This window comes from Arachis ipaensis, chromosome B10 (assembly GCF_059453495.1).
Source record: "Arachis ipaensis isolate K30076 ecotype BB chromosome B10, ASM5945349v1, whole genome shotgun sequence".
NCBI lineage: Eukaryota > Viridiplantae > Streptophyta > Magnoliopsida > Fabales > Fabaceae > Arachis > Arachis ipaensis.
This window is the reverse complement of record NC_142435.1, coordinates 42,013,734-42,085,822: the sequence shown is the minus strand read 5'-3', so window position 1 is coordinate 42,085,822 and position 72,089 is coordinate 42,013,734. Positions and strand designations below refer to the sequence as shown.

Genomic DNA, 72,089 nt, shown 5'->3' with positions numbered 1-72,089 from the left:
AATCAATTTTTTACCTATATGAGATATAGAAAGAGCATAAGCCAAAACTCAAGAACATTAGAATTTGGAGATGTCTTATATGTGTTAAGAAATTGCACAACAATAGAATTAATATTAGGTCCAATAAATCAGATTTATTGGTTACCCTAGAGAAATAATGAGATTATTTTAATCATTCTTCTTATGACAAAGTGTCTGTGATAAGAGGTTAAACTCCTTTTTAGAAAAGGGATTCCATCTTAAAGAAAGAGTGGGAGTACAATTACTTTTATTAGAATTGTATACCACTCAATAGAGGATATACTTTCTCCTGAAAGTATAAAAAGTTAGATCATCAAACTAACTTTTCGAAAAAGTAGCCTATTTGTATAATGATACAATTCTATAAAGATAGATCTAATGGTTACTTAGATTTTTTATAATCATGTTCAATAAGGATTGTTCTTAAAATAAAATTATGCACTATTGTAGTGGGAGATTTCATGTTTTGAGAAAACGTGATATTTATTATGCACTAGGTATATTTTACAAAAGGTCAAGCAAATATGCTCAAGAGCAAAGGTGTTTAAGGTCAAAAGAGTTTTGATAAATACAAATGTCCATTGAAAAATTATATACATAATTGATTGGCTCTAGTGCAAGTAGGAGATTATTGTGATAATAATATGCCCAAGATCCAATCTATCATGATTGGCTCTCGTGCAAGTGGAAGATTGTTGGGAATAAGGAATATAACCACAATCCAATCAATCATGTGTCAAATAATTTGTTATTGTTATTATATTAAAATTTTAATATAATAAGGTCCGTGATTAAATTTAAAGATTTATCATTGTGATAGTGATCATAATATTGAGAGATAAATCTTATATAATTTAATCTAAATTGTTCTTGGTCATAGGATTATTAAAAAAGACATTAATAATCCGAAAAGATCAATATATATATAGAGATATGACCGTTGAACTGACTCACTTTGGGAATTTCTAATGGTTATAATTATCGTATATTTGTCAGTAGGATATTCTCAAGATGAACATAGTAATAGAGTTTCCTTTGACCTGCGACTATCATAGTAATTAACAATGTATTTATTATACTTTGATTCCGGACACCTAATACCCTAGGGTGCTAGTTGAATGGATATTGAGTATGATTTAAATACTTGTAGAATTAATGATTAGACAATAAGCAATCCGTCAACTCTCGGTAAAGAGTTTGAGCTCTGATTATAATGACTGAGATGAATAAAACCTTGGCCAAGGAGATTGAATGAATGAAGAAATGAGTTTCTTAGGTCATTCACAGTTTATTATAATAATGGTAACAAGTTAGAGTTTGACAATTAAACCATACTCTAAAGGTTAACCAAGAGCTAGAAAGATGGAAGGAATTATACTTTGTTCTTCTGAGGTTCTTAGTAAAAATATATTACTTCATACTATCGAGTCGTTGAGGAGTGTTGTTAGACGCCAACCTTGATTAGTAAATTTAGTATGACTAATTTACTACCCGCTTAGTATTGAACCTATGGAGTCACACACTAACGAGTGTTCTAATCTTTACTGTAGAATTATTTAATTATTATTTTGATTTGATCAAATAAATAATTATATCAATTCAAATGGAATATTATTATATTCTTTGCTAGCACCAAGAATATAATAATAATATGATAATAGAGAAAATTAAATGAGATTTGAGAATAATTAGTTATTCTATTCCTAAATTTGAATAAGATCCTAACTGATTCTTTTTTCAAATTGAGTTATGATATGATTCATAAATTTGAAGGATTCAGATTTAGAATTTCAAGATATGATTTAAATTTGAACTAAGATTCAAATTTAAAATCAGTAACAAATCTCATACTATATATATGTATGCCAAGAGTAAAGGAATTACAGATGAGAATAAAACATAAGAGTTTTATTCCTTTACCTCTACACACATAAACGTATGTGAGCCTGATTCTTGGAGAAGAATTTTATGGCGTGTAAAGAGTTGTAAGAGGTTTCTCAATTTAGATCAGATGTCCATTGGTTAAGGAGTTGACAGCAAAGATTGGTCGCGGTGTGGATACGCATAGAGCCTTCGTACAATCGAAGAAGAAAGTGATTTTTACTAAAGTGTCTAAAGGTATTTAGATCTGATCTACTATATATTTATTATTGGAATAAAGTTTAATGCACAAAATAGATCTTTAGGATTACTTTCTTTTCTTCCGCTGCGTGTTATGAACACATGATAATCCTTCAGTGGTATCAGAGCTTTAGTTTTTTTCTGTTTAAATTTTTATTCCGATATTTCAAAAAGTTTGTGAATTAATAGGATTAATTCAATATTTTTTAGCATGTGATGCATTTATATATTTCATTGAGATGATTTTTTAATAAATTAATAGTTAATTTATTTTAATTTTAATTATTTAATTGTGATTAAATTATTATTCTTTTAATATAAAAGTTATATTTATAATCAAATATTTTGTTTGATTTTATTTATATTAAATTTTATTCTGATTTTGATCACAATAAAAGGAATAAGATGCAAAATATTTTTTGTTTGTTTCTTTTATATATATATATATATATATATATAAGTATAAATAAAGGTTAAATTTGATTTTATAATTTTTTAAGGCTAAATGTTAGTACATAAAAAATCAAATTTTGATTTGATTGATGTGTTTTGAACACTATAATTTTAGAAATTAGTTTTTCTAATGTTCTTGATTATAAAGAGCAGCCTGACAACCCGGAGTTTTATTTCAAGATAATAATCAGTGTATACATTTGATGTATTAAGGATTAAATTTTATATTTTTTCCTAGATAACCTGGGAGTATAAAAATTTAATCCAAGAATACTGGTAGAAATTCTCTAACAATAGAGATAAGTCCTAAAAGTTAGGATATTGTCAAAAATAAATTTATCTCTTATTTACAAGGAACAACCTGACAACCAGGAGACTTATACTCAAAGATGGAATTTATTTATGCATATGATGATGTATAAGAAGAATTAATTTTATACTTGAACTTAGACAACCTAGAGGTATAAAATATAATTCAGTTAAGTAATTGTCTGACAACCAGATAATTATTTTGGATTATAATTATTTGGGATATAATTTAATTCTGTTTATTTAGAATAGGTATGAGTAACAACTTAACAACCAAGGTACTCATTCACGATTCTAAATAATTTTGCCAGAAATATAAATTTCTTGATTTACTTTCATTTTTTAAATGTTTAAATATGTCCATCTTTCGTATGACATACTTTGAAAATAATAAATTGGCTATACATTGAGAATTGTTCTTATGTATGAAAAGGTTATCATGGACATGATAATCCTATTGAAATAATATTGTCCAATAAAATTGATGATGGAATAGTCAGTACTTGTGAAGTATTTAAAATATTATTTTACTACAATTCGGATTGTTTTGACAACCATAAGTTCTAATTTCAAAAGCATATACCCACTATTTATTACTGAACATCTTGAGAAGATGTATGGTGTCCAAAGTAAGATAGTATGACTATCAAAAATTTTATTTAAACTAGTGGGAGTATTGGGCAATATATTTTGAATTAAACAACTTTAGAAGTTGAAATACCATTAGACAATTGGCTTTAGCGAGAATTGTTCTTGCAAGCATTTTTGGAGATTTATTTTGTTACAAACAAATTTTCCTTAATATGATTATGGTTTGTGATCTTTTTAAAAAAATTTAACATGAGTATTGAGGATGCAAATCAAAATTGCTCTTAAGGGTTGGTTTGACCAATAATAAAAATATTGAGTATTTTTATTATAAGAGTTTTAAAATAAAATCTCTAATATCTAATTGATATTCTATTAAATAGAGAATGAGATTTTCTCCGTGCATAAATACTAGTACTCTATGTACTCCATCATGTTTAAGAAACATGAAATTTGATTTAGTTGAATATCACTATTTGTTAAATATTTAGACAACATTTTAGAAATGTGGCTAAATTAACAAATTTCTCACTAAATCAATTTTTTACCTATATGAGATATGAAAAGAGCATAAGCCAAAACTCAAGAACATTAGAATTTGGAGATGTCTTATATGTGTTAAGAAATTGCACAACAATAGAATTGATATTAGGTCCAATAAATCAGATTTATTGGTTACCCTAGAGAAATAATGAGATTATTTTAATCACTCTTCTTATGACAAAGTGTCTGTGATAAGAGGTTAAAATCCTTTTTAGAAAAGGGATTCCATCTTAAAGAAAGAGTGGGAGTACAATTACTTTTATTAGAATTGTATACCACTCAATAGAGGATATACTTTCTCCTGAAAGTATAAAAAGTTTGATCGTCAAACTAACTTTTCGAAAAAGTAGCCTATTTGTATAATGATACAATTCTATAAAGATAGATCTAATGGTTACTTAGATTTTTTATAATCATGTTCAATAAGGATTGTTTTTAAAATAAAATTATGCACTATTGTAGTGGGAGATTTCATGTTTTGAGAAAACGTGATATTTATTATGCACTAGGTGTATTTTACAAAAGGTCAAGCAAATATGCTCAAGAGCAAAGGTGTTTAAGGTCAAAAGAGTTTTAATAAATACAAATGTCCATTGAAAAATTATACACATGATTGATTGGCTCTAGTGCAAGTGGGAGATTATTGTGATAATAATATGCCCAAGATCCAATCTATTATGATTGGCTCTCGTGCAAGTGGGAGATTGTTGGGAATAAGGAATATGACCACAATCCAATTAATCATGTGTCAAATAATTTGTTATTGTTATTATATTAAAATGTTAATATAATAAGGTCCGTGATTAAATTTAAAGATTTATCATTGTGATAGTGATCATAATATTGAGAGATAAATCTTTTATAATTTAATCTAAATTATTCTTGGTCATAGGATTATTAAAAAGGACATTAATAATCCGGAAAGATCAATATATATATATATATATATATATATATATATATATATATAGTGTATATAGAGATATGACTGTTGAACTGACTCACTTTGGGAATTCCTAATAGTTATAATTACCGTATATTTGTCAATAGGATATTCTCAAGATGAACATAGTAATAGAGTTTTCTTTGACCTGCGACTATCATAGTAATTAACAATGTATTTATTATACTTTGATTCTGGACACCTAATACCCTAGGGTGCTAGTTGAATGGATATTGAGTATGATTTAAATACTTGTAGAATTAATGATTAGTCAATAAGGAATCCGTCAACTCTTGGTAAAGAGTTTGAGCTCTGATTATAATGACTGAGATGAATAAAACCTCGGCCAAGGGGATTGAATGAATGAAGAAATGAGTTTTTTAGGTCATTCACAGTTTATTATAATAATGGTAACAAGTTAAAGTTTGACAATTAAATCATACTCTAAAGGTTAACCAAGAGCTGGAAAGATGGAAGGAATTATACTTTGTTCTTCTGAGGTTCTTAGTAAAAATATATTACTTCATACTATCGGGTCGTTGAGGAGTGTTGTTAGATGCCAACCTTGATTAGTAAATTTAGTATGACTAATTTACTACCCGCTTAGTATTGAACCTATGGGGTCACACACTAACGAGTGTTCTAATCTTTGCTGTAGAATTATTTAATTATTATTTTGATTTGATCAAATAAATAATTATATCAATTCAAATGGAATATTATTATATTCTTTGCTAGCACCAAGAATATAATAATAATATGATAATTGAGAAAATTAAATGAGATTTGAGAATAATTAGTTATTCTATTTCTAAATTTGGATGAGATCCTAACTGATTCTGTTTTCAAATTGAGTTATGATATGATTCATAAATTTGAAGGATTCAGATTTAGAATTTCAAGATATGATTTAAATTTGAATTAAGATTCAAATTTAAAATCAGTAACAAATCTCATACTATATATATGTATGCCAAGAGTAAAGGAATTACAGATGAGAATAAAACATAAGAGTTTTATTCCTTTACCTCTACACACATAAACGTATGTGAGCCTGATTCTTGGAGAAGAATTTTATGGCGTGTAAAGAGTTGCAAGAGGTTTCTCAATTTAGATCAGATGTCCATTAGTCAAGGAGTTGACAGCAAAGATTGGTCTCGGTGTGGATACGCATAGAGCCTTCGTATAATCGAAGGAGAAAATGATTTTTACTAAAGCGTCTAAAGGTATTTAGATCTGATCTACTATATATTTATTATTGGAATAAAGTTTAATGCATAAAATAGATCTTTAGGATTACTTTCTTTTCTTCCGCTGGGTGTTATGAACACATGGTAATCCTTCACATAGCTCTCAACATCACATGTCAGGAGGTTATTTATCATTCGACTATCTTCCAACAATATCTCAAGACCAAAATATGTATAGGATAGCTATTGGTACGAACTCTCAATGATATTTGATATCAATAAAAAATAGTACTAAACGTAAAAGAAAAATTTTATTAACTACAATAATATAAAATTTTAATTATTGATATTTTAAATTGATTAAATTTTAGCTCTATTACGCATTGTGTTAATTAATTAATCATGTGAGATAATGAGATTAGACAGTTGTGCTTATTTGATTTAAATAAAATTTTACAATCTTTTGACGAAACTCTAAAAACTATCTTCTTATATTTTTAACAGCTGAATTAGATAGTTTTTTGTTAGCTAAAATAATAATTATAGGAGAATTAAATTTTTAGAGGAATAAGTTAAAAAATGAATAACCTTAATCACATTGACCTTTTTAACACATACATTTTAAAAAAATATACATTTAATAAAGTTATTATGGTTGTGTATAATGGGAAAAAAGATTTTGACTTTGTTTATAACTACGGATATGACAACATTTGTTTGAAGCTTAATTTCAGTTAAAATTCACTCAAAAGGTAAAATGCACTAAATTTTAATTCAAGTGACATTGTATATTAGCTCCTTTGTAATAAAATAATAGAGTACACTTAATGTTTAAAATACTACCAAATGTTATTTAGGATTTCATATTTAAGATGTAATTTGATTATCCTCAATGTTATTAGTGAGAACCAAATTCATAATTTGAAAAAAAAATTTCTTGATTAGTAGATACTGTGACGAAATACTTTATTAATGTCAGAGTAATATCTTAATTTTTTTTACAAATAACAAGATTTGTCTTTTGAAGAAGAAGTGGTTGAACTAAGACAAATCAACTTCGATTTTTAAATAATTAATATCACTTTTGTTTCTATAATAATAAAAGATTTCCGTTTTGACTGGTAACAATAATTATTATTTTATATAAGAAAAATTTAAGACTTTAGACACAAATTCTTTCTATCATTTCGCAAGAGTTAAGACAAAATATTATGTATTCATCTTATCTTCAGCGGTTTTAATAGGTGTTTAAACTAATAAAAAAATATAAAATTATTTTTAGGTATAAATTCAATTATTTTAACTCAAAAATAGACAAAAATATATTGATAAATTTTAACAGATAATATTTGTCATATTATTTTGATTCTAAAAATGAATATAATACTAAAATATAAAATAATTCTAGATAAATTTTAACAATAACAATTCTTCGTAATAGTTTCTTTTGCTATGATAATAAAAAAAGTAATTTAAGAGTAAATTTTATTTCATATTATATTATACTTGTTTAAATTAATTTTTAACATAAGCGTAAAAAGGATTGAATTTTTATTCATGAATCATCAGAAATTGTTTACAAATTCAATCAATAATAATATTATTTAAAGAGAAATCTTTAAAAGATGAAATTTTAATTAATGTAAATATTTTAATTTAATCATATATTATATATTACTATAATAATTATATTAGATGTATACTAAAATTATTAAAGTTAATTATTATTATAAAATATATATTAGAATATAAATACACATTAAAAATAAAATAAATAATACATATTTATACACAAATATATTGATGATTAATTTTGATAGTTAATTTTAATATAAAATAGTATTTTTGTACTATTAATGAGTAATTATTATATTTTAAAAATAAATAAAATTATTATTCATTAAATTTTATTATTTTCAATTTGAAAATAATTAAATTTTAAATTTAATTAACTTTAAAAATTTTCTATAATAAAAGTTATTATACCTATTTTTATTTAAAAAATTCAAAAAATAATATTTTATATGTTTTTGTACGTTATCTCATACAGAGCTCGTGTACATACATATACTAATTAAGCAATAAACTTTGGGAAAAATATAATATTACTACCAACCAAAGTTTTAGGAGGGGCCCTATGTAACGTGGTCCGCTACATGTCGTGTTTGCACGCCTCTATTATATTCACACTTCACACTACCTTAATACGAGAAAACCCAAAAGCTTTTTATTGTATGGTTCCTTTGAAATTTAATATTCTAATGTTAATTGATGGTGATCTGCATTGTTTCTGTATAATTTCCAGAATTTTGTTTGTTTTCTCTCTAATTAATATTATTATTCATCATGAAGGGAAAATGTGAAGTTAGGCTCGATGTCGATTCTGAAGTGGAGAAGTTAGTGTTAGTTGCTACTAATGTATATTGTGTCACATTATTTTAGATGCACTATCACTGTCTATGTTCTAATGTTGGGGGTATGTGTGTTTATAGTTGAAAATTGGAGAAAATATAGACGTGAAGTGTTAGTTTCTGATCTAGCTAGTGCATGTTTGTTGCTATGGTGGATGATCTTTCACGTCAATGTGGTGTTGTTATTACTTCAACACTTCACCATGATTTTTTTTTATTTTTATTTTTTCGATTTTTTACAGTATTTCGCAACTCAACTCGTTTGCCTAAGACTAATGTTCGGAACTTAATTTAAAAATTTGTCATTGATCAATTGATTGCTGTATATATAAGATGGAATTTGAACTCTCACCACTTAATTAAACAAACTAATAAACTAACTATTAGACCAATTCAAGTTGATGTACTCTGCCATGATTTCTAATTTCATGTTTTGGTTACAATTTGTGTCTCCAAAAGATTAGAGCGCCAGTCAAATCCATAACGGGTTTCGTTAGTAACGGAGATAATAGATAAGATCAAGAAAAGAATAATAGGAAAATTAGGATGGGATATCCCTCCATCTTGAAGCTTGTTATAACTTAAGAGTAAAGAGCACTTCACAGCTCATATGGTAAATGTTGTGAATTTTCATAAGTCAACCAGTTATATGTTGATTAAATATGATCATTGTATGTTTGAGAGTAGTATTCAATAAAATTATCTTTTTCAATCAGTTTTTTATTTGTTTTTTTTTTTTAGTTGTTATTTATTTTCTTTTCAGTAAATAAAAAGTTATGTGCTTGTCTTTATGGCTTATTAAAGTTAGAATTATTTTTAAAAACTATTTTATTTTAATTTACAAACAATAACGGTTATAACTTTAAAAACAAAAACTTATCTTCCAAAAATAGTCCGTTTTAATAATCTATTTTTAAGCAAACGTTTCATTAAACTAAGTCTAAGAAGAATGGCTAAAATTAAATATATAGTTAGTTACTCGAATCACCGACCATGTACAATTATTAATAAAAGATAAGTGTATTTAATAACTAGGATTAATCACCATTTTGGTTCTAAAATATAGGTTGACATTTTTTTTGTTTTTAATTTTTTTTTGTATATAAAATTATTTTTAAAGTTTAAAATTAAATTTTAAAATTATTTTTTATATTTAAATATTAAAATTTTAAATTAAATTACTTATAACAAAAAAATTATAAAAAAAAATAAGAAAAAGAAAATATTTTTACTCATGCGAAAAAAAAGAAAAGAAGAAAAAAGAGAAAGGGAAGAAGAAGAAAAAGTTGTCTATGATCTACCATTTTAAAATCAAGTTAAACTTTAAGGACAATTTTGCATGTAAAAAAGGATTAGAGACGAAAAAAATTCCGGCCTATACTTTAGAAGTCAAAATCGTACTTAACCCTAATAATTAATTAAAGAGTAATTACGCAAATCAGTCTCCAAAAATTAAAAAAAAATGGACATTTTAGTTTCCAAAAAAATTAATACACAAAAACATCATCAAGGTTTTACTCCGACAGACAAATTAGTCCCCAGTCTATTTTCCGACGGAATAATTACCTAAATCAGTTCCCAAAGATTTTAAAAGCGCAAATTTTAGTCTAAAAAAAATTAATATACAAATCAATCTCCAACATTTTTTTTATCAGACATAACAGTCCCTCGTTCATTTTTCGACGTAACTCACTAACGGAGAATGCAAATATGGCACACTTTTTTTGTTAATGTAATTTTTGCACACCTTATAAAAAGAAAAATAATATGTATGTGCTACATTGATGTGTATGTTAAGTTTGTCTAATTATGAAGTAAAAGTTCAATTAACTTTTTGATTCAATTAATAATTCAGTAATCAAGTTGACATTCAAGTAAAAATAGAAAAATAACTTTAATTATATTTAATTCCTAGCTATCAAATCATGCTAAGTTATATTAAATACAAAAATATCAAATAGAATTAGAGAATACTCAACATAACAAAATAAAATATACAAATAATAAGACATAAAACTAAACAAACCACAATAATATATTTTTAATTTAAGAAAATATAAGATTTATTAATTTTTTTTGGTTGGATTTGGAATTGTGTATGTAGTGAGGATGATTCAATAATTTTTTTTTTAAAAATATCATATTAAAAATTAAATATGTTTTAACTTAACCTTAAAGTTAATTTGATTATAATATCTACTAATATTCTTTTTCTAATAAATATTTGAAGAATTTAGTGAGTCATCCTGAAAAATAGACTGGAGACTGTTATGTCTGACAGAAAAAAAATTTTAAAAATATTTTTGTATATTAATTTTTCTTGGAGACTAAAATGTTTACTTTTAAAATCTTTTGGGACTGATTTGAGTAATTACTCAGTTGAAAAATAAATTGGAGACAGATTTATCTGTCAGAATAAAACATTGTGGATGTTTTTATATATTAATTTTTCTTAAAGACTAAAATATCCACTTTTAAAATTCTTGGAGACTGATTTAGGTAATTACTCTTAATTAAATTAAGAGAAGATTCAACTCCCCTGAGAAATACTAAAATAACTCTCTCCTCTTCTCTATTTATTGTAAACTGTACACTCGTCTCTCTTGTAACTTTTAAAAAATCTCATCTTTAGTCCATTTTAAATTTTTTGTGTTATAATATTAATATTACCCATTTTTCAAAAAAAAAAAATTATTTTTTACAAAAATACTCTTTAATAAAAATGTTATTATTTTGTGATTAAATTTTGGTTACCCAAAATATCTTTTAACAAATTATTTTTTTATTGATTAAATTATATTTTTTTCAAAATATTTTTTAAAAAACTTTTTAATGATTAAATCATTTTTTTTAAGATATTCTTTAATAATTTTTTAATTATTAAGAAACTTGCTTTGTAAAGACGTGAAAGAATGAGATGTTAATTTTTTAAATTTAAAATTTATCTATTTCAACTTATTTTTAAATTTTGATAAAGTTGTTAATAATTTTCAATAGTTTTATGAAATAAATTATTTATTAATATTAACTATTATACATATTAATAGTGGTAAGATTTTTTAATTTAATGTTAAAATAATAAACATTAATATCAAAAAATTAATAGTAAAATACAAAAATAATTGTTAACCAAAATTTTGGTAAAATTATAATTTAATAATTAAAAAATTATTGAAGGGTAATTTAGAAAAAAAATAATTTAATCATTAAAAAATTTTTTAAAGAATTTTTGGTAAAAATAAAATTTAATCAGTAGAAAATAATTTTTTAAAGGATACTTTGGTAAAAAAAATTAATCACAAAAAAAATTGTTGTTCAAGGGTATTTTTATAAAAAATAATTTATTTTTTTTGAAAAATTAGTAAAGTTAATATTAGTTAACACAAAAAATTTAAAATGAATTAAAGAGGAAGTTTTTTAGAAGTTACAAGAGAGAAAAATATACCTTTAATAAAAAGGAGTAAAGAGTTATTTTAACATTTCTTAAAAAAAGGAGTGAATTTTTTTTTTTTAAATTAACCTATGATTGTGTGGTGATAAAGTTGAAAAAAAATTATATATACACAAAAGATTAAATCAGTCATTATTTATTTATATATAAATATATATAATTTAAATTATTTTTATATTAATAATTAATCTTAATATAAATTAATATGACTAGTTAAAAATATAGAGAATAGCTTGGTGTACCCGTTACATAATACATTCTATTTAGACAAATTTGCATGTACAAACAACCTTTGAGTTGATTAACAAATAAACAACTAACCCTAATCCAAAGTGAAAAAAATAATAATAAATAAAATGAATTTCTTATACGTGAAAGAGATAAAGCGAGTTCAAGCTAAGCGAGAGTGGAATGTAGATAAACCCTAACCACACGTCCAATTTTAGTACCTATACAAATTAGAAGTTATTATTATTATACACAAACTAAATAAGATTGTGAGTTATAACTCAAATGACATAGTCTTTTCATCTTTATCTAAAAATCTGGGGTTCGAGTTTTTTGAAAAAAAAAAAAATTAGATAAGATTGGGAGGCCACTCAGATAAATACGCCTAAAACGTCTTTTTTTAAAGATGTCTTTATGTTGTGTTTTAATTGGTTTTGGTATAATTTATTCGGTGTTCCTCATCACATATTATTAAATTCCTCAAAAGATTTTCTTTCCAAAAATAATAAAAAATATTTAATTTGGACTAAAACAAAAAAGATAATAGATTAACTATTAGATTTTTTTTTAAAAGATTATTTACATAAAAAAATATATCACATTCATCTATATATATATATATATATATAAAAGCTCTTAAAAAATTTTATAAATAAAAAAATAATTAATTTTTATTCGTATAATATATAAAATAATTACTATATTATTATTATATTATAGATTAAAATTTACTAATTTAAATTTTGTTTTTATTTTTAATATAAGCATTAAAAATAAATAATTTTTTTATAACAAGATATATTGTAATAAAATATATATAATATTAATTAGTTTTTAAAAAATTCTGAAAAGCTGGTTTTTTCTAATAAAGTGTTATTAAAAAATTAACATTATAAAAACTAATTTCAACCAATATGATATAATATGATATAATAGGTTATTAAATATATTTAATACAAAATACATTGAATATAAATTTTTATTGAGTTTAAATTTTAAATAATTTTTAATTAAATTTCGAATATTTTTATTTTAAAGAGTTAGAATATTTTAACATCATTTTTTCGTATCTTTTTAATTGAGTCTTTGATTTTTTAAATTATAAACCTTATTTATAATTAAGAGTAATGTTTTAACACCACCAATTAGTCACACATATAAAAATACAAGAACAATTCTATTGTCATAATTATAATCTAACTTTATAAGCAATACAATACAATGAAACTATATATAAGTAATATAACTAAATTTTATCTACATCTATAGTCACATTTCATAAATAATATAATTAAATTATATTTATGTTTATAATTAAAATATGAATAAAAATATAAAAAATTATCAGGATGGTTAATTTTTTTCATTCATAATTTTTTATTATTTTTGTTGTGAAAAATTTAATTATTTTAATAATTAATTATTTTTTAAAAAAAGATAATTGAATAACACAAAAAAGTCTTATTAAGAGTAATTTATTTATATATGATTAAAAAATAATTGAATAATTATATACGGTAAAAAATTAATATTATTAAAAAATAAAAATAAAATTTATTTTAAAATTAAAAATAAAGTTTATTTAAAAATAAAATTAAAAATCATGGTTTTTTTTCTTTTTTCCAAAATTTATCTACGAGTAATTCTATAAATATTTTATGATGAATAAAAATATTAAACTCATACTAAAATTTATTCTAATAAAATTTATTTTTATTCTACTAAACGTTAAATAAATTATTGAAAAGAATTTTGTTTCCTCCATTAGAGAAGAATGATAAACTTCCATACTTCTATTATGTTATGGCAATAATTTGGCCTGTTATTTTTTAATGTACATAATAATAATAATAATAATAATAATAATAATAATAATAATAATAATAAAACAAGTATATCACAGTAAAAAAGAAAGCACGTCACCAAATAATTTATCATCCGAATTATATATGAATCAAATTGATAATATGAGAGCTAACACTACAAAAATCGACAACAAAGTTAGAGACTTACAAAACCTTTCTTAAGATCATAGAAAAAAAATGTTTATATTTGTGTGATATACAAAGCAATTATCATATTATTATTATTATTATTATTATTATTATTATTATTATTATTATTATATTATTATTATTATTATATATATATATATATATATATATATATATATATATATATATATATATATATATATGAGCAAAAAAAGTCCAATTGTATGTTTTAAAGTAAAATTTTTTTTAATATTTGATTAAATGTTCTTGTATTTAGTACTTTTTTTTGCACTTTCTCTTAGTTAAAAATATAATCATTATAATTTTTTAGTTATTATTGCTAGGGGTGTTTACAGATGGGATATGGCTGAAATTTCGATCCAATCCGCACTAAACTCATTAGATCAAATTCGATATTCGCACTTTTTATGTTTGGATCAGATATCAAATATATCCATAAAATAAAAAATATAAAAAAATTTTATTTTTATAAAAAAAAGTCAATAATTTTTTTTGTTTACTTTTTTAAACATATTTACTTCTATCTGATTAGAGTGTGGATCCGATTCGATCCAATCCGATCATCTTACAGATCAGATCATATTCTCAAATTACAGATTAGATACGGATAAATACTGTGGATTTATATGGATATGATCTAATCTATGAACACCCCTAACTATTACTATAGGTTCATTGTTGGATTTATATGGATATGATCTAATCTATGAACACCCCTAACTATTACTATAGGTTCATTGTTGCAAAAGAATGTTTCTTTTATTATAAACTATTATTAGATTTTAATTACCATTAAAACAACTGAATGGTCAACTTAATTACCATTATTATATCCATAGTTGTAAAAACCGAACTGGATCGGTTGGTTCGACCAAAAAACTAGTGAACCGGACTAGAACTGGATTATAGTCCAGTTCAATTTACTCTTTGGACCGTTTAAGGAATAAAATCGGTGCAAACTGGTAAGAACCGGTGCAAACTGGTCTGAAAAAATTTTTAAAATGTCTCCACAAGGTCTCGAACCAAGAACCTTGGAGCAAAAGTAACCTCTACTTGCCACTTAGCCATTGCACTTCTAAGTACTATATTTGACAAATACTAATTATATAGTATACATAAATATCTAATTTAATTTAATTTTTGTTTTTTCTATTTTTAAAATTAATTATATTTTAATTATATACCATTATTAATATAAATATAAATTTCACTAAAAATTTATTAATTTACTTGATCTATTTTATTGCTAGTATTGTGATTAAGGTTATTTGTTTTGATATTAGTGTTAAAATCTACTGATATTATAGTTAGATGATAGGCTTTGTGAATTAATTATTTTTTTATTGTGTCAAAATAAAATACTATTGTAGTATTAAAATTTTATGGTTTTTTTTATATTAGTTATTTTTAGAAGTTGAGACTTGATTCTTCATAAAATGTTAGTGAAGATATGCATTTCAAATTTTAATTTTAAGTTTTTAACTATTTTATATTTTATATTTACGTGAGACTAGTTTTATCGGTTCAGCCACTGATTTATCAGTTGAACCAATAAACCAGTAAACCAGTAGCTTGATCGGTTCGATCACTGGTTCAGTTCTAACAATTATATTTCAATCTAATTTCAAAAATTTCGATTTACTCAATTTAATAGTTATGACTCACAATTGGTTCCTAATCAAGTAACAACAAATTATGTCTCCCAATTGGTTCCTAATCAGTTCTAACAATTATGTCTCCCAACTTAATAGTTATGACTCACATTGGTTCCTATTCTTATTTTTGTCACTGTCTCACAAAATCGTTAACGACATGCTGAAATGGACTAACGACTGCTACATTATACATTCTAGCGACTATTTGATGTGACAATTGAAATTTTTTTACCTTATTTTTTATTTTCAACTAAACACTTAAAACCCTAATATGAGTCACGGATACCTAAGTTAAAAAATCAAACTAAGTAAATTGAAACTTTAAAAATCAGATTAAAGCTCGAATATAACTTCAAAACAGAACTTTAACTTATGTAGTGATTAATTTAAATGAAAATCAAATAAATCAAAATTCAATATAATTTTTATCAATGTTTTTAAATTCGAAATTTCTATACCAAAATTAACTAGGATTTTTCTTTAAATTAAAAATTTAATGAAATAGTGACTTTAATTATCTTAACCAATGTCCTAATTAATTGCTTTTATGTCTTAAAAAAACCGTATATGTGAAAAAATAATTAATTTGTCTACTTTAATAAATAGTTATTTTACTAAAATGAGAAACTATTTTTTAAAAATTTTTAAGAACTAATTAATATTATATATATTTTGTTACACTACATTTAATTATAAAAATTTTATTTATTTCTAATACTTATATTAAAAATAAAAAAAATTAAATTAGTGAATCTTAATCTATAATATAATAATAATATAGTAATTATTTTATATATTGTACGAATATAAATTAATTATTTTTTTTATTTATAAAAATTTTTAAACGCTTGAGCTTGTTTTATATATATATATATATATATATTTTGATGAATGTGATATATTTTTTTATGTAAATAATCTTTTAAAAAAAAATCTAACAGTTAATCTATTACCTTTTTTGTTTTAGTCCAAATTAAATGTTTTTTATTGTTTTTGAAAAGAAAATCTTTTGAAGAATTTAATAATATGTGATGAAGAACACCGAATAAATTATACCAAAACCAATTAAAACACAACATAAAGACATCTTTAAAAAAAGACGTTTTAAGCGTGTTTATCTAACTGGCCTGCTTATCCAATGCCAAGACACAAACACTAAAAGTGCGTTTGATTTAATTTTTATTTTTAGTGACCAAACTCACCCTAAAATTTAAGCAACGGAAATGTCGGAGATATATAGATGTACAATTACGAAGGTTCATGCTCCATATTCCATATATAATATCAAATACGATAAGCAAATAATTAAATTGGACCAACATTCTATAATTGTAAATCATATTGCATTTGTAATTGATGAGAAAGGTTATAGCCGCCCACAGCCATGGATCCGATGAGTTAATAATTATGCCTCCTTTTGCTTCAAAAAATTATATATTAAAAATTTTATATAATTAATTTTTGTTAATATAAATTAAGACATTTTTAATAATTTTTAATAAAAAATATTATATATACATAAAAAAATTAATTACAAAATAAAAAATATATAATTTAATTTATTTTTTATATATATTTTATATTTTAATATCTGTTTTATACTAGAATGATTGTATAAAATAAATGAATGCGTTTATGTCTCAAACAGAAAAAGAGGCACATAGCCATGTGAGGTGTGTGCTTCGATCCCAAATATTCCTATTTGCATTCCCATCATTAAATCATTGATGATAAACAAAACAAATAGCAGTGGCCCATAGAGGAAGCGACACGTAGACGAGGATGTATTAACAGACAAATTAGGATCTTGTCGTTAACAATAATCATGTCATGCACGTTCTCATCACCCAACAATCTTGCTACATTCTTTATAGTTTATCCCTTTGGAGGGTGGCGACGACGTAACTCTCTTATCACCATTAACACCTCCTTTATTTATTTATTTATTTATTCTTTTAATTTGGACGTACACAACAAGCATGGAATTATTTATTTGTTAAGGAGTTTTTTTTTTCTTTGATCACATTATTAGTTTCTTATGATTATCTTGTCCCCCTTATTGGATAGATTATAGCAAAATACCTCAAACACACGAAGCAAGTATATCTATATATCATACTATTTAATATAAATTGTTTAGATATATTAGTTTTTTTTTTTTTAAAATACTCTATGCACACAAAAATTAGTCAGTAAATTTATCGTTATATATTTGTAAATAAATATATATATTGTTTAATTTGATTTTAATATATATTTTATATTTTAATAATATATATTTTATACAGATAATTTATTCGGTGACTAATTTTTTGTATATATATATATATGTAGTATAGTTTATAATTTTTAATGAACCTAAAACGTAAAAAAGATATTTTAAAATAGATAGAGTATGATATTTTATTAATCTATTTTTCTGATTAAAATATGAATTAAATATTAGAAATTTTGTGTTAATTAAGCTTTCCTTCATTGATAGATGGCTCTTATCTTTTATTAATCTGGCATTTGAGTTTGATATTTTTGTATGTCTATCAGGTGATTATATATATATATATATATATATATATATTGGATTTTCGATGTTACAGTAACAATGTATTATTATATTAGACTTTAAAAGTTGATAGTTAATTAATCTGTATTATTGTACAATTGTGACATAAGTATTTAATGGTCAAAATCTACTTAAAGATATATGAGGATAAAAAGACCACACACTTATTTATTAAGACCTAGCTAGCTAGTATAAATTGATGGAGTTTAAAAGAAATTATTATAATTGCAACTCATATCATTCAAACACCAATAAATTAAATATCAAATTACTGGACTAATCAAATGTTAATTCTATATATAAACTCTTTTTTTCCTGAGTTTTTTGTTTTTATAAAAAAAATAAAATTATGTATCATCTTAGCGAAGTATTTATAGAATAACGCGAGATGTATAGCTGCGTGTGACTCTAAGTTAATAAAAAAAAATTGAGGATAGAAAACAAATTACATTCTATACAATAATTTCATGTTTTACAATGAAGCATATATGGTGAATAAAAAATGCTACCAACACATCAAGAATCAACCACTAAATCACTGATGACAATATATATATATATATATATATATATATATATATATATATATATATATATATATATATATATTAATATATATTTCATATTTTAAGATATATTTTATATAAAATAATATCACATAACTAATAAAATTCATTATTTTGGACCAATACTTAGTCGACAAATATATTATTATATGTGATATCTAACAAATATGATATTAGTTAAATACTAAATTATAATTCTAAATGTAAATCATATACCCTAAATTATAGTAGTATAAAAATAAAATATTAACTTAAAATATAGACTAACATTAATAAAAAGTATTTATTTATGAAGTATGAATATTTCGTTGAGTTATTCTGTCTGCATGTCATCGGACACATTTTGAATACGATATTCATTTGAGATATGTGTTTGGTGTTCAATCGTGTCTTGATAAAAAAAATAAAAGAAATTCTTTTTTGGACACATTTGGACACACTTAAATACCATCATGTGTCAGCTGTCTAGACTTATTTTTAATATGTATTCTTAAAATGAGTTTAGAAATAGTATATATTATTATATATTAAAATAAAAAATATTTAAATATTTTATATAATTAAAAAATAATAAAAATAATTAAAAAAATTAATTTATATTTTAATTTCAATAAAATATTAAAATATCATTAATTTTTTTAAAAAAATATTTTATATTTTATATATATACCGTGTTCTTGTGTCTTATAAAAATTTAAAATTTGTGTATTTACGTGTTTCATATTATGTCGTGTCTTATATTCATATCAATATCAGTACATTATATGTATTTATCCTCTAACATTTTTTTTTAATATAAATGACTGATTTAATAATAAATTTTTTATCCACAGAAAACATCGATAATGATGAATTTAAGAATGTTGGTGGTGAAAAATTATATGAAGATTGAAGTCATGGACTTAATTAATTAAGTACTTAACGTAAGACTCACGAGCGATAATTCCGCTAAGTAATGGCAGCAACTCGTGCACTCTGCACTCACTCAATCATCTCTTTATTATTTCTTTTTCGTTTTGTAATTATGCCACTCCTTTTCGGTGCTAAGATTCTAATTGCTTCCTTAACTAGTAGAAGAGTACCTTCTTTTAGGGTCTTAATATACACTCCTAATTTCATTTTACTCATCATTATTTTATTTTCTCTTGATGAAAATTTAGTTGAACACCCTTAGTATTTAGTATTTAGTTGAACAAAGCTGTTGATAAATAAAGATGAAGGATTTGTGAATCTTATTGTAGGAAAGAAAAGAAAAATAATATTGATTCTCTATTTTTCTTATTATTTTTCAAATTATTTAAGATCATAAAATATATCTAACTAGTTTTTATATATTGCTAGAACAACTTAATGTCATAAGAGCGGTTTTTAAAACGAGTAGTGATTATCAACAAAACTTTCTTACTTTTTAACTCTATATTTGATATATGATTCATCATTCTATTTTTTTTTTAATGCCAATAAAAAAATAAAAGCTAAATTGATATACATGTGTTATGAGTTTATGACAAGAAACATGATCCCTAACCCTTTAAAATATATATGAGAAAAACACTTCTTACACATATGTTTATTTGGCCTGAAGAAAACCTGAGATAATGGTGTATTAAATTGGACAATTTAGGCCTTTACGTAGTATTGGATATGATATAGTGACCGACCTCTCACATGGGATTGAGTCAATGACTTTATCCAAATGATGTCTCTATACATTTCCTTGTCTTTTCTTCCTCTTTGCTTCATTGCCATCTCTTAATAATAAAATACTACCTTCAATACATTGTCAGAAAATAAACATTTATTATTCGTTTTCACTTTTGTCATCACGTAATTTTAAACTCTTAGCTATTTTTTGTTTTACAGAATCTCCTAACCCAATAAATTAAAAATTAATTCGTTATAAATTTATATTTTATTTAAAAATTTGTTATTAATCAATGACTTACTGTATCTACAAAGTAAAATTAAAATTTCTGAAACTTATTTAATTAGATTAGTGAGTTAATAACATAAGTTTTTTTTTTTTTTTGTGGTAGAATCGTAAGTTATTCTTTATTGATCTTGTGTTAAACTCTTACATGGAAGTGTTTTTTTTTTTTCAACAAATGTTAGCTAAAAAGTTTTTCTTTTTTTTTTTTGGGTCTTGGCTAAAAAGTATAAATAAACTAGAAAGCAAAAATATATGGGCTTTTATCTCAAAAAGCACACGTGTTATAATAAGAAAGGCCCATATGTTTTTAATCATATGAGCTTAGTTGTAAAAGTTTATTCACATGTTGGTACTGGAAAAGGCGTATCCTATTTAATCTCTCTAGAGGTATTGTCCAAAAAATCTCTCTTTAGAAGTGGCACGTAATAGATCTTGTCAAGAGAATTAGACGGAGAATGAATATTTTCTATAATATACATTTATAGTAATTAGGTCTTAATTAAAAGTTAAAACCCAATGTCTAATAATATATGAAGACATCCAAAATTCAAAGTACGTCATCGGTTAATCACTCCATTTACTTACAGAAATATAAAGACTTAAATATTCAAGTTATTTTGATAAAAAAATATCGACAATTAATAGAAAATGTCAAGCATCAGAATTGTTATTCATTAATGCATACAAATATATAATTCCAATCATGTATGTCTTAATAATAATAATTATTATTATTAATAATTATTATTATTAATAAGCCATGCTTGACTGTGAGTTATATTTTTGTATGCATTAATGAGAAATGATTCTTTAAACTGTGTTGCCAATTCGAATTCAGTTGTACAAGTAACGTTCCGCACCTTGGATCCAAATGTTAATCGCACAACGGCACAAGTAAAATTTAAACATTAATAATATATAGTAAAAAAAATAAAGAACTAAAAAAAAGGTATGGCAAGCAGTAAAGTTAACTAGAAGACAACACGTGAACCATTCCAATGTATTCTTACATTCACATTTATCACTATTCACATTATACATATTTAGTTTAATCAATAAAAATGATAGATTAATGGACATGTTAATAGCTACTAATGCACTAGTCCAAATAATGTCTATTGTGTATGTGGAAATAACATTTATTTTTTTATAAGAAATGGGGCTAAAGCCCAAGAAAACTACACAAACAACTCTAGAAAGAGAAGTATCAATGGCGTCTGCCATGAAATATGAAGAAATAACAGAAGGTGAACTAAAGAAAAAGTGGCATCCTAACTGCAGATTATGACCTTGTGCCGCCAGTCGATCAGCACAAGCATTTGCTTCCCTGAATTCATGATGAATTTCCCAAGCGGTAAACCTGTGACATCTGGAATTAATCGCAAGTACCCAAATTAGTACTGAAACATGCCAAAAACTTACCATCATGATCCCTTATGATACCACCGCAAGCCATCAGTTCCTTCTTTTGTGACTGAGCCATCAGTATTTAATTTGAAGAATGGCGAGGCAAAGGGCATCCATCTAATTTGTTTCTCAAAAAAGGAACCAACTCTACTCCTGGATCGAGAAAGCTCGGATTGTGCAAAATGGTAGTGTTTAGCTAGATGTAAAGCTGTCCAACAAATGGAATCTCCTTGCATAGAGTGGTCAGCCTCAAAGATGAACTTGTTCTGCCGAAACTAGAGGGTATTCATTGTGCAAACAAAGATCAGGGGCCAAGGAACACCTTGGTGGTGGGATTGAGCCGATAGATTTTCCAGGAGCCAAGAGTAGAGAGGCTTACTGAAAAAAGTATCCATATTCAATGAATTATCTATGCTCTACCATGTCTCGTGCACAACTTTACAATCTTGGAGGACATGGAGCACAGATTCAGGATAAAGACCACAAATACAGCAAAGATCATCCGGTGCCATTCTTCTTCGAAAACGAATGTAATTACAATCTTACATAGTTAAGCTAATGATAATAGTCTAGCTGCATCTCCCATATTCAATTCCGAACCCAGAGTGTCACACCTTTTGCATAGTATATACTATATAGCTCTTTATGACAAGGAAAACGTGGTATTACCAGATCTTGCTTTGTGAGAAGCGAATAAAAGTTTCAACAATTCATCATGATAGCGGGAGACAAAGGGGAGCCTTCGAGCAACAGTTGAGTTGTCTCTGTGTGACCTCAAGGTGACAGTTTCAAGCCGTTAAAACAATCACTGATATAATTATCAGGTTATAATGAGTACATTACACACTTTCGGTGGGGATGCTTGTGTACTGAATTGCCCATCATGACAACGGGAGTACTTGTAGCAGGTCAAAGGGACACACCTTTAACATGAAGATCACCCATATAATATGGATAGAATTCCCCCCCTGATTCATACTGTTGGCACTTCACAATTCTAGAAAGGACATGACCTCAGCCCTTTTATAGGGTCTTCAGAAGCTATAGCAGTAATACTCATGTTTTGATAGAATTTTCAAGTATGTTAGTCACAAATTTCTGACCTCAACTAAACTGTGTGCTGGTAGTTTTCTTAATCCCACCTCATTAACCATATCTCTTACCTGCTCTGCATCTCTCCACCTTCCCACTGCAGCATAAAGTTTGGCCAACAATACATAATTTCCAGTGTTTTCAGGCTCGAGCTCGAAAGCCCACCTTGCAGCTACCTCTCCCAGTTCAACATTCTCATGAACCACACAAGCACCAAGTAGTGCACCCCAAGCAGCGTGGTTAGGTGTTATAGGCATTGTTCTAATAAGGCTATATGCATCATTGAGTCGACCAGCACGACCAAGAAGATCAATTATGCAAGTATAATGATCAACATTGGGAATAGCATGATGTTGTTTAAGCATAAACTTGAACAAAGACAAACCCTCATCAACCAAACCTGCATGGCTGCAAGCATGCAGAACAGAGGTGAAAGTAACTTGATTCGGTTTCACTCCAGACTGTACCATTTGATTGAAAAGTGAAACAGCCATTTCACCATGCCCGTGTTTTCCATATGCAGAAATTATTCCACTCCAAATGATAATATCCTTTTCTGTCATAGGAATTATATTAAAAACCTGGTGAGCATATCCTAAACTACCACACTTGGAGTATATATCGACTAGAATACTTGCTACTTCAAGTCTGGAAAGAAATCCCAACTTTATAAGGTAACAATGCATGTTCATTGCCTGTTGTAGGTCGGCAAGAATAGCATATGCAGGAAGCATACTATTAAAGGTTACGTTGTCAGGTTGTACGTCATTCGCTAACATTTGTTTAAAAAGTTCTATTGCTTCTCTTGCAAGGCCATTGTGTATGAACCCAGATAGAACCGCATTCCACACGGGTGTTCTCTTTTTAGAGGTTTTCATGAACAGTTTATAGCTGAGATTGCCACAGGCGCATTTCGCATACATGTCAATCAAGGATGTTTCCACATGAACCTCTGAATCAAGCCAATGCCTTATTGCCCATGCGTGTAAGCACTTGCCATGTTTCAAAGAAGCCAAACTGCCACAGGCTGATAGTAGAGAAGTAATAGTTACTGAATTTGGTTTCACTCCTTCGCACTGCATCATCGGACAAAGCACCAAAGCACTTCTTGCATCGCCACTAATCATGTATCCATTTATCAAAGTTGTCCATGCCACCACATCCTTCTCCTTGATCCCATTCACTAATTTCCATGCCTCTTTCATATGACCACACTTAAAATACATGTCCAGCAATGCATTCCTGACTGTCATATTTTCCAAGAAACCCTTTTCCTTAACTAACAAATGAACCTCTTTCCCAAGCTTCACATTTTTCAAAAGCCCACAAGCTGGCAGTACTGAAACCACACTTGCACAATCAGGCTCTACACCCACATCCATCATTCTATTATACATCCTCAATGCTAACTCAGCACAATTATTCCGAAAGTACCCGTTAATCATTGTATTCCAAGACACCACAGTTCGTTGCTGCATCAAGTCAAAAACCAGCTGGGCTGCCTCTTTCTCCCCAGCATTCATATACATCGCCAGCAAAGAGTTCTGGACAAATGTGTCCGAATCAAACCCGACCCTCAATGTCCGACCATGAACTCCAACACCCATATCAAACAAGGACAAATCACTACAACCCTTGATGACTATTGGGTATGTGAAATTGTCAGGCGCAACATGGTCCGAATCAAGCATTTCGGCAAACAAGTTAAGAGCATTGCGGGGTCTTCCGATTTGAACATACATCCTCATCATGGTGTTCCAGGAGAACAAGCTCCGTCGGGGCAAATTATCAAACAGGTGGGATGCATAGGAAGCATGGCTGCATTGGGCGTAGCTTGTGGAAAGCATTGAGCAAAAATCAGAAGAGGAGAGAAGGCCAAGGGTGAGGATGAAGGCATGAAGCTTTTTGGTCTCAGAAAGTAAGTGAGATGCTGAATATCTTCGCAATAGCGATTCACACTTCGCTACAAGGCTCCCAAAGCTCTTGTCTTTATTTGAAACCTTAATTGCCCTATTCATTTGTTCTATTTCAAAACGCCTACAGAAAGGTAGAAAAGCCTTGCCTTTGGTATTTCTGAATGAAATGAAGATAGGTGCGACGAATCTTGGTCATTTTGGCACTGTGGCAAATACCAGCAACAATGCAACCTTGGATGGAAATGGTGGCCGTGGATGGGAATTTCTTGTTAATGTAAGTTCCTAGAGACGTGCAGAAAAACCATACTTGTCAGAGCCATAGCAGAAACTCACATCTAGGATGAAAATGGCTTAAGTAAATCAAACAAACACAAGGGAACTACAAGTGGACTAACCCCTATGATTTTTAATGACAATTGAAATCTCTATGTACAATTTTAGCATGAATTGCATCATGATCAGAGAACATAGGAAGAGACCATCTTAATGAATATTAATTTATAATGGTTACAAAGACGAGCATAAATAAGCAAGACCATGCTACAGTGATGATTCACATACTCCACAGCTAAACTTAAAGGATAATCTATTATGTATTAATGCTATGCCTAATAATGACACTGTAATATCCAGAGCCACTTCCATTGCGGCATTCAAACACCACGTCATGTATAAACAAGGGATTCAATAGCAAGATAAAAAAGTATTAAAGCTCAAAAGTTTAATGAAGATAATAGTTAATAGTTAACGTAAACAAAGGGGGGAAGGTGAAACCTTGAATAGCATCTCTAGGAGTCTTAAATCCCAAACTGATAGCTTTACAGGCCTCTGTCCCACCCACAATTTCTTCGAACTGCATCATAGAGATTCCAAGATGCTCATTAGTCATTAGTCAGTACATTACGAAGACAAAGTTTTCAATCCAAAATAAATAACCAACACATTATGGAGATAGCGCTGAAAAGGGGGTGGCTCGACCTTGCGTGGTGCAAGTAGCAGCAAGAAAGAGATGCACGAATTTTAATAACAAAATAGCAAATATTCATGCAATAAGAGTAAGTTACATTCATCAGCTATAGATTCCTCCTTCATTTATCTCGAAGTTAATTATAAACCATAAGATGATTCATGCATTTCATTTCATGGAAAGGGAAAATTCTTCAATTTCTCACACAATTTTTAATGGTCTTTGTGTTTTTTGTTTTGGGTAAATATTATGAATTGCATCCTTTTAGAAAATTTAACATAATCTTTATACCATCTTTTACTTTATAGCCATTATTATTCCTTTCACTTCTCAATAACGTATCAATATAAAACAAATTGATAGAAACATGTTTGGTTTAGTTTACAAGAGGAAAAGTAAGTAGTCTAATTGCTGGTCTTTAGTTGTTTTAGCTCCTACTTCCTAGTTGCTGTGAATTAGCTATCTGCTTGTTTCCTTTGAGCTGCACTAGCAAGCATAAGGGCAATAGTTCTTAGTCCTAGCTGCTGCCTATAAATACTAGATGATTAGTTAGTTTTAGTTTTGTGAATTTTCTGTTAAAACTGTTAGAACTGAAGAGGAAGAACACCCTCCATAGTTGGTAGTTCCAACCGTGTATTTGAATAAGGGAATCGTGATTTGCAATCCCTGGTTCATCAATAAAGCCTGCCGTTTCTGCTGCTCCCTGAACCTATCACAAATACATACCAACAAAATATAATACATCTTGGTAATGGTATTTTGGGTATACAATTATATCAGCAGTCAGATTTGTCCTCGGAGAAAATAAATCTCTATGAATTCAGTTAGGCTGCGTTTTTGTTTTTGGAGACAGGACAGAACATAGACACTGAGACAGAGACAATAGAACAGAGACACTAAAAATTATCTTTTATGTATTGTGTTTGGATATGATGGACAAGACACTAACGTAATGTCCAGTATTATGTTTGGATACACATGAACAAGACTAAAATATTAGGTAAAATGACTAAAATGGACATACCTCCCCTCCCTCCCTGTATCTCTTATCCTTGCCCTCCCTAACCCTTCGCTAAACTCTTCTCACTCTCTCAGGTAGGACCACTCTTCAACGCATTGCATTCCGTTTTACCATACCTCTCTTGATTGCAAGAATGTTGCCATTGTTCCCATTCTCATGAATCATGTTAAAGTACGCTCTTCTTCAAACCCCAAATTCTGTTTCCCACTCTGCTCTCCGTCTTTGCTTCCCTTCAAATTCATCCCTACACTCTCACTTTCAGCCCCCATCACTTGATGAAGCTGTTGATTCCTTCACTCGCTTGCTCTTTATGCGTCGCCCTCCATCCATCATTCAATTCACCAAGATTTTGGGATCTCTTGCCAAGACCAACCATTGCCCCACTGCCATTTCCCTTTTTCAGCAATTGCAATCCAGGGTAATCGCTCCCAACTTATTTACTTTGAATATCTTAATCAATTGTTGCTGCGGAATGGTTTGGATCACTCTTGCTGTCTCTGGTTTTGCAAAGATTTTCAAGAGTGATTTTCAGCCTTATACCGTAACATTGACAACAATCATCAAAGGTTTATGTGGTAACGCTGAAAAAGCACTGCACTTTCATGACAAAGTGCTGGCTCATGGATTTCATTATTAGTTTTATGAGCACTTCCATGTTGGAACACTATATTTTTTGTTTTGTCAATACAAGAAGAAATTTGTTATTGAAAAATAGACAGTGTTGTGAATCATCTTTGTTATTGATTATTGTTTCTGGTCATAATATTTGAGCTATATCTAGAATGGCTATGTATGTGTATGTGGATGAGCTTCATCATGAATGAATTTGGGTAATGTTTCCTATATTGTCTTTGCTGCAAGAAATGCTACTATCCCATTGGTCATATTTTACTGAAGAAAGAATAAAGACAGGGTTGATTGTTTACTCAAAATCAAACTCATGTAAATATGCATCGTTAGTTAAACCCTTAAAACTGGGTAATTAAGGAGCTAATGCTTAGCAGTATTCATAATAGTTAGAGTTGGTTGGGAGTTACGGGATTCTACTATTTTGTGCAGTTCTTGTTAGCTTGTTGCCCCCACTATAAAGAAAATATCCTCTATATATTCTTCTAATTATCATATCACCAAATCATTAATTCTTTCATTGATTCAGCTTCTGCAAATTCCAGTTTTTTTCTGTCATTCAAAGCCAAACTGAGCAAAGTTTCATGTAGGTGCAATATTAAATTTTGATCAAAATTTACTACCTGGATACTATTATTAGTACTTGACTATATGAATTGAGCTTATCATGAAATTTATGTGAGTTTGGTTTTACTCACGTGGTGGTTTCATTAAATTCTGCTAGCTGTATTTCATGGGTGACTTGGTGTGGATGTAACTACTCACTCTTTGGCCAGTTTCATTTATTATGCAGGTCTAGTTCCAGAGTTTCAATTGTTACTTTCGAATACTAAGTGTCTGTTTTCACTTTCTCATTAACAATTTAAGTGTATTTAAATATATTTAATTATGTATTGATATGTCAACAGAATTAACTTTTCAACACTCATCTCATCAATGGTCATTCAAAAAACTGGGTATTGATCATATATATCTTCTGACTATGTAACCAACTATCTGGAAACATACACAGGCTAAGTTCTTGTAATGTCAGGGGTGTGGTAAAAGATTAAGATGATTATAATTTGTAAATAAGACAGAAGCATAAGTTGTTACCCAAGTGAACTTGAATCTCTCCAAGAATCCAAATTCCATTTATCTTTGAATCCCTTTCCTAATTTCATAGAGTTCATTAAAAACAAATGGACCAGTTCATAATTAATATTACATGATATTGGTTAGCATAAACATACTAATATTAGAACAAATCAAGAATACCAACTGTGCAGTTGCTAGCATAAAAGTATATAATCAAGGCTCAAGCATTAACATATTTTTAAAAATCAGAACAATTTAAAATTAATAAATCAGGATTGGGACAAATAAAAAATATCTTCTTTTTTAAAATAAGTTATTTTAGTTAACATTTGTTCAGATTTTCAATTAAAGTAAAAAAAAAAAAAAATTAAAATCAAGAGTGGTTATGCTGGTATACCTGCAGGTGCTATTTCAGACGGCGGCGGCAACATGAGGAAGAGCCGAAGAGGTGAACACAGACAGGTCAGCAACGTGAGGAACGTGGAGAATGGTGAGAGGCGAGTTGGCGGCTGATGATGAAGTGTAATAGAGGAAGAAAGGGAAGGCGGCGGCTCTGGCGCCTGGTTGTCGCCGGTGATGGCGAGCTGCCAGGGGGGTAGAGGAACTGAGGCTCTGACTGTGCGGCAGGCACGCAGAGGTGCTGATGTTGCTGGATTCTTCATTTGTTTCGGACTTTCTTTGGAGTTTTCTTGTTGCGGGTTGGGCCTGGCAGACCGACCCGATCCGAAAGAAACCCGGGTGCAACACAAAATTCAAAACAGAAATTGCTTCCCCATCTCCCTCTCCTTTGCGATTCCTGCTGCTGCGTTTCCAGAAGGACAAGACGACGATGACCGCCTGAGGAGCACTACTTCTACCAGAGAACCACCGTGCCAGGTCGACGTGGAGCTAACGCCGGCAGGCTACCTAAAACACTCCCTATCATCGGTTAAGCCATCGGACCGCAGAGGATCTCTCCTTCCAGCGAGGTTCCTGTTTGGTTCCGACTAGGTTCCGCAAGCGCTCCGAGTGCTACGTCGTGTGTGCCGCCGGCGAGTTTGTTTGAGATGATTCTTGGTACTGTGATACCACCGGCGCAACGCAGCGTTGTTGCGCAATCTTCTCTCCCGGGAGCTTCCTCACGGCCGAATCGACTCTCAGTTTGGACTTTGGAGTTTGGACTAGCTATTTGTGGATTGGATGTGCGTTAAATCAAAGTTTCGGAAACGGAACCGGTTAATTACTAATTTATTAGTTGGAAAAACTACCAAAAGTACCATGAAGTTTACAAACGTTGACAAAAGAACTCATAAACTAAGAAAATTAACGCTGTAACCATGAAAGATGGGTTCCGTATCACAAAAGTATCAAAATTTTAATTTTTTGTTGATTTTTTAATAAAATTCCTAAACTACCCTACACTCAACCTCAATTCACTTTTTCAACCTTTCATAACTCAATTTGCACCAACTCTTGTCATGGAATCCAAAACTACTCCTACAACAAACCAGACCGAAATCAATGGTAGTGGTGGTGGTGGTAGAGGATCGGACCTCAACCGATTCACTCATAAGTTTATAATCCATACCCAAACCAAATTAATCAAACACCAAAAAATATTCAAAACATAAAAATTTTCAAATCCATTCATCCAATTTCAATTCACTTTAGCAAAATTAGAAATAGAAAAAGCCATCAACCATAAAAAATCAACAAATTCATTCATCCAATTTAAAATTTATTTCAGCAAAAATTAGAAGTAGAAGTAGCCATCAATTGGATCTTCTGTAAATCAATCTCAGCCTTCATAAAAAATAGAAGCAGATTTAAAAAAAAAATAGAACAGTATCATTTTAGTAGTAACTAAATCAATTTCTGAAAAGAAGAAAAATAAAATAAAAATGTTTTAAAAAAAAACATTTTTCTTCGCCGGCCGACTGTAACATCTTCAATGGCAGAACCTCCATCCACAGTGCCGCCTCCCTTTCTTCTCTGATTTCTCTTTACCGAACCCGCTTTCTGCATGCAAGAGTACCACGACCCCTCTCTCTTCTCAGGTGTGCGACGACGGTGTTCTCCTCGGCTGGGTCAGACACGCCACGACGACGTTCTCCTCGGTTGCAACAGGTGCGCCACGGCAACATTCTCCTCAGGTTGGGTCACAGGTGTGCGATGAAGGTGTTGTAATCACCTTAATAGTGAGAGGGAGAAGCAGTGAGAGGGGAAGAGATTGGCGGTAATGGAGTAGGTGGGTGGCGGACGACAATGAGGAGGTAAGAGGAGAGTTTCTGTGACTCTGTGAGGGTTTCTGAGGGATAAGTGAGGAGAGAGGAAGAAGAGAAGAGAGGGAGTAACGGTAGAATGGGATTAGGGTGGGGTAGTTTAGGAATTTTATTAAAAAATCAACAAAAAATTAGGATATGGATACTTTTGTCATACGAAACCCATCTTTCATGGGTACAGCGTTAATTTCCTTAGTTTATGGGTACTTTTATCAGCGTTTGTAAACTTCATGGGTACTTTTGGTAGTTTTTTCTTATTAGTTTATTGATTTAATTCGTTCAACGTAGATTAACAGAAAAAAATATTTTATAATAAAATAATAAATAAAATATCGGTCCCATTTTGTTATTAATAGTATTTCTGCCAACTTTTGTCAATTCTTATTTATAATTGTGTTTAATGGAAGTGTTTTCGTGGATGTGTCTAATAAAAATATTTTTTTTATGGCTGTGTTTAATAGAAGTGTCTTTATAGATATATTTTCTGGATGTGTCTCTTTATATATATGTTTAAAATATAATAATTAATTATTATTGGCAATAAGTTAGCAGATAATATGTTAGTACCCTATACTTTTCCATAAAATATAAATAAATATACTAAAACATAATTATAGTCTAGTATAAACATAATTATTTAGATAGATGAGTGGTTATATCTGATTGGATAGAATAAGGAACGAAGATGTAAGAGAGAGAGAGTTGAAGTAGCCCTATTATGAGAAAGATGATAGAATTGCGTCTTTAGTGATTTGAATATTGATGAGCAGATATTTTATACGTTTTTTGACATCATTTTCATATAATTTTTAGTACTTTTTATTTAGTTTTTATTAAGTTTTTATAGGTTTTAGTATTAAATTCACATTTTTTAATTCTACTGAGTTTTTTTGTTTTTGGACAATTTCAGGTATTTTCTGGCTGAAATTGAGGAGTTGGAGCAGAAGTCTGATTCAGAGACAGAGAAAGTACTGCAGATGCTGTTCGGATTTGACTTGCCTGTATTCGGAAGAGCTTTTCTAGAGCTATAGAAGTCCAAATGGAGCGCTCTCAACGGCTATGGAAAGATGACTTCTAGAGCTTTCCAGCAATATATAATAGTCCATACTTTGCTTCAGATTAGAAGGCCCAAAATTGGCGTCCAACGCTAGCTTCCTGCCCCCTTCCTAGCGTCCAGCGCCCAAAGAGCAGAGACCAAGGTACAAATGCCCAGAGAGGACCCCCTAGCTGGCGTTCCACGCGCAAGATACCTCATAGCATGTGGATCTCATCAAAACTCAGCCCAAACACTCACCAAGTAGGTCCCAAAAGTGGATTTTAGCACTAAATAGACTATTTTATCCTTACTATTCATTTGTTTAGTATTTAAAGTGTATTTTACATAATCATTGAACAACACGCATACCATTCAGTCCTATTTTCATTTTTACTTTGTATTTTTACTTCAGTATGAGTTTCTAAATCTCCTAGGTTGAGGGGAGGAGCCCTACTGAGTCCTATGAATTAATAAAAGTATTTCTGTTTCTTCTTCGATCCGTGTTTGATTTACTTCTAAGATGTATATCCGATCTTCATCGTGGTGAATAGGATGATCTGACAAATTATCTCTGTTCATCACATTAAGACGAACGTGCCTGACAAACACCCGCACCTACTTGGGTTCGTGTGAATACTTGGCAGGAAAGCACGAGCCAACAACTATGTTTATACATCTCTCAGACTGTTAATCCATGACTTCGTTAGGGACTTCTTGAGACACCAGTTTAGCCGATTTCCAGGAAGATTAGGGTCTCCATGGTATAGGCTAGAATCCAAAGAAGTAGCGTTCTCTGATCCGGAAGATTCGACCTTGTCCGTGGCGCTTTGAGTAGGATCGCTAGGAGAATGACTTGCTAGCGCTTCACCCTTCGTCAGATTGGATGACCACGGCCAATGGCGTTCAATCTGTAGCAGAGGAGATCAATGACCACGGCCCATGGCGTTGATCACATACAGCCTGCCATAGAAGAAGATCATTCACAACCAGAGAAAACAGTAGTACCAGAGTTAATTCAGAAAGACAACGCAACTCCAATCCTTAACCATATTCCTATTAGTATTTTCTACCTCTTTTGCTTTATTAGTTATATGTCTTCATAGTTTCACAATCAACAACCTTCTGATTGTGCCTGACTAAGACCTGCAAGATAACTGACGTTGGGATTTTTTATCAGTAAAAAATTTTATAAAAATAGTTGCGTTGTAGATATAGTTTCTAAACCAACAGAAATCCCTTCGTACAAAAGTTTTGGTTGTCACAAGTAACAAACCCCTAAATAAATTGATAACCGAAGTATTCAAACCTCGGGTCGTCTTCTCAAGGAACTGCAGGGAAGTATGTTCTTATTATTGGTTATAGAGGTTGTAAATTGGGGTTTTGAGAATGAGGAGCGAATGGTTTAATTAACAATTAAAGTAAATGAAGAACAAGTAATTTAAATGGCAAGTAAAATAAATAGATGACTGTAAATAAACTTTTAGCAAGGTATGAGAAATTAGAGGTCCTATCCTAGCTATCCTTATCAATGATGATGAAAATTGAATCTTAATTCCACTTTGTTAACCTTTATTAAGGCAAAGGAAAGTCAAGGGATTAATTGGTTTGATCTTCGGATCCTATTTATTTCCTAAGAAAAGATTGGGATTATTGAAGTTTAATTTAATTAACAAAGATAACAATTATCAATCATGTTTGAGTTTGATAACTCCTGAGTTACTGATTTCTTAACCAAGACCAAAAGGAGAAAAGTAAATCTACTGGAATAAAAATGTCTTCAGATGGGAATAACAATAATGTAAATAAAAGAAAGCAATAATAAATTGAAATACCTCAAATAACATTAATTCAAAGAGTAATCTGTAACATAGAAGAATTCATAAATAAAATTGGGAAAATAATAAAAAGGAATATTGAACCTGATAAAAAGAGATAATCCTGAAAGCGCATAAAATCCTAAATCTAAATCCTAATCCTAAAGAGAGAGGAGAGAATCTCCCTCTCAAAACTAAATATAAATCATGGAAAACTAACTAATTGGAGACTCTCCTTGAATGGATGCATTCCCCCACTTCATAACCTCTGGTCTATGCCTTCTGGACTTGGATTTGGGCCAAAAAGGGCTTCAGAATTCGCTATGAGCGTTTTCTGCAATTTCTGGTGCGTGGCCTCTGTCACGCGGTCGCGTCAGTCATGCGGCCGCGTCAATGCTTTTTCGCGCTGGCATGCGGCCGCGTCGCCCATGCGATCGCGTGGCTGCCAGTTTCTTCAAAAACTCTGTTTTGTACTTTTCTTCCATTTTTGTGTGTTTTCTTTCCATCCTTTAAGTCATTCCTGCCTTAGAAGATCTGAAACTACTCAACACACGAATCACGGCATCGAATGGAAATAAAGGGTAATCAAAATAATTATTTTTAAGCATAGGAAACATGTTTTTCACATACATCACATAATAAGGAAGGAAAAGTAAAACCATGCAATTATTATGAATAAGTGGGTGAAAGATTGAATAAATCACTCAGATTAAGCACAAAATATATCATAAAATATGGGTTTATCAACCTCCCCACACTTAAACAATAGCATGTCCTCGTGCTAAGTCCAAGAGTAATGTTAGGTTAAAGTGGTGGAATGCCATGCAATGCAATCTAATCTAAATGCAACTACCTAGATGCATCATGCAATTCTAATTTTTATTCACTTGTATATAAAGCTTGCATGTAGTTGAATTAATTCACATTCTCAAGGAGTCATATATATATATATATATATATATATATATATATAGCCAAACCTTAGATAGTTGATAAAGTGCCTTTACAATTGAAATGGGAGAGAAAAACATTTTATAAACTTGCAAGACAATTAATAATTTCAGCAGAGATATATGTTAATGAGCTATTGAACCCTCACTGGATTTTGTGTTTACTCTCTAGTCACTCAGTGTTTATTGGGTTAATCACTCTATTCTTCTTTTTATTCTTACTTTCTATAACTTTGTTCTTCATCTAATCAATCAACAATTATAGAATATAGGCATACAAAAGTCATGAGGTCTTTAATTAAGGTTGTAATGGGGCCAAGGTAAAGGTAAAGGTATATGTATAAGGCTAAGTGAGCTAATTAAGCGAATCCTTGATTAGTCTAAGATCTCACCTAACATACATACTTTGTAAAGCAAAACTTCTTTACCTATGTTCCCACTTTTTTCCACTTTTGATGTTACATGCTCATACTTTAACTTTTGTCCCATGTGCATTTATTTTGCATTTAGGGAATCTTTTTGTGTCCCCTTTATTCCAATACTGAAAAATAACATTTTTTTATTGCACATGGTAATTCAATTATTTGATTTTACATGAGCATGCTTCCCAAAATTTTTATTTGAATAATTTTATTCTTTTCAACTTTTCTACCTTTTGTTTTTATCATCCATGTTCCCAATAGGTTTCCCACACTTAAACAATTACACACTTTCTATCTTAAGCTAACTAAGGATCCAACTTGAAATTTTTATTTTGTTTTTCTGCTTAAGGCTAGTATTGTGCCTTATAGAATAAGAGGGGATTTAAAGGCTCAAGGGGGCTAACAAGGGTGATGTAAAGGGTAGGCTAATTTGGGATAAGTGAGCTAAAATTAAACAATGGCCTCAATCACTCTCTTGGTATGTATTTCTATTCTATAATCGGACATATAGATTAAAACAAAGTAAAGAACATCAGAAAAAAAAAGAAGGGCGGAACACACAGGAATAAAAATTATGGTTTGAATGTAACCATACAATTAAGCTCAAAACTCACAAGCTGTGTGTTCTCTAACTCAAAAATCATATATCAATTATGTATGTCATGCAAGTAAAATTAAAAGTTCCCATTATTCTCAATGTAAAACTTAAGGTGGCTTTAAAGTTCTAGTGTTTCTCCTTAATGAAATGTTGTAAAAAAATTAACTAACTAATATGTAATGCTACATATACAAGTCGTGTGGATTGTTTCTTATTATGTTCAAGTTCCTAGTTTACTCTCTTTTTATATTTTTCAATTTAAACTAAGCTATCTTATGCTAAAAAGGGTAAACTATACTAATTAATCCACAATTTCTATAACTAATAAGTTAGAATTGCTACTAAACTAAGTGGCTAAAATATGAACTAAAGTGCAAAATGCAGAAATAGAGTAAAAATACATAAAAATAGCAATATATAAGTACTGAGAAAATAAAAATAAAAATAAAAAAAATACAGAAAAGTAGCAAAATAAAATGAAAAAGTCTGTAGTGGTCACCAAAAGAATACGCCAGAGATGGCGACCTCCCCACACTTAAAATGAAGCATCGTCCCTGATGCTCACTCAAGCAGGGTATGAAGGGGTGTCATCACTGGAAGGACGGATAGCTAGAGTCTCTGTGGTGGCGGTCTGAGGATCTGCCTGCTGCAGAGGAGGTGCTGACTGGATAGGGATCTCGGAGTCTACAGCCTAAATCTGAGGCGGAGCCTCCTGATGTGATGCGGCCTGCCGTGTGCCTGCCTGTGCAGCCTCGCTCTGTGGATGGGTTTCTGCCTCGTGATCATCCGCCTCCTCCTCAGATGCCTCGGATGGTGTGTCAGGCTCGGAGGGGATGTCGCCAGATCGTATCATCAGCTTCAGGTGCTCATAGCGTCGCTTGTTGCGATGCTCCATCTGGTCAAGCCGTCGAAATAGGCGGTGCACTAGGTGATAGATGGGCTCTGAGGTAGGTGGAGGTGCAGCGGTGGTAGCAGGGGTAGCTGTGGAAGAAGAGGGGCTGGCAGATGGTGTGGCTGTCTCAGCAGTAGCAGTGAGGAATGGAGGTCTGTAGCCTAAAGCCAGAAAGTTCCTACTGTGAGGGATAATCTTCTTACATTCTGCAGCAGGTGGCTTCTCATCAGCATCCTCCCAAGGCACGTCAGCTCGACGGCCTAGCTGTGTAATCAGATAAGGAAAGGGAAGAGTGCCTCGGACGTGGACCCTGGCCATATAGTACCGGATAAAGCGTGGCAGGTACAGGTCCTTACCCTCCATCACACACCATAGGAGGGTGATCATAGCGGCAGGGATCTCTGTCTCACGGGTACTCGGCATAATGAAGTTGCTAAGTATCTGATGCCATGGCCGAGCCTCATCATTTAAGTAAATTCGCTTGATTCCCTTTGGCATGGTAGTGTTCTGACCCATAATCCAAGAAACGGTCGGGTCAAGGGCTATCCTGGCCTTGACTGCATCCCAATCAAACTTCATGAAGCGCATATCCTCCTCAGCTCTTTGATAACCATCCAGCTGATCAGATTTAGGCAGAAGTTTCAGAACATCTTCAATGGCCTCTTCAGTGACCAGAATCTGCTTCTCTCTAAGGTTCACTGCATCTAGAGAAGTCTTGAAGTAATTGCAGTAGAATTCCCTTACCCAAGATGCATTGACCTCAGTCAGGTTTCTCTCCAGGAAGAACCAGCCTCTTTGTTTGATCTGATCAGAGGTGTATTACTGGAGTTCTTCTGGGATCTTCAGAGTCCTCTCCAGGTACAGGTTCCTGGAGGTTTCAAACACCGGATACTTCAGCTCACATTATCGGTTTGCAAACTTTACTAGATCAGTAGCAGGGAGTAGCTGGTCGGCCTTCTCCTGCGGGGTAAAGTTTTTCTCCCGCCAGGAGTCATCGTGCATGATATCCATGATGGACATAGCGGATTCTCCTCTTTTACGTTTGCCAGTAGTAGCCTTTGCTTTTCCTTTTCTTTGGCTAGCAGACATCCTGAAAGACAGAAAACCAGGATATAAAAAAAATAGGAAAACGAATAGGCAAATAATCAAAAGAAACACAAAGTGGCAAAGTAGCAATAGAAGAGGAGATTGAGTTAAGCAAATTTGCATTAAGGATTGTACAAGAGTTAGAATACGGAGAAGAAAAATGTCACAATCCAAAATGTACTTCAGTTCAAGTTAATTAGAAAAAGTATCATCATGCCTTGGTTAGAATGTTAAAAGAAAGTGAAAAACCAGAAGAAATTTTTTTTTGAAAGGTTAGGTTTGGTTAGAAACGAGAAATAGTTTAGGAAGTTAAAATTAGTGAGTTAGTAAAAAGTGGGTAAAGTAAGTGGCATCATGATCATATTCCAAGTAATAGGCATTCACAAATAGAAGCTATAGGTAACTCATATCCAAACAAGGAAATTAAGTTGATGATGATTCAGATAGATATAGAAATTGCGAATATTGGAATCTAAACATCAAAAATGCAGATTAAGAACCAGGAAATCAAAAAGAATAAGAAAGCTTGCCCTAGCATTCATGAATTGGTTTGGTAAAAGCAGAGTAAAGCAGAGTTTAAATAGTCAAAACTAAAACATGAATGAAAGTAAAAAACAGTTTATAGAAATTTGGGCAGCATTCCAGCTGAAATTGGATTGTCCCAGAAAATAAACAGCAATCAGAATAGTTTATATGAATGAAAATAGATTGCAATTAAAGAGTATGAACAAGAATGAACTTGAAGAACAGCATATGAACATTATTAACATATAGCAACAGCAGAATTGCGAAAATTATAAAACAAGAAACACGAACAGCGCAATTAAACAAGCCTAAATCCACTAACCACATCCTAGGCTACCTAACAACCTAAAATCCACTACAACATGCATAACTAACTAGCCTAAATATGAACATAAACAGAAAAATATGAATTAACTACGAATGGATAGAAGGGTGGCGTTCGTCGGAACCTGGTAGGCGAATTAAGGAGAGTGGGGCAGAAAGGTGGCTGGGGGATAGTAGCGGTGGCGTTGGGCGCGGCGGAGGAGGGTGGCGGAAGCAGCGGCGGTTGCTGTTTGGAGGCAGGGGCTTCGGGAAGGGAAATGGGGGTGGGGGGAAAGAGAGGGAAGGAAGGGAAGAGGGGGCTTGGGTGGCGGATGGGGGCGTGGCGGTGACGGCGGCGCGGTGGGGTGGTGATCGCGGAGGGGGGCAGTGGCGGTGGAGGGAGGAAGGAGAAGGAAGAAGAAGAAAGAAGGGGAAGGAGGAAGGGGGTGGGTGGCGACGGGGTCTGGGTGGTCGGCGGGGTGGCGGCGGTCGGTGATGGTGGCTGGGTGGTGGTTGGGTGGTTGGAGAAGAAGAGAAGAAGAGAGGAAGGAGAAGGGTTTGGGGGGGCGCGAATGGTAGGGTTCGCGTGACTGGGAAGGTTATAAATTTGAATCCACGCGATCGCGTGGGGCACGGGGTCGCGTGGCTGGAGTGAAATGGGGGTCGACGCGATCGCGTGAGTGGCGCGATCGCGTGGGATAGCTAAAAGAGTGAATGACGCGATCGCCTGGGGAATGCGATCGCGTCGCTGGAAATTGTGCTAAACGCACGAATCTAGCGTTGTTTCAGCGCAACTCTCTGTCTCCTTTAAGGGTGTTGTGTAATCCATACGACGCGATCGCATCGCTCACGCGATCGCGTGGGATTGACGTTGTGCAAGTGACGCGATCGCGTCAGGGATGCGATCGCGTGGGCCGTTTGTGCGAAACGCACAATGGCCGCACGATTCCAGCCTAACTTTCTGGACGTTGGATCTTTATGCCAGTTTCCAGATCACGCGGCCGCGTGAATGACGCAATCGCGTGGGAAGTATTTTTCGCAACTTGACGCGATCGCATGAATGATGCGGTCGCGTCGCACACCCTTTTTTTTTTGTGCAAAATGTAGAATGCAATGCTAATATGAATGTTATGCATGATTCCAGGTTCAATGAAGTAAAATAAAATAAAACTCAAAAATAAACAAAATGGAATAAAATTAAAATTGAAAAAAAAGGAATGATCATACCATGGTGGGTTGTCTCCCACCTAGCACTTTTAGTTAAAGTCCTTAAGTTGGACATTGGATGAGCTTCCTGTTATGGTGGCTTGTGCTTAAATTCATCCAGAAATCTCCACCAACGCTTGGAATGCCAATAGCCTCCGGGGTCCCAAACTAGGCATGTAAAGCTTCTGAGCAGCTTCAAATAGATTCTCAGGCTCCCGGGGTGACGAGTGTTAGAATAGATTCCAGGATCCCAAACTTGGCTTTTAAATCCGCCTTCGTCTTGATCTATATTTTTTCGTCCGGGCGGTTTAGAAATTAGATTCTCACCAGAATAACCAAACATTTTCCGAGATCCATTTGATAGATCATGATGCCAATCCGCACACTTCGAGTCGAAGCGTGGAACCTTATTGAACCTTGTGCACCAGCTCTGAGTACGAGCCATTTCCCTTTTACTCTTAAAGCCGCAGAGAGCTCTAAGCTGGCCATCTGTTTCAAGCAAACCATATTCAAGTGGAAAAATAAAGCTAAAGGTTAAGGATTGTACCCACTTGAAGCTTGTATTGGGTAGTAATGGCCTTGGGATAGGTGGTTCCAGTGGTTCTGTGAGTTTTACTCCCTTGTGCTCTTCTGTGAAATTCTTCACTTCTTTGCAAGGTTCTTCAAATGTATCCATGTCCTGATCAAGGCCTTCTATGTCTTCCTCGTCACTCAAGTCATAAATGGGAGGTTGAGAAAAATCTACCTCTGTATCATCTTCGTACTCGCTTGGGAAAGATTCTTTGATCTCAGAGAATTCACTCGCGGATGCAAGTTCATTACTAGAAGAACTGGACTTGTGACTATCATCATCAAGAGAATTTGCTTCTTGGGTCATTCCATCTAGTTCTTCATAAGAGACTTGCCTTGGGGTTGTACACTATCCTCTTTAGCATCAATTGTAACGGCCTTGACAGAATTCTCCACAACTCTGGGTTCCCATGGAAGTTCAGCGTCTCCTAAGTCTTCAACCAACTCTTCTTCTTGTATAATGACAGCTTCCTCCGCTTGTTCTAGTACGAAGTTATGCTCTGTCTTGTCCACTGGAGTTTCTAATATCTCGTTCATGCTACGCTTTTCATTAGATTGCCCACATGGGGCTCTAGGAGGCCCTTGAATGTTCGAACGTCTAGAGGATAATTGACTTATTGCTTGCTCCAGTTGATGAAGGGTTGTTTGAAGTTGATCTACTGTTCCCTTGAGGCGAACTTCTGATTCTCGGGGTGATGGATTTGGACGTGGTACATTGGGAAGTGGTGGTGTTTGGGAGTAATTGGATTGGAATCGGGGTAAATGAGGATTATATGGTGGCGAATGGTGAAAAGGAGCTTGTGAGTGTGGTGGTTCAAGGTTGTGTTGAGAGGATGGCCTATAAGCGTAGGGTGGGGCTTGTTGGTAACTACGAGGTTGTCCACCATGTCCATTACCTTGGTATGCATTGTAGAATGGTCTTTGTCCATGATATCTTGGAGGGTGTTGCTGCCAAAAGGGTTGATCAGATCCTCTTGTCTCCATCCATCTTTGATTGCTCTGACCTTGATGCATGTTCCTGTTATAACTTTCATTCCTTTCAACAATATTAGAACCAAACTCAAAGCGAGAGGCGTGAGAATTCACAGTAGCTAATGAAGATAAAAGAAGAAAATAAAAACAAATAAACACGTAAAAAAAATAATTACAATAACCAATAATAAGGCACACGATTGCAATTTCCCGGCAACGGCGCCATTTTGACGTTGGAATTTTTTGTCAGTAAAGAATTTTATAAAAATAGTTGCGTTGTAGATATAGTTTCTAAACCAACAGAAATCCCTTCGTACAAACGTTTTGGTTGTCACAAGTAATAAACCCCTAAATAAATTGATAACCAAAGTATTCAAACCTCGGGTTGTCTTCTCAAGAAACTGTAGGGAAGTATGTTCTTATTATTGGTTATGGAGGTTGTAAATTGGGGTTTTGAGAATGAGGAGTGAATGGTTTAATTAGCAATTAAAGTAAATGAAGAACAAGTAATTTAAATGGCAAGTAAAATAAATAGATGACTGTAAATAAACTTTTGGCAAGGTATGAGAAATTAGAGGTCCTATCCTAGCTATCCTTATCAATGATGATGAAAATTGAATCTTAATTCCACTTTGTTAACCTTTACTAAGGCAAAGGAAAGTCAAGGGATTAATTGGTTTGATCTTCGGATCCTATTTATTTCCTAAGAAAAGATTGGGATTATTGAAGTTCAATTTAATTAACAAAGATAACAATTATCAATCATGTTTGAGTTTGATAACTCCTGAGTTACTGATTTCTTAACCAAGACCAAAAGGAGAAAAGTAAATCTACTAGAATAAAAATGTCTTCAGATGGGAATAACAATAATGTAAATAAAAGAAAGCAATAATAAACTGAAATACCTCAAATAACATTAATTCAAAGAGTAATCTGTAACATAGAAGAATTCATAAATAAAATTGGGAAAATAATAAAAAGGAATATTGAACCTGATAAAAAGAGATAATCCTGAAAGCACATAAAATCCTAAATCTAAATCCTAATCCTAAAGAGAGAGGAGAGAATCTCCCTCTCAAAACTAAATCTAAATCATGGAAAACTAACTAATTGGAGACTCTCTTTGAATGGATGCATTCCCCCACTTCATAACCTCTGGTCTATGCCTTCTGGACTTGGATTTGGGCCAAAAAGGGCTTCAGAATTCGCTATGAGCATTTTCTACAATTTTTGGTGTGTAGCCTCTGTCACGCGGTCGCGTCATTCGGAGTTTTCCTTGTCACGCGGTCGCGTCAGTCATGCGACCGTGTCATATGTGTTTCGCTCGAGGTGCGCGGTCGCGTCAATCTTGTGGCCTCGTCAATGCTTTTTTGCGCTGGCATGTGGCCGCATCGCCCATGCGATCGCGTGGCTGCCAGTTTCTTCAAAAACTCTGTTTTGTGCTTTCCTTCCATTTTTGTATGTTTCCTTTCCATCCTTTAAGTCATTCCTGCCTTAGAAGATCTGAAACTACTCAACACACGAATCACGGCATCGAATGGAAATAAAGGGTAATCAAAATAATTATTTTTAAGCATAGGAAACATGTTTTTCACATACATCACATAATAAGGAAGGGAAAGTAAAACCATGCAATTAATATGAATAAGTGGGTGAAGGATTGAATAAATCACTCAGATTAAGCACAAAATATATCATAAAATATGGGTTTATCAATAACCATAGCTTGCTTCAAACTACAATCTCTGTGGGATCGACCCTGACTCGCTCAGGTATTACCTGGACGACCCAGTGCACTTGCTGGTACAACAGTACGAAGGTGTGGGGAATCGTGCTACCAAGTTTCTGGCGCCGTTTCCAGGGATTGTTGAGTTTGGACAAACTGACGGATTGTCTTGCTCCCTAGATCAAGTAATTTATTTTATCTTTTTTTAGTCTTTCAATTTTTTTTTTCTTCTTCCTTAATTTTTCGAAAATTTTTAAACATTTTCTAAAAACCTTTTTCAAAAAGTTTATTTTCAAGCATCCTTAGCTTTCTGCTTGAGAGTCTTTGTTTGTGTTCTTGTTGAGTCTTTTATTTTTATTTTCTTTTTCATTAAATTTTTGAAAAATCAAAAACCTTTTTTAAAAATATTTTTATTTTCTTTGTTTAATTCTTATTCTTGGTTAGAGTCTTGTGTTTATGTTCTTGGTAAATTTTTTGCTTCTTTGAGTCTCTGTATTTATTAATTACAGCAATTTTTGATTTTTTGGTATCTTGCTTTTAAAAACTTTTCAAAAGTAATTTTTTTTTTTAAATCTTGTGTCAAGTCTTTAAGTTTAGTGTTTTCTTGTTATTTTTCTTTTAATTTTCAAAAATTTCGGCCAAGCCCAAGAAACTTTTGACTTCCGTTACCGTTGTTGGTCTTTCCCATTTCATCACTGCCTCTACTTTCAAAGGATCCACTGCTATTCCTCCTTTGCTCACCACGTGACCTAAGAACTTTACTTCCTCCTTCCAGAACTCGCATTTGGACAACTTAGCATACAATTTCCGCTCCTTTAAGATTTGTAACACAATTCTCAAGTGTTCCTCATGCTCCTTCACCATCTTGGAATAAACTAAGATGTCATCTATGAAAACTACCATGAATTTGTCCAAAAAGAGACGAAATACTCTGTTCATGTAATCCATGAATACAGCAGGTGCATTCGTCAACCCAAAGAACATCACCGCAAACTCGTAGTGTCCATAGTGCGTCCTAAACGCAGTTTTCGGAATATCCTCCTCTTTCACCCTTATTTGATAATAACCTGACCTCAAATCAATATTGGAGAACACCCCAGCTCCTTGCAATTGATCCATTAAGTCATCGATTCTTTGCAACGGGTACTTATTCTTCATAGTCACATTGTTCAACTGTCGGTAATCCACGCAAAGTCGCATTCCTCCATCCTTCTTCTTTACCAATAAAACTGGCACTTCCCACGGAGATACACTCGATCGAATGAACCTCTTGTTCAGAAGCTTTTCCAACTGAGTCTTTAACTCTGCCAGCTCTATCGGAGCCATCCGATACGGTGCAATCGACACTGGTCTGGCTCCCGGCACTAATTCAATCACAAATTCAATCTCCCTTTGAGGTAGGAACTCAGGAATATCTTTCGGAAACACCTCCGAAAAAGTCTCTAATTATCAGGATTTGATCAAGGTTCTAATTATCACCTAACGCATTTGCAGCCAACAGAATATAACCCTGACACTCTTCTCCACTACAGTGTACCACTATAGAGTTCAGGTAGTAACCCTCAGCTATTACTGCTCCATTTTCCCCTTTCGGCATAAACTGAATTGACCGCTCAAAGCAATCCAACAAAACTCGATTCTTTGACAACCAATCAAACCCTAAAATCATCTCCAACCCAACCATTGGTAAACAAATCAAGTCATGCACAAAGTCTCTACCCTCAAGCTTGAAACCCACTTGCCTACAACCTGACTTAGTCATAACCGTCTGATGCGGAGTATGTACATGCAATTCAAATGCCAATTCTGACACTTTCAAACCTAGTTCCTCAACTTTGTCAAATGAAATAAACGAATGCGAAGCTCCAGTATCATACAATGCAACCAAGATTTTATCACTAATTAAAGAGTTACCTCTCATCAGAGGATCCGCCTTAGCAGCATCCTTGGCGTTTACAGCAAACACTCGCCCTTGGTGTTGACTCTGACCCGTATTAGGGTTCATTCCACGAGTGCAATCCCTCGTAATTTGACCAGGCAAACCACAGTTGAAGTAACCACCTAGACCAATCTTGCAAGAGTGATTTGGATGAAAACGTCCACAACGCATACAAGTTAAATCCGGAAAAATCTTACTCTGATTCCCCCTTCCTTTGGCATACTGAAACTGATTATAAGTGTTCTTTCTGAAGCCTCCTTGACCTTGAGGCGCATGTCCTCCTCTCTTGAAATTCTGCCCCCTCGGCTGAAAGTACTTGCCACGTCCCCTACTAGTTTTCCTCCATGAGTCTCCCTTGACGAGGCTTCCGTCTTCGCATATTCTTCAACAACTCTCGCCTTGTTCACCAGATCAGAGAAAATCCAAATCTCCAAAGGAGCCACAGCAGTCATGATGTTATCCTTCAAGCCCCTTTGATACTTGATACACTTCCAGCTTTCATAGGTCTCCGGGGCACCCTGACACACCCTAGAGAACCTACAGAGCTCCTCAAATCGGCTAGTATAGTCCGCCACAGATAAGAAACCTTGATTTAGCTGCATAAGTTCCATCTCATTCGCTTTCCTTGCAGACTCAAGAAAGTACTTCTTATAGAAGGCCGTCTGGAATACATCCCAAGGGATATTGGCATTCTGAAGCTGTAGCAAGAAACACTCTTCTTGCCACCAATGCTGAGCCTCTCCCAAAAGCTGGTACGCGGCAAACTTCACATACTGCTTATTCGGGACATGCCGTGCTTTCAGCGCGCGCTCTATGGCCTGGAACCAGTTATCCGCTTCTGTAGGGTTGGTTGAACCTCGGAAACTTGGCGGATGAACCTTGAGAAAAGTAGCTAAGGTCATCGGAGCACCTCCCATGTTATCACCATTTCCTTCAACATTATCATTCCCGTTTCTATCGCCATTCCCATTTCTAGTCGGTTGGCCTAACCTTTGTACAGCTTGCAGAGTCGCAGCAGCATTTGCCTCTATGGTGTTTGCAAGATTCGCCATTGTTGCTGTTCCGAGGGTTACCTAAAACTGTAGGTCGATCTCGGACGAGATCTGCAGTGGTGGCCGGAGCTGTCGTGTCCGACTTGTTGGACTTGGTGGCCTGAGCTGTTGTGTCTGACTTGTTGGACCTGGTGGCCGGAGCTGTCATGTCTGACCTGTTGGATCTGATGGCCGGAGCTATCGTACCCGACCTGATGGAACTGGTGGAGCTGGAGATGTTGCTGATCCTTTGTCACCGGAGGGTGGTGGTACCTGTAAGAGACTCCGATGTTTAAGTTATCATAGGCTTTAAGCAGGTTTTTAGTAGAATCAGAGTATGAGTTATACCTGGGTGCTCCAGTGTATTTATAGTAGTATGGAGTGACCTTTCTGGAGATAAGATAGTTATCTTATCTTATTTTATCTTTAAGTGAAGTCATCTTATCTTTAAGGGGAATTGCCTTTATCCTTCTAGGCTTTGGCTACCTTCAGATTGGGCTGTGTCCCTTCGTTTGGGCCTGCTTGGGCCTCTTATGGCGATTAGGCCGAGCTCTTTGAGAAGAGATTAGTAATGGGCTAACCTTGCAAGAGGTCGGTCATGGGCCAACCTTCTAAGAGGTCGGTCATGGGCCAACCTTCTAAAAAGTCGGTCATGCGGCAACCTTCTAAGAGGTCGGCCAACCCGGTCATTTATAGCTCGAACCGATGTATGAACAGTGTCCCTTCTTGAGCTTCGATCTTCCTTGTGAGGTCGTGCTTCTTAGCTTCGACCCCTTTGAGGGAGTCGTGCTCAAGCATCTGTCTGGCTTGTTTTTTCATTGCTTTGTAATCCTTGAAAATTAGAGGTTTGGTACTTCCCAATCTGACCTCTTTTGAGTGGTAGTGTGGGTTTTCTACCCTTGCCCTCTGGATCACACCTTGCTTTAAGTTTGTGTTGACAACCCTCTGCTTTGGCGAAGTTATCCCTGCGGCTTGATATTCGGGCTTTTAGTGACTTGTCCGATGACATTTTAGTGTTCTTTATATAGAACCTTTTTTAGTCTCGGATGACGTTCGTAGCCCTGTTTGAGATTGTGCCTTCTTTGAGCGGAGTTGTATCCCTTTTTAGCTAAGCACATTTGAGCCTTAAGTTGTTTCCCAACCTTTTGGCTTGTTCTTTTTTGAGATCGTACTTGCGCCTCTTCTTAGCTGACGTCGACCTGTACGACTTTGCTCCCCGGGCTTTTTAGTCACATTCCAACAACTTTTTAGGTAGTGTTCTGATGAGGAACCTTTCTATCATTTGTTTGGATGGCTTTTTAGCGCCGTTCTAATTTGTGCTTTTGCCTTTTAAGTAGTGTCTTTTTTTCAAGACTTCATACCTTTCAGAAAAGCATTCCTGGCCTTCCTCTGGCCGTTGCGAGATGTCTTTGTCCCTTTTGTGGATCTTTTGTAGAGTGTTGGTACTTTTGTCTGACCTCTTTTGATCACTTCTGGTTTTGTCCACTTTCTGCTTGGTCGAGGTGGTCCTTAGGGCTAACTTGTCCGACGACTTTTTAGTGTTCTCGTAGAACACTTTTTAGTCAGTCTAAACAATTTTGATAGCCTTGTCGTGGAGTCGTGGCTTTTTGGGCAAAGCTGTGTCCCTTTTAGCGCACTCCCTTCGTTGGTCCGACTTCTCGTGTTGATCCGAGCTGTAGCTTTCGTTGGTCCAACTTCTCTTGTCGGTCCAATCTGTAGCTTTCGTTGGTCGACTTCGCTTGTCGATTCTTTCTGAATTATTTTTAGTAATCCATTTTTAATCAGGCTTCGCCGGATCTCTTTTTTATGGATTTACTTTTTATAACACTGTAGCTTTAATCGTCTTGGGCCGACTTCTTCATGTCGGTCGCTTCTAAGTTATTTCTAGTAATCTATTTTTAGGGCTGGCCTGGCCTCTTTTCTATGGCTTACTTTATAACTTTTGGTCGCTTTGATCAGGCTGGTCCGACTTCTTTATGTCGGTCCATTCTAAGTTATTTTTAGCAATACACTTTTTCTAAGTCCTCGTCAGGCCTCTTTCTATGGATCACTTTTTTTTATAACTTTTTGTGGCTTTAATTGAATTATCCGACTTCTTCACGTCGGCTCGGTCCGAGTTATATTTAGTAATCCCTTTTTATGGGTTACTTTTTATAACTTTGTTGACCTTGTCGTGATCGGGCGGTGAATTTGATTTTCACCTTGCCGACCTGTAGCTTTGTCTTGATCGAGCAGTGAATTTGGTTTTCACTTTGCCGATCTTTGTCGAAATTGGATGATGAATTCAGTTTTCATCGTGATCGAGCGATGAATTTAGTTTTCACCTTGCCGACCTGTCGCTTTGTAATCGGATGATGAATTTGGTTTTTATCTTGCCGACCTGTCGTAATCGGGTGTCTTGGTAGGAAACTTTTTAGGGAATCTGTAAACTTTTAAGCAATAAAATGAAGATATGAATAAGAGTGTGTACATGTTTAGTGCTTATTTTTCTAGATCGGGCAATCTTTTAGATCTCGGCCTAGCGCCCTTCTTAGATTGCAGGCATGCCATGACCTTGGTAGCTCTCGCCCCTCGAGGTCGGACACTTTGTGGTGACCTTTCCCCAGTACCTCTGAACACTTAGTATGGTTCTTTCCAGTTGGCTGCTAGCTTCCCTTCTCTTGACTGACCTGTTCCGATGTCATTTTGTATTAGGATGATATTGTTGTTGGCGAAACTTCGCTGGATTACCTTCTGATTGTATCTTGAGGCCATTTGACGCCTTAACGCTTTCTCCCTAATCCGAGCTCTTTCTCGGACTTCTGGAAGTAGGTCGAGTTCTTCCCTTTGAATTTGGGAGTTGACCTCTTCATTATAGAGGATCATTCTGGGGGATCCTTCTTCAATCTCTATTGGGATCACTGCCTCCATTCCGTAAGCCAATCGGAAGGGTGATTCTCCCATGGTGAAATGTGGAGTTGTCTGATATGCCCATAGGAGTTGTGGAAGCTCTTCAGCCCAAGCTCCTTTTGTGTTCTGTAGTCTCTGTTTTAACCCAGTTAGTATGACTTTGTTGGCAGCTTCTGCTTGTTCATTGGCTTGTGGGTGTTTTATGGATGTGAATTGGTGCTTTATTTTCAAGTCAGCCACTAACTTCTTGAAACCTGTGTCCGTGAATTGAGTGCCATTGTCTATGGTGATGGAGTAAGGAACCCTAAACCTTGTAACAATATTTCTGTACAAGAATTTCTGACTTCTTTGAGTAGTGGCTTTAGCTAGGGGCTCTGCCTCGATCCATTTTAGTTGAAGTAATCTACCCCTACAATGAGGAACTTGACTTGTCCCGATCCTTGGAGAAATAGTCCGAGGAGGTCGAGTTCCCACTTTGCAAACGGCCAAGGTGATGTTACACTGATGAGCTCCTCTGGTGGGGCAATGTGGAAGTTAGCATGCTTTTGATGTAAAGCTTTGACTTTGTATTTGGGTTTTTGCTCTGTTGTTGCCTCCAAAGGGTGCCCCTGGACTTTCGTGTGAGTCTTGGAGTTTCCCTTTTACTGCTGTATCTGACACCTGATGTTTTGCTGTTATTGTCCGAGTTGTTTCCTTATTTGCCCGAGTTGTTTGGTAGTAACCCCATAGTTGACCTATGTCTTCTCGAAAAAACATTGCTGAGATGTCTACTAAGATCCCGAACGGCATGTCTGATTGGCTGGATTCCATAGTTTTAATGCGTGTTACTGTGGCTGACCCTGAGTACTGTGTGCGACTTAGGAGGTTCCGTAGAATTTGTAGGGATAGGGATGAGGAAAAGAATTATGAGTTGGTGTCGCCGGACCCTAAGGAGAGGGTTTGTTTTCCTTCCTTGACTCCGGGGGAACGACCATTTTTCTATGCTTATGACTATTTTTTCAGTCAGTTGAATATTACCATCCCTTATACCACCTTCAAGATCGACTTGTTGTGGTCTTGTAATGTAGCCTGGATGAGGCTTCTGTTATTGCCCCCTGGTTTGGTGTTGGCTAGTTTTGAAAATGCATTAGCTCGGGCATTCTACTCCAGAGGTATGTATCGGACGTCATATCCCCCGAAATATCCGAGCTGTTTTCTGTTTTTGTCCAAGGTCTCCCGAATTGTCCGAGCTGTTCTCTGGTTTTGTCTAGGGTCCCCCGAATTACCCGATGTATTTTTTCATGGTGGGATCCTTAGCTTGGTTACTCCCTTCTATTTGTGAGGTGACTACTTGTGAATTACTGGACATGGTAAGCTCCTACCTTCTTATCTAGCCTTAAACTACCTAGTAGTGCCTCGTATTCAGCTTGGTTATTTAGCTTGATTTGGCTTCCCTGATCGCTTTCTATAATTACACCTGCACCACTCCCGGTTTTGTTTGAAGAGTCGTCCACGTAGAGATTTTATTTTGTAGGAGTTCCCGGGGTGTCAGTGTACTCTGTAATGAAGTCGGCCAGATACTGTGATTTGATGGTTATCCGAGCTTTCATATCGAAGATCGAATTGGGATAACTCGACTGTCCACTATAGGATTCTTCTAGCTAAGTTTGTTTTTTGTAGGATGCCTTTTATGGGCTGGTTGGTCCGAACTCTGATAGTGTGATCTTGAAAGTATGGGTGGAGTCGTTGAGAGGTGAGTATGAGGGCGTAGGCAAACTTTTTCTATCTTTTGATAGTTTAGTTCGGCCCCTTGTAGAGCTTTGCTGATGAAGTAGACGGGTTGTTGCCCACTTTCGTCTTCTCTGACTAGTGCTGAGGCTATTGCCCGACTTCCTACTGCGAGGTATAATATGAGTTCTTCACTTTCCTGTGGTCTGGTAAAAATGGGTGGTTGCCCCAAGAATTTTTGAAATCTCGGAAGGCTTGTTCGCACTCCGTTGTCCTTTTGTAAGATGATTTAGAGATCCCTCCTCCTGCAAATCCTTCATTTATCATATGAACATGTCTCTCAGGGGTGTGAGGTGGACGTTCAACTCGTCTGACCTCTTCGGTGTGAGGTGGACGTTCAACTCGCCCGACCTCTTCGGTGTGAGGTGGATGTTCAACTCGTCCGAATTCTTTGGTGTGAGGTGGATGTCACCTCTTCGGTGTGAGGTAGACGTTCAACTCGCCCGACCTCTTCTGTGTGAGGTGGATGTTCCACTCGTCCGACCTCTTCGGTGTGAGGTGGACGTTCAACTCACCCGACCTCTTCGGTGTGAGGTGGACGTTAAACTCGTCCGACCTCTTTGGTGTGAGGTGAATGTTCAACTCGTCCGACCTCTTCGTCCCTTCTTCTTTTTCTTGGTTCATCTGCTTTATTGGCTAAGTACCGATCTAATCGCCCTTCTCTTGCCAATTTTTCTATGACATTCTTTAGGTTGAAACACTCATTAGTAGGATGTCCGTAGATTTGTTGGTACTCGCAGTATTCTGTCCGACTTCCCCCTCTTTTGTTTTTGATTGGGCGAGGTGGTGGGATCTTCTCAGTGTTGCAAATTTCTCGGTAAACATCCACAAGATACATTCGAAGAGGGGTGTAATTGTGGTATTTTCTAGGCTTCTCACTGGGTTGATCTTTTTTTTTCTTGGACTCTTTATCCTTGTCCCGTGGTGGGTTAGGAGAATCCGGTTTTTGAGCTGTCTCCCAATCGAGAGTTCTCCTCCATGTTGATGTATTTCTCTGCCTGTTTCTGTACCTCATTCAGAGATGTTGGGTGCTTCTTGGATATTGAGTGGCTAAAAGGTCCTTCTCGTAGGCCATTGATGAGACCCATGATAGCTGCTTCTGTTGGCAGACTTTGTATGTCCAGGCACGCTTTGTTGAATCTTTCCATGTAGTTGCGAAGGCTTTCTTGATCTCCTTGCTTGATCCCTAGTAAGCTCGGGGAGTGTTTGGTTTTATCCTTCTGGATGGAGAACCTGGCGAGAAACGTTTTAGCAAGGTCGTCAAAACTTGTGATGGATCTTGGAGGCAAATTGTCGAACCACTTTATTGCTGTCTTCGTTAGGGTAGTCGGGAAGGCTTTGCATAAAATGGCGTTCGAGGCATCAGTGAGATACATTCTACTTCTGAAATTGCTGAGGTGATGGCATGGATCTGATGTGCCATCGTAAGGGGTCATGTCGGGAGCTTTGAAGTCCTTTGGGACTTTAGCTTTCATGATCTCTTTGGTGAATGCGTCTTGATCTTTGTGGGGGCTATCTTCATGACTGGATCGAGCGGTCTTGGTTTTGAGATCGGCTTCGAGCTTTAAGAGCTTGTCCTCTAGCTTTTGACGCCGTCTTGTTTCTCTCCAAAGGTCTCTTTCGGCTTCCCCTTGATGTTCAGTTTCTTGTTCCAGCTATTTAAGGCGATTCTGTTGCTCATGGATAGCGTCCAAAATTTCTGTGGTTGGGGGTTGCTTATCTCCCCCATTTTGAGGTGTGTCTTTAGAGGTGGCGTCCGTGTCTTTGTTTGGCGTTCTGTCCACTAAACCAGAGTTGTGATCGTTGTCATGGTCGTCCGCATGGTGATGGGATGACTTCTAGGTTTTCCGGCAACGGCGCCAATGTTCCGAGGGTTACCTGAAACTGTAGGTCGATCTCGGACGAGATCTGCCGTCGTGGCCAGAGCTGTCGTGTCCGACTTGTTGGACCTGGTGGCCGGAGCTGTCGTGTCCGACTTGTTAGATCTGATGGCCGGAGCTGTCATGCCCAACCTGATGGAACTGGTGGAGTTGGAGATGTTGCTGATCCTTTGTCACCGGAGGGTGGTAGTACCTGCAAGAGACTCCGATGCTTAAGTTAGCATGGGCTTTAAGCAGGTTTTTAGTAGAATCAGAGTATGAGTTATACCTGGGTGCTCCAGTGTATTTATAGTAGTGTGGAGTGACTTTCTGGAGATAAGATAGTTATCTTATCTTATCTTATCTTTGAGTGAAGTCATCTTATCTTTAAGGAGAACTGCCTTTATCCTTCTAGGCTTTGGCTGCCTTCAGATTGGGCTGTGTCCGTTTGTTTGGGCCTCCTTGGGCCTCTTATGGCGATTAGGCCGAGCTCTTTGAGAAGAGGTTGGTAATGGGCTAACCTTGCAAGAGGTCGGTCATGGGCCAACCTTCTAAGAGGTCGGTCATGGGCCAACCTTCTAAGAGATCGGTCATCGCCAACCTTCTAAGAGGTCGGTCATGCGCCAACCTTCTAAGAGGTCGGCCAACCCGGTCCTTTATAGCTCGAACCGATGTATGAATAGTCGCCAAAAATTCGGCATGGTTATCGGCCGGTTGCTCATTCCTACTTTCTGCTCGTGAACGGGTACGACCTCATCCTCGAGTGGCCATTAGGGTTCCTGTCTACACCAAACAATCGATATCAAGGTGATCAGTCTCAATATCAAAAGTCTAGTGCTTCAATTATCCCAAAAGGCACTCACAAACAAGCATGCTATGCAATATCAAATAGATAACCTAATAGCATCAAAGAAAAGACACACAGAGTATGCAATGAAGCACAATCGGTCCATCCCTCAGGCTCACGAGGACGAACCACTCTGATACCACTAAATGTAACACCCTAATTACCCTAAGCCTTACCTCGCGCCGTAAAACAAAGGTTAATCAAAGGTTACGACAAGTCTAAAGCTTATACATAACATATATAGAAGAAGTAATATATTCTAGAAGCCCGATGAAGGATACAGCTCAAAAACAGGATTTGAAAAGCGCAAAACGTACACACAAAGCTACTAACTTAACACACAAAAAATAGATATAATATAACAAAATATCAGAGTATAATAGTGTAAGGATCTAGCCACGGCTCGCAGAGTTTAAGCCGGCTAGCTATATACAAACCATACAGAAACCTGACAGTTAAAACAGCTTATACAAGTTTTCCCTCAAAGTAAGCCTCTAGGCAAAAGTAAAATACAAAAGTGAAAGATATAAACAAAATAATCAAAAGACTCCAAAATATATTCAGGATCCTCCGCTTCTGTCACCATCAAAGCAACTCACCGAGGTGGGTTGCGACCTGCATCTAAAAAATAACAACAGAGTATGGTATGAGAACCGGAGGTTCTCAGTATGGTAACAGTGCCCAGTGATGTAAGATATAAGACTTCGGGACGCCAGAGGCAATTCTAGAACTTCATATCCATCACAAGATTCATCTTAATACATAACTAAAATAGTAGAGCGTAACTTAAAAACCATAACATAATAAAAGGGGTAATCTAACTTAAAGGATTTTCTAGTCTAACAGTTCTCCGCTGTCCCACAGCCTTCACCAACCTATCCTCCATGCGATCACATTGCCACCGCCTTCCGAACCTCCTCAATCTCAGTAGAAAACACAGAAAATATAAATGCAAGTAAAACACAAGTATAGGCATATAAGGCAAGTAATTCAAGTAGACAATTAGGCATGTTATACAATTAGGCAAGCAATTATAAGTCGGCAAAGCAAACAAACAGATAGAAGATGCACATGATGAATGCCTGTCCTATTAGCTGTGATATCACATTGTCGGTTCAACTGCCAACCCGACACATCTCCATGGAGACGTCGCCCTTCGAAATCATAATGGGAACCCCCGAGATATGGTGCTCGGAACACCGTCTAGGATTTTGTGCCTGCACACTCTAGTGATCCGAAGGGATGCGAGCGGGATACTCTTGCCACAGACCTCACATCTCAACGTAAGCGGGATTAACCACCGTCTTTACGCCGCCGCCGCGACCTCAATAGGCGGGATTAACCACCGTCCCTGCCAGGCGCATAGCGTCTCAACAGTCTCAGTATAAAATAGAAATTCAGTGGTTTTCAGAAAACGATTTTCAATATATCATGGATCCATCATTCTATTCCGAGTCCTCGACTCATCTCAACCACTGTTAATTCAACATTTCCATCCTGAACTCATCAGCTCATCAGCTTCTCAATTCATATACCATTCTTCATTCTCTCTCCACCAAACCCATCCTTAGTACACCAGAAACCTAAGCCTCTGTTCTCTAACTTTTCAAAGAAATACCAAATAAAATCTCCTAGGACCTTTCACATGTTTTGATACCCGAAAATAAGTCCAAGAGTCTTAAAATGGTGTCACAGAAGTGTACAAGCTTGTTGGGAAGGTGAAACAGTTAAAAACAAGAATTTAGTTTGAAAAACCGCGCATGTGCATTCGCATAGGGGTGTGCGTGCGCACGCCCAATGAGATTTTCAAATAGTGTGCGTACGCATAGAGGTGTGCGTACGCACAAGTGCAAAATTTTACAATTCTGTTCGCTCGCACAAGGCGTGCGAACGCGCTCAACAGAATGCACCTTCCAACGTGTGCGTGCACACAGGTTGTAAAACTTCATTGGTTATGTGTGCGCACAGGGCTTGCTAGCGCTCTCATCAGTAGCCATTTCCCCGTGTGTGCGTGCGCACAGGTTCAAAAATTCACCGGGTGTGCGTGCGCACACAAACCAGAAATCACAAATTCTGCAGCATGCACAGAATTCAGATTTTGACACCAAACTTTGAATGATCATATCTTTCTTTACAAAATTCAGATTTTCATCCAATTTAAGCCATTTTAAAGCTTATTCAATTATCTTTCATTTGATATAAAATACACCAAATTTCAAAAACCGTAGCTCAAGATATGATCCGTCAAATTTAGCCCAAAACTCATTTTTTAATAAAAATCACAAGTTCTCAACATTCCACAATCCTCAAACAAAATCAAACTAAAACCATACCAAACTCCAATTTACACCATAGTTCACCCTTTGTATTACATTCCACCATTTATACCAAATTTTCCTTCACTCTTCATTATTCTCAACCTCAAATATCAAATATATAACATTATAATCAATCCTCCAACAACACATTCATCAATCATAAGTCTATTCATACCAAGCATCATAATCAAGCTCATTTCATCTCAATCTATATCTTTCACACCATCTTTATCAATTTCAACATCATAATTCATCAACATATTCAAAAAATCATCAATTTATCATAATTCATCATAAATCATCATTCAACAATTCAACAACCATTTCAATTCAAACCTATCCTATGGGTCACTAGTCTAAGTATCCAGAAATATCATATATTACATAGAGGAAACCGAAACCATACCTTGGCCGATTCCCAATATGTACCAAAACTCAAATTGAGTGCAAAATCAAGCTTCCAACCACAATCCAAGCCACCAATCAACTCCAACAAGCATCAACTCAAATCCAAAGACTTCCAAACTCACAATAATCAAGCTATATACACATAAATTATAAGGATCGCGTGGCCACAAGCGGTGCGACGATCAGAGCTCTGTAGCTCAAGTTATGAGCTTGGGAAGATGAGGATGAATAGTGTTAATGGGGGTTTCTCACCTTCTTCCCCTTTTAGCTGCAATGTAATGTGTTTTTGTGTTGATGAGGCTGAATGGGTTCATTTAATGAACTTATATTTGTTAGGCTTGGGCCCAACTTGGGCCCGGTCCAATCTGTTAGCGTTTTTAGCTCGTTTGGCCTAACTTTGGGCCAAACCTTTAAAATTAACGCCCGATTTTCGACTTTAAATATTTTTCTAAGGTTTTCTACTATTTTTAATTTTTCTCGCACAGTACCGGACAAACTTAAACCAGTTCGACCGGTTCGGCTGCTGGTTCGCAGTTTTTCTCGGTTTTTCGCAGAAAATACATTTTCTAGAAAATACATTTTATGACTCAGAAAAATCTACTGAGTCCAAAAATCATATCTAAATCCTCAAATTCTCGTTTTAATTTTTTGGATCCTATTTTGGGCAATATTGATTATTTAATTAGACGTAATTAGTCTCGGTTCTTACATATAGGGCACTCCAATTGATTTGAGTATAAAAATTTTTTAAAACTTGCTTGAATTATATACATTGTGGATCATGTTTTTGAGCTAAGAACACATAAGCATGTGAGTTTTGAGCCTTAATTGTGTGGTTACATCATATAACCACTGATGAGCGGATAATTTATACGCTTTTTGGCATTATTTTTAGTATAATTTAGTTAATTTTTACTATGTTTTTATTAGTTTTTATTCAAAAATCACATTTCTGGAGTTTACTATGAGTTTGTGTGTTTTTCTGTGATTTTAGATATTTTTTGGCTGAAATTGAGGGACCTGAGCAAAAATCTGATTTAGAGGCTGAAAAAGGACTGCAGATGCTGTTGGATTATGACCTCCCTGAACTCGAAATGAATTTTCTGGAGATACAGAAACCCAATTGGCGCAATCTCAATTGCGTTGGAAAGTAGACATCCAGGGCTTTCCAGAAATATATAATAGTCCATACTTTGCCTGAGTTTTGATGACGCAAACTGGCGTTCAAACGCCAACTTCCTGTCCTATTCTGAAGTTAAACGCCAGAAATAGGTTACAAACCAGAGTTAAACGCCAGAAACAGGCTGCAACCTGGCGTTTAACTCCAAGAGAAGTCTCTACACGTGTAAAGCTTAATGCTCAGCCCAAGCACACACCAAGTGGGCCCGGAAGTGGATTTCTGCATCATTTACTTATTTTCTGTAACCCTAGCTACTAGTTTAGTATAAAAACTACTTTTAGTGATTTATTTCATATCTTTGGATGTTTAGTCCTTAAACCCTAGGTCTTGGTCATTCTGGTTCCCCCTCTGGGACCGAAGCCAATGAACACCATTATCACTTATGTATTTTCAACGGTGGAGTTTCTATACCCCATAGATTAAGGTGTGGAGCTCTGCTGTTCTTCATGAATTAATGCAAAGTACTAATGTTTTCTTATTCAATTCAAGCTTATTCCTATTCTAAGATATTCGCTTGCACTTCAACATGATGAATATGATGATCCATGAGACTCATTACTATTCTCAACCTATGAACACGTGCCTGACAACCACTTCTGTTCTATCTTGGATTGGGCGTGTATCTCTTAGCCTCCTTGTTCATGATCAAAGTCTTTGTGGTATAAGTTAGAAATTATTGGCGGCCATTCCTGAGATCTGGAAAGTCTAAACCTTGTCTGTGGTATTCCGAGTAGGATCTGGGAAGGGATGACTGTGACGAGCTTCAAACTCGCAAGTGTTGGGCGTAGTGATAGACGCAAAAGGATCAATGGATCCTATTCCAACATGATCGAGAACCGACAGATGATTAGCCGTGCGGTGACAGTGCATTTGGACCATTTTCACTGAGAGGACGGGAAGTAGCCATTGACAACGGTGATGCCCAACATACAGCTTGCCATGGAAATGAGTATGAATGATTGGATGAAAGCAGTAGGAAAGCAGAGATTCAGAAGGAACAAAGCATCTCCATACGCTTATCTGAAATTCCTACCAATGAATTGCATAAGTATCTCTATCCTATTTTATATTTTATTTATATTTTAATTATCAAAACCTCATAACCATTTGAATCTGCCTGACTGAGATTTACAAGGATGACCATAGCTTGCTTCAAGCCGACAATCTCCGTGGGATCGACCCTTACTCACGTAAGGTTTATTACTTGGACGACCCAGTGCACTTGCTGGTTAGTTGTGCGAAGTTGTGAAGAAGAATTGAGATTATGATAGTGCGTACCAAGGTTTTGGCGCCATTGAGATCACAATTTCGTGCACCAAGTTATTGGCGTCGTTGCCGGGGATTGTTCGAGTTTGGACAACTGACGGTTCATCTTGTTGCTCAGATTAGGTAATTTTATTTTATTTTTAAAGCTTTTTATTTTCAAAAAATTTTTAAAAAATAAAAAATAAAAAATAAATTATTCTATATTCTTCAGAATTTTTAAGAATGAATTCTAGAGTTTCAAATGATGCTTTTATCATCACAGGAGCTAATTGATTCCCATCAATTTGGCTGTTGTATGTAATGTCCTGCTGAAGCTTGGCTAACCATGTCTAATTTTTTTTAGACTGAAGCTTTAGACTAACATTGCATGATTCCTGGAATTCTCATTAGAAATTTTGAAATCCTTATTTTTTATTTTCCAATTAATTTTCGAAAAATACCAAAAAAAATTAATAAAATCATAAAACCAAAAATAATTTGATGTTTCTTGTTTGAGTCTAGTGTAAATTATTATGTTTGGTGTCAATTGCATGTCTTTATTCTTCTTGCATTTTTCGAAAGTGTGTTCATATGTTTTTCATGACCTTCAAGTTGTTCTTGATGATCTTCTTTGTTTGATCTTTGCATTTTCATGTTTTATGTCTTTTCTTGTTTTTCATATGCATTCTTGCATTCATAATGTCTATACATGAAAAATTTCTAAGTTTGGTGTCTTGCATGTGTTTCTTTCCTTAAAAATTTTTAAAAATAAGTTCTTGATGTTCATCTTGATCTTCAAAATGTTCTTGGTGTTCATCTTGACATTCATAGTGTTCTTGCATGCATTGTGTGTTTTGATTAATAATTTTCATGTTTTGAGTCTTTTTGTTGTTTTTCTCTTTCTTCATTAAAAATTCAAAAATAAAAAAATGTCTTTCCCTTTTTCTTCTCATAAATTTTGAATATTTGAGTTGACTTTTTCAAAAATTTTTCAAAATTTAGTTGTTTCTTATGAGTCAAGTCAAATCTTCAATTTAAAATCTTATCTTTTCAAAACTTTTTCAAAAATCAAATCTTTTTCATTTTTCTTTTATGATTTTCAAAAATTTTAAAAATGATTTTCAAAATCTTCTTCTTAATTTCATTTTATAATTTCAAAATCTTTACTAACAATTAATGTGATTGATTCAAAAATTTTAAAGTTTGTTACTTGCTTATTAAGAAAGGTTCCATCTTTAAATTTTAGAATCATATCTTTTAGTTTCTTGTTAGTCAAGTAATCAACTTTAATTTTCAAAATCAAATCTTTTTAATTTTCTTTTCAAATATTTTTCAAATTGATTTTCAATCATGTTCATACCCTGGCCCAATAAATAGGGCCCAGGATCCAAGCAAAGACGCCCAACCCAAAGGGTTGGCCCTCCATCCAGTACCAGCCTTCATCCCAGAAGTCGGTACTGAACACGACCTGTTCCAAAGAAGTCGGATACGAGGGTTAGCTGGCGGATAACACTCATTCGAATGAGTAACTGCCCCTAGAAACTCTCTAACCACTTCATAGAGCCATATCTTAACCTCCCTAAGATATGGGGACGGTTATCCACCTAAAAAGGTGGCACTACTTCAGCGGTGGTTATTGGTTCACCACTATAAATACACTGACACTTCTCAGGTATCTCTAAGTGCCAATATACTCTCTAACCTGCTCACACTTTTGCTAACTTAGGCATCGGAGTGTCTTCGCAGGTACCACCCCCCATTCTTTGACACGCACAAGTCGGACGGAGGAACACCGAGTTGCAGATCCACTTGCGAGCTTCCTCCTCCATACGTTTGGGCCACCAACGCCATCTAGCCCATTAATCTCTGGTTACCCACCGTAACATTGGCGTCGTTGCCGGGGACCCGAGAGATCAACCAGTGATGGCAGATAGATCCCCTGAAGAGGGTCATGTGGAGACAGATTCCGAACAAGAGAATTTGAACACTGGAAACAATGAGGCAGATCAGACCCTCCACCAGGAAGCCAATGATCAACATAGGGAAGGCACCTCCGGAATCAAAAATCCGAAGGTGAACTCCTCGGAGGGGCGCGAATCAGAAAAAGAAGGACCCTCCCACGCTAGTGAGCTTATGGGATTAATCCATAGCCGCCTCGAGCAGCTAGAACAGGAGCGGGAACGACAAAGGGAAGCTGAAAAGAACCTAAAAGAGGAGATGGAGCGACGAAAAGAGTTAGAAAGAAAACTCTTAAAGTTAGAATCCTCCCTCAAAGGTCGGAATTCCCACGGCGATAGAGAAGATTCTCCCTTAGGAGAGAAAGATCCATTTAGCGAGGACATAATGAGGGCAAAAGTTCCGAGAAACTTTAGAAGCCCCAATATGGACCTCTACGATGGAACCACCGATCCAAAGCATCATCTGAGCAACTTTAAAAGTCGGATGTATCTAACCGACGCTTCTGACGCTACGCGATGCAAAGCTTTCCCGACAACCTTGTCAAAAGCAGCAATGAAGTGGTTCGACAGCCTCCCTCCGAGGTCAATTACCAGTTTTGAAGACCTCTCAAGAAAGTTCTTGATGAGGTTCTCCATCCAGAAGGACAAAGTAAAGCACGCACCAAGTCTCCTGGGAATAAAACAGGAGGTCGGGGAGTCCTTACGGGCCTATATGGAAAGGTTCAACAAAGCATGTTTGGAGATTCAAGACCTGCCCACCGAAGCAGTCATCATGGGGCTAGTCAATGGTCTTAGAGAAGGTCCCTTCTCACAGTCCATATCAAAAAGACACCCCGCCTCTTTAAATGATGTACAGGAAAGAGCTGAAAAGTACATCAATATGGAAGAAAACGCTAGGCTAAGAGACCCGAGTTTGCGACTCGGGCACCCTCCCTCAACGAAAGAGAGGGAGAGGGAAGCGAAGAAGAAGGAAGAACTCGGCCTCGATAGGCCAAGAAAATATCACTCTTATACTCCATTGAAAGTTCCTGTAGTGGATGTATACAGAGAAATTTGCAATACTAAAAGGCTGCCTCCCCCCAGACCTATTAAAAATAAAAAAGGGGGGAGCCGCGGTGATTACTGTGAGTACCATAAGATATATGGGCACTCTACAAACGACTGTTACGACCTTAAAAATGTGATAGAAAAGCTGGCCAGAGAAGGTCGGCTTGACAGATATCTCATAGAAAGGTCGGACGGTCATGGAAAAAGAAAGCGAGAAGATACGGATAGAAGAGACCCACCACCACAAACTCCAGAGAGACATATCCATATGATCTCAGGAGGGTTTGCGGGAGGGGGACTCACAAAATCCTCTCGTAAAAGACATCTCAAGAGAGTTTATCAGGTCGAAGAGGGGTCCTCCGACCTTCCGACCATTTCATTCACAAAGGAAGACGGGCGAGGAGTAATCCCTGGGCACGATGATCCAGTGGTAATTACCATGATCCTGGCAAATGCCCATCTACACAGAACACTAGTAGACCAAGGAAGCTCAGCAGACATCCTCCTTAAGCCCGCTTTCGACAAATTAGGTTTAGATGAGAAAGAGTTAAGAGCCTACCCCGACACCTTGTACGGATTAGGTGACACGCCAATAAAGCCACTAGGATTTTTGCCCCTCCACACCACCTTTGGAAAGGGGGAAAAATCAAAGACTCTGAGTATAGACTTCATAGTCATCGACGTGGGATCGGCCTATAATGCTTTAATCGGCAGAGCTACCCTTAACCGACTCGGAGCGGTGGTATCGACACCCCACCTCTGCATGAAGTTCCCGACCTCGTCGGGGATAGCAACGGTGAGGGGAGATCAGAAGCTGGCAAGGAAGTGCTACAATGAAAGCCTAAACCTGAGAGGAAAAGGCAAAGAAGTTCACACAATAGAACTCGGGGGAGCAAGGGTTAAAGAAGAACTGCGACCACAGCCCGGGGGAAAAACTGAAGAGATTCAGGTCGGCGAAGAGGAAGGAAAAAACACTCACATAGGAGCCAACCTAGGGGAAACCCTAAGACAAGGGTTGATTAAGCTCCTAAGAGATAACTCAGATCTCTTCGCCTGGAAGGCCTCCGACATGCCGGGGATAGATCCCGAGCTCATGTCTCACAAGCTCTCGGTCTACTCAGGGTCCCGACCTGTGCAACAAAGAAGACGCAAGCTCGGCCCAGAGCGAGCCCTAGTAGTAGAAGAGCAAGTGCAGGCGCTCCTAGAAGCCGGTTTCATCAGAGAAGTCAAATATCCAACATGGCTAGCCAATATAGTGCTAGTCAAAAAACAAAATGGTAAATGGAGAATGTGCGTCGACTACACCGACTTAAATAAGGCATGTCCCAAGGACCCTTATCCACTACCAAGTATTGACGCCCTAGTGGACTCTAGCTCGGGGTATCAATACCTGTCATTCATGGACGCCTACTCAGGATATAACCAAATCCCGATGTATGAACCAGACCAGGAAAAAACATCATTCATCACGCCCAGAGCCAACTATTGCTACGTGGTCATGCCATTTGGGTTGAAAAATGCAGGGGCCACATATCAGAGGCTGATGAATAAGGTGTTTGCCCCCCACTTAGGGAGCTTAATGGAAGCATATGTCGACGATATGTTGGTAAAAACCAAGGAGGAAGTCGACCTCCTATCCGACCTCTCACAAGTCTTTGACACCATAAGGTTGCACGGGATGAGACTAAATCCTGCAAAGTGCGCCTTCGCAGTGGAGGCAGGAAAATTTCTAGGATTCATGCTAACACAAAGAGGGATCGAAGCCAATCCCGACAAGTGTAGAGCTATCCTAGAGATGAAAAGCCCGACTTGTTTGAGAGAGGTCCAACAGCTGAACGGCCGACTAGCAGCTCTCTCCAGATTTTTGGCAGGATCAGCATTAAGATCCATTCCACTGTTCTCCCTACTGAAAAAGGGGCACCAGTTTGAGTGGACTCCCGAATGCGAGGAGGCGTTCCAGGAGTTCAAAAAGTTCTTAAGCCAACCTCCTATCTTGACCCGACCTATAGCCAGAAAAGACCTCGTCCTATACCTATCCGTGGTAGACAAGGCCGTCTCAGCAGCCTTGATAAGAGAAGACGAGGTCAGTCAACACCCAATCTATTTCATCAGTAAAGTTCTACAGGGCCCTGAGCTAAGGTATCACAAATTAGAAAAGTTTGCCTACTCCTTAGTAATAGCCTCTCGAAGGCTACGGCCTTACTTTCAAGCTCACACAGTAAGAGTTCGCACAAACCAACCCATGAAGCAAATCCTCCAAAAGACGGATGTTGCAGGAAGAATGGTCCAATGGGCAATAGAGCTCTCCGAGTTCGACTTGAAGTACGAAACTCGGACGGCGATTAAAGCCCAGTGCCTCGCCGACTTCATTGCAGAATATGCAGGGGACCAAGAGGACAAACCGACTACCTGGGAACTCTATGTGGATGGATCCTCCAATAAAACAGGAAGCGGCGCAGGCATAATATTGGTAGATGAAAGGGGAACCCAGATAGAGGTTTCCCTCAAGTTTGAATTCCCAGCTTCAAATAATCAGGCAGAATACGAAGCCTTGATCGCAGGATTGAAGCTGGCAGAAGAGGTCGGTGCTATGAAGGTGATGGTATACAGCGATTCCCAAGTGGTGACCTCCCAAATAAGTGGGGAATATCAGGCAAAGGACCCAAATATGAAAAGGTACTTGGAAAAAGCTTCAGAGCTCCTGGGGCGCTTTGCAGAAACCGAGGTGAAACACATAACTCGGGATCTAAACAGCAGAGCAGACGCCCTATCCAAGCTAGCAAGTACCAAGCCGGGAGGAAATAACAGAAGCCTGATTCAAGAGACTCTCCAGGAACCTTCAGTGGTAAAAACGGAAGACACACTAGAAGTCTTTGAAGTGGTCGGATTAAACCTCGGATGGATGAACCCCTTAGTCAAATACCTAAAATTCGACATCCTCCCTAAGGAGGAAAAACAAGCCCAGAAAATCCGAAGGGAAGCACAACACTATACCTTGGTGAAAAATGTTCTCTATAGAAGGGGGATATCAACACCATTGTTAAAGTGTGTACCGACCTCAAAAGCCACCGAGGTGTTGGAGGAGGTACATAGTGGAATCTGCGGGAACCATCTCGGAGCCAGGTCATTGGCCAGGAAAGTGATCCGAGCTGGATTCTACTGGCCAACCTTACAGAAAGATGCCACAGAATTTGTGAAAAGGTGCCAGCCATGTCAGATGCATGCAAATTTCCACGTGGCTCCCCCAGAGGAGCTCATTAGTATCACTTCTCCATGGCCCTTTGCAAAATGGGGAATGGATTTGTTAGGTCCTTTTCCCCAGGCGCCAGGACAAGTTAAATACCTAATAGTGGGAATAGATTATTTCACAAAGTGGATAGAGGCAGAACCACTAGCCACCATCACTGCACAAAGAAGTCGGAGGTTCCTCTACAAAAACATAATCACAAGGTACGGGATACCTTATTCCATTACCACAGATAACGGAACCCAGTTCACCGACTCCACCTTTAGAAGCCTAGTAGCCAGTATGAACATCAAACACCAGTTCACCTCAGTGGAACACCCACAAGCCAATGGGCAAGCCGAAGCAGCCAACAAAGTCATACTAGCAGGGTTGAAGAAAAGGTTGCAAGATGCGAAAGGAGCTTGGGCTGAAGAGCTCCAACAAGTACTATGGGCTTACAGAACAACCCCCCAATCCGCCACTGGAGAAACACCCTTCCGACTAGTCTATGGCGTAGAAGCCATGATCCCAATAGAGGTCAATGAGCAAATCCCAAGAGTGATTTTCCACGACGAGATCAGGAATATACAGGGGCACAAAGAAGAGCTCGACTTGCTCCCTGAAGTCCGAGAAGAAGCTCAGATAAGAGAAGCAGCGTTGAAACAAAGGATGACTACAAGGTACAACAAAAAAGTCATTCGAAGGAGTTTCACCCCTGACGGCTTAGTCTTAATCAGAAACGACATTGGAGTCAACAAATCGGGGGAGGGAAAGCTCGCTTCTAATTGGAAAGGACCATACAAGGTCAAGGAGGTCTTAGGAAAGGGCTATTATAAGGTGACCGACTTAGGCGGCACCGAGTTACCAAGGTCATGGCATGCTTGTAATATGAAAAGGTACTACAGTTAAAAGCTACAGTTAAAAGCAAACTCTACTCCCTGATGTACTCTTTTCCCAGCTTCATGATTTTTTCCCAGAATCAAAGGGTTTTTTCTGGAGAAGGGTTTTTAACGAGGCATCATAGTAGGGGCTAAGGGAAATAAATTATCAAAAACCCTTAGTAGCAATAAGGTACCTCCTCAACTAATAAAGATCTCTTTTGTTTTAAAATATCTCTTTTAAATTCCCTTTTTTATTCTCTTTCTACGAAACGCGCCGATTTAAGCTCGACAAAACGTGAAAATCCCATGAACCGACCTAGATGGTCATCAGGATAAAACGACGAGGTACAAGTCGGCGTAAAGAGGCTATAGAAGTCGATCATGATAAACTCGGGAGCAGTCCGACTCATAAGTCAGAATGCGAAACCGAGTAAAATTAAAATGAATCGCAAAAGTAGCCTAAGTCACGAAAAGCTCAATAAAACGAAATTGAGTACTAGGAATAACAAAAAGAGATAGGAAAAACTAAGAAAAATTGTAAAGCTGCCTTGAAGATCAAGGAGATTCAGAAAAGCAGGCAAGCCCCAAAGAAAAGGTTTTTCTAGAAAAGATCAAAGAATCAAAAAGAACCACGAACAGAAAAAGCATGCGCGCATAAGGTAACTCAAAACCCTTATCCAAAAAGGGCATTTATTTAACGCTAAATTAAACCCTTATTAAAAAAGGGCATCATAAATTGTTTTATTTACGGCCTTAAAAGGCCAAAAAATTGTTCAAAACACCAACAAATAAATATAAAGAGTTTAAAAAGAGGGGCCCACAGGCCAGGCCCCAATAGCCAAAATCACTTTTTAAGAGGATCACCACCAGCCGAGTCAGGGGGAACGCCAGGAGCCGGAGTCGAAGAGGAAGTCGGAAGAATGGTAGAGGAACTCGGAGCGTCCTTAGAGCGAGGAGGGGACTCTACGATCCTCTGCCCCCGAGTCTTTAAATCAGACTCAGACTCCACTATGAGGACAGGAGGATCCACGATGGCATCATCAATAACAATCTTATCAGGGTCCAAAGGAGAAAGGTCCAAGTCAGGAGCAATAACTCCGACCTGTTCCTTGAAAATCCTCCAAGCCTCATCAGCACCATCCGCAATAGAGTCCTCCAACTCGGTGTAGGCCTTCCGAGCATTCAGCAAGTCGTTCTTTACAGACACAAGATCAGCAAATAAACTGTTGTAGCTGGCTTGCGCTGCTTTCCTCAAATCCATCTCCATGTTACATTGGGCTTGCAACTTCTTCCCCTTCTCCCGGAGGCTGTCTCTCTCCTCCTTTAGCTTGGTAACTTCCCCCTCCAACTCCCTCTCATGATCCTGATATATGCGAAGCCTACCTTCCAGCTCCTCGACCCTCGAGGTCGTCCCTAAAGAACTGATAGGAGTCTTCTTAAATATATCTAAGAGTTTGCCACAAACCCCCGCCGTCTTAAGACTCTCCTCAACCACAGTGGTGAGGTAGTGCCAAACAGAAACATCATCCATACTCATACGAGCATGAGGATAAATGTTCTTTCGGACGAACGCAAGAGCGTCTGCCTCACCAGAAACGCCAGACTCTAAGGTCTTGCGCTTCTTTGGCTCTGGTTCGGGAGTAGGTCGGACTGGAGGGGGTGGCAGAGAGGGAGCAGAGGAAGAAATTACAATAGGTTGAGAGGGAGTCCCAACGTTCCGAGGAGGAGGAGGAGAGACAACCGTCCTAACACCTCCAGATCTGGCTCGAGACTTTTCCTTGGCTTCCTGAACCCTCTGGTAAGACTCTTGAGCGTTTTTCTTTGCCATCTCTGCAAAAACAAATTGGTAGCTAAAAATCAGACAAAGTCGGTAAAAGAAATTGCAAGTCGGAAATAAGCGAGAAACGCAAAAAGCTACCTAATTGTGACTGGACAAAGGCCGGCGACCCCTGGAGAAATTTTTTAGTATCCAAGTATGGGGCCCTCCCCCACACTTCTCGGAGGAACCCCACAATGGCTGCTTCTACCTCATTTAGGTCATCTAGACCATATTTCTCGCAGGGGGAGGCCTCCAGCCAATATAAAGGAAATCGGGGAGAAGAATGATCATCCAGGAAAAAGGGGTGGTGACCCTCTACAGCTTGCACTTTGAAAAAGTAGTTCTTGAAGTCGTGAAAGGACTCGTCAAAAAGGGTAAAAAGCCTCCGACCTTGTATGGCTCGGAAGGACACCCACTGTTGCTTATTATTTAGCCCACTGAAGGGCTTGGTCATATGGAAGAGGTAAAAGAAAATCCTCAGAGAAGTCGGAAACTCTAAGGCCTGGCGGATAAATTGATAAATTTTCAGAAAACCCCAAGAGTTGGGGTGAAGCTGGGTGGGAGCAACTCGGCAATGACGCAATACAGACATTTCAAACTCTGAAAAAGGGAGAAAAACGCCCAAACGAGTGACCATACTCTCATACATAAAAAAGAAATGAGGGGCCGTCTCGTCAGCCCTCCCGAAACAAACCCGGTCTTCTGGACCCGGGACTACCAATTCGTACTTTGGCTCATCTTCTTCAGAAGTACAAATTCTATAGTGAGTACGAAGGTGGGTGATAAATTCAGTGTCAACTGAGGGCTCCTCCCCTAGGACCGTAACGTCGCCCTTCGAAATCATAATGGGAACCCCCGAGATATGGTGCTCGGAACACCGTCTAGGATTTTGTGCCTGCACACTCTAGTGATCCGAAGGGATGCGAGCGGGATACTCTTGCCACAGACCTCACATCTTAACGTAAGCGGGATTAACCACCGTCTTTACGCCGCCGCCGCGACCTCAATAGGCGGGATTAACCACCGTCCCTGCCAGGCGCATAGCGTCTCAACAGTCTCAGTATAAAATAGAAATTCAGTGGTTTTCAGAAAACGATTTTCAATATATCATGGATCCATCATTCTATTCCGAGTCCTCGACTCATCTCAACCACTGTTAATTCAACATTTCCATCCTGAACTCATCAGCTCATCAGCTTCTCAATTCATATACCATTCTTCATTCTCTCTCCACCAAACCCATCCTTAGTACACCAGAAACCTAAGCCTCTGTTCTCTAACTTTTCAAAGAAATACCAAATAAAATCTCCTAGGACCTTTCACATGTTTTGATACCCGAAAATAAGTCCAAGAGTCTTAAAATGGTGTCACAGAAGTGTACAAGCTTGTTGGGAAGGTGAAACAGTTAAAAACAAGAATTTAGTTTGAAAAACCGCGCATGTGCATTCGCATAGGGGTGTGCGTGCGCACGCCCAATGAGATTTTCAAATAGTGTGCGTACGCATAGAGGTGTGCGTATGCACAAGTGCAAAATTTTACAATTCTGTTCGCTCGCACAAGGCGTGCGAACGCGCTCAACAGAATGCACCTTCCAACGTGTGCGTGCACACAGGTTGTAAAACTTCATTGGTTATGTGTGCGCACAGGGCTTGCTAGCGCTCTCATCAGTAGCCATTTCCCCGTGTGTGCGTGCGCACAGGTTCAAAAATTCACCGGGTGTGCGTGCGCACACAAACCAGAAATCACAAATTCTGCAGCATGCACAGAATTCAGATTTTGACACCAAACTTTGAATGATCATATCTTTCTTTACAAAATTCAGATTTTCATCCAATTTAAACCATTTTAAAGCTTATTCAATTATCTTTCATTTGATATAAAATACACCAAATTTCAAAAACCGTAGCTCAAGATATGATCCGTCAATTTAGCCCAAAACTCATTTTTTAATAAAAATCACAAGTTCTCAACATTCCACAATCCTCAAACAAAATCAAACTAAAACCATACCAAACTCCAATTTACACCATAGTTCACCCTTTGTATTACATTCCACCATTTATACCAAATTTTCCTTCACTCTTCATTATTCTCAACCTCAAATATCAAATATATAACATTATAATCAATCCTCCAACAACACATTCATCAATCATAAGTCTATTCATACCAAGCATCATAATCAAGCTCATTTCATCTCAATCTATATCTTTCACACCATCTTTATCAATTTCAACATCATAATTCATCAACATATTCAAAAAATCATCAATTTATCATAATTCATCATAAATCATCATTCAACAATTCAACAACCATTTCAATTCAAACCTATCCTATGGGTCACTAGTCTAAGTATCCAGAAATATCATATATTACATAGAGAAAACCGAAACCATACCTTGGCCGATTCCCAATATGTACCAAAACTCAAATTGAGTGCAAAATCAAGCTTCCAACCACAATCCAAGCCACCAATCAACTCCAACAAGCATCAACTCAAATCCAAAGACTTCCAAACTCACAATAATCAAGCTATATACACATAAATTATAAGGATCGCGTGGCCACAAGCGGTGCGACGATCAGAGCTCTGTAGCTCAAGTTATGAGCTTGGGAAGATGAGGATGAATAGTGTTAATGGGGGTTTCTCACCTTCTTCCCCTTTTAGCTGCAATGTAATGTGTTTTTGTGTTGATGAGGCTGAATGGGTTCATTTAATGAACTTATATTTGTTAGGCTTGGGCCCAACTTGGGCCCGGTCCAATCTGTTAGCGTTTTTAGCTCGTTTGGCCTAACTTTGGGCCAAACCTTTAAAATTAACGCCCGATTTTCGACTTTAAATATTTTTCTAAGGTTTTCTACTATTTTTAATTTTTCTCGCACAGTACCGGACAAACTTAAACCAGTTCGACCGGTTCGGCTGCTGGTTCGCAGTTTTTCTCGGTTTTTCGCAGAAAATACATTTTCTAGAAAATACATTTTATGACTCAGAAAAATCTACTGAGTCCAAAAATCATATCTAAATCCTCAAATTCTCGTTTTAATTTTTTGGATCCTATTTTGGGCAATATTGATTATTTAATTAGACGTAATTAGTCTCGGTTCTTACATATAGGGCACTCCAATTGATTTGAGTATAAAAATTTTTTAAAACTTGCTTGAATTATATACATTGTGGATCATGTTTTTGAGCTAAGAACACATAAGCATGTGAGTTTTGAGCCTTAATTGTGTGGTTACATCATATAACCACTGATGAGCGGATAATTTATACGCTTTTTGGCATTATTTTTAGTATAATTTAGTTAATTTTTACTATGTTTTTATTAGTTTTTATTCAAAAATCACATTTCTGGAGTTTACTATGAGTTTGTGTGTTTTTCTGTGATTTTAGATATTTTTTGGCTGAAATTGAGGGACCTGAGCAAAAATCTAATTTAGAGGCTGAAAAAGGACTGCAGATGCTGTTGGATTATGACCTCCCTGAACTCGAAATGAATTTTCTGGAGATACAGAAACCCAATTGGCGCAATCTCAATTGCGTTGGAAAGTAGACATCCAGGGCTTTCCAGAAATATATAATAGTCCATACTTTGCCTGAGTTTTGATGATGCAAACTGGCGTTCAAACGCCAACTTCCTGTCCTATTCTGAAGTTAAACGCCAGAAATAGGTTACAAACCAGAGTTAAATGCCAGAAACAGGCTGCAACCTGGCGTTTAACTCCAAGAGAAGTCTCTACACGTGTAAAGCTTAATGCTCAGCCCAAGCACACACCAAGTGGGCCCGGAAGTGGATTTCTGCATCATTTACTTATTTTCTGTAACCCTAGCTACTAGTTTAGTATAAAAACTACTTTTAGTGATTTATTTCATATCTTTGGATGTTTAGTCCTTAAACCCTAGGTCTTGGTCATTCTGGTTCCCCCTCTGGGACCGAAGCCAATGAACACCATTATCACTTATGTATTTTCAACGGTGGAGTTTCTATACCCCATAGATTAAGGTGTGGAGCTCTGCTGTTCTTCATGAATTAATGCAAAGTACTAATGTTTTCTTATTCAATTCAAGCTTATTCCTATTCTAAGATATTCGCTTGCACTTCAACATGATGAATATGATGATCCATGAGACTCATTACTATTCTCAACCTATGAACACGTGCCTGACAACCACTTCTGTTCTATCTTGGATTGGGCGTGTATCTCTTAGCCTCCTTGTT

At 35.6% G+C, this 72,089-nt stretch overlaps 3 protein-coding genes across 4 annotated transcripts; all 3 read right to left on the bottom strand.

Moving 5' to 3' along the window:
* Nucleotides 1–21,970: 21,970 nt before the first annotated feature.
* On the bottom strand, nucleotides 21,971–30,253 carry LOC107623247 (Tetratricopeptide repeat (TPR)-like superfamily protein). Of its 2 annotated transcripts, XM_088507836.1 has the most exons (4): nucleotides 29,489–30,229; nucleotides 29,110–29,167; nucleotides 26,174–26,252; nucleotides 21,971–25,681 (listed from the first exon to the last, which is right to left on the bottom strand). In XM_088507836.1, exon 4 carries the CDS (start codon nucleotides 25,499–25,501, stop codon nucleotides 23,480–23,482), a length of 2,022 nt encoding a protein of 673 aa, XP_088363962.1. In that variant the 5' UTR covers nucleotides 25,502–25,681; nucleotides 26,174–26,252; nucleotides 29,110–29,167; nucleotides 29,489–30,229; the 3' UTR covers nucleotides 21,971–23,479. The 2 variants fall into 2 exon arrangements, with proteins under 2 accessions (XP_088363962.1, XP_088363959.1); XM_088507833.1 differs by lacking the exon at nucleotides 29,110–29,167 and having other exon boundaries at nucleotides 29,489–30,253.
* Nucleotides 30,254–44,920: 14,667 nt separating this feature from the next.
* LOC107620552 (uncharacterized) lies at nucleotides 44,921–45,562 on the bottom strand. The gene has a single exon (XM_016322695.1). It carries the CDS (start codon nucleotides 45,560–45,562, stop codon nucleotides 44,921–44,923), a length of 642 nt encoding a protein of 213 aa, XP_016178181.1.
* Nucleotides 45,563–45,567: 5 nt separating this feature from the next.
* On the bottom strand, nucleotides 45,568–46,443 carry LOC107620551 (uncharacterized). The gene has a single exon (XM_016322693.1). The coding sequence runs from the start codon at nucleotides 46,441–46,443 to the stop codon at nucleotides 45,568–45,570; it is 876 nt and encodes a 291-aa protein (XP_016178179.1).
* Nucleotides 46,444–72,089: the final 25,646 nt, after the last annotated feature.

Excerpts from the sequence above, each read along its gene's own strand:
- LOC107623247 (XM_088507833.1), bottom strand. The coding sequence starts at position 25,501 with ATGAATAGGGCAATTAAGGTTTCAAATAAAGACAAGAGCTTTGGGAGC.
- LOC107620552 (XM_016322695.1), bottom strand. The coding sequence starts at position 45,562 with ATGCGTTGTGGACGTTTTCATCCAAATCACTCTTGCAAGATTGGTCTA.
- LOC107620551 (XM_016322693.1), bottom strand. The coding sequence starts at position 46,443 with ATGGCGAATCTTGCAAACACCATAGAGGCAAATGCTGCTGCGACTCTG.